Source organism: Nomascus leucogenys, chromosome 6, assembly GCF_006542625.1.
Source record: "Nomascus leucogenys isolate Asia chromosome 6, Asia_NLE_v1, whole genome shotgun sequence".
Taxonomy (NCBI): Eukaryota; Metazoa; Chordata; class Mammalia; order Primates; family Hylobatidae; genus Nomascus; species Nomascus leucogenys.
This window is the reverse complement of record NC_044386.1, coordinates 66277722-66349810: the sequence shown is the minus strand read 5'-3', so window position 1 is coordinate 66349810 and position 72089 is coordinate 66277722. Positions and strand designations below refer to the sequence as shown.

Sequence of the window (72089 nt, the reverse complement as noted above, 5' to 3'; positions counted from 1 at the left end):
GTCATTTTATGTAAATGGAATCATATAGCATGTAATCTTTTGGAATGGGCTTTCTTTTTCCCCCAGCAAAATTCTCTGGACATACATCCAACTTGTGTGTATCAATTGTTTGCTCCTTTTGATTACAGAGTAGTATTTCATGGTATGTATGCACCACAGTTTATTTAACCATTCACCTGTTGAAGGACATTGATGCTGATTACTTTTTTTGCTGTTACAAATACAGCCACTATGAGCATTCACGTTTCTGTGTGAATGTGTTTTCTTTTCTCTGGCATAAGTGTCCAGGAGTGCAATTGCTGGGTTAGATTTTAGTTGCATATTTTCATTAGTGTTTACATGTACTGTGAGTGTGGGAGTATGTGTGAGAAATACTGTAAAATTTTATCCCATGTGTAGATTAAAAACTTAAAAAATATATCAACTTTTATTTTAGATTTAGGGGGTATGTGTGCAGGTTTGGTACACGAGTTTATTACATGACACTGAGGTTTGAGGTATGAAATACCCCATCACCCAGGATCATTAACTTCTACGCTTATTACTTCCACTGCCTATTGGGTACTGAGCATAGTACCCAATAGGTAGTTTTCCAGCCCCTGTCCCCCTTCCTCTCTCCTGCTTCTAGTAGTCCCCAGTGTCTGTTTTTCTCTTTTTTTTTTTTTTTTTTGACATAGAGTTTCACTCTTGTTGCCCAGGCTGGAGTTCAGTGGCACGTTCTTGGCTCACTGCAACCTCTGCCTCCTGGGTTCAAGCATTCTCCTATCTCAGCCTCCCAAGTAGCTGGGATTACAAGCATGTGCCACCACACCAGACTAATTTTTATATCTGTAGTAGAGACGGGGGTTTCACCATGTTGGCAAGGCTGGTCTCGAACTCCTGACCTCACGTGATCTGTCTACCTTGGCCTCCCAAAGTGCTGGGATTACAGGCATGAGCCACTGTGCCCGGCCCTGTTGTTCTCACCTTTATGTCCATGTGTACCCAATGTTTAGTTCCTACTTGTAAGTGAGAACATGATGCAGTATTTGGTTTCCTGTTCCTTTGCTAATTTGCTTAGCATAATGGCCTGCAGCTACATCCATGTTGCTGTAAAGGACGTGGTTTTGTTCTTTTTTTTTTTTTTTTTTGAGACGGAGTCTTGCTCTGTTGCCCAGGCTGGAGTGCAGTGGCGCAATCTCGGCTCACTGCAAGCTCCAGCTCCCGGGTTCACGCCATTCTCCTGCCTCAGCCTCCCGAGTAGCTGGGACTACAGGTGCCCGCCAACACGCCCGGCTAATTTTTTGTATTTTTAGTAGAGACGGGGTTTCACCGTGTTAGCCAGGATGGTCTCGATCTCCTGACCTCGTGATCTGCCCGCCTCGGCCTCCCAAAGTGCTGGGATTACAGGCTTGAGCCACTGCGCCCGGCCTGGTTTTGTTCTTTTTATGGCTGCATAGTATTCCATGGTGTATATGTACCACATTTTCTTTATCCAATCCATTGTTGATGGGTACCTAGTTGATTCTATGTCTTTACTGTTCTGAATAGTGCTATGATTAATGTATGAGTGCATGTGTCTTTTTCATAGAACGATTTATTTTTCTTTGAGCATATAATCTCATTGCTGGGTTGAGTAGTGGTTCTGTTTTAAGTTCTTTGAGAAATAAAACTGCTTTCCACAGTGGCTGAACTCTTTTACATTCCCACCAATAGCATGTAAGTGCTTCTTTTTCTCTCCAGCCTTGCCAGCATCTATTATTTTCTGGCTTTTAAAAGCCATTCTGTCACGGGTCAGATGATATATCTTTTTTTTTTTGAGATGAAGCCTCACTCTGTTGCCCAGGCTGGAGTGCAGTGGCATGATCTTGGCTCACTGCAACCCCCGCCTCCCGGGTACAAGTGATTCTTCTGCCTCAGCCTCCCAAGTAGCTGGGACTACAGGTGTGTGTCACCACACCAAGCTAATTTTTTGTATTTTTAGTAGAGACAGGGTTTCACCATGTTGGCCACATTGGTCTTGAACTCCTGACCTCGTGATCTACCCGCCTTGGCCTCCCAAAGTGCTGGGATTACAGGTGTGAGCTACTGCACCTGGCTGAGATGATATCTCATTGTGGTTTTGATTTGCATTTCTCTGAAGATTAGTGATGTTGAATGTTTTTTCATATGTTTGTTGGCTTCTTGGACATCTTTTGAAAAGTTTCTGTTTATGTCTTTTGCTCACTTTTTAATGGTGTTATGTGGTTTTTCCTTGTTGAGTTGTTTAAGTTCCTTATAGATTCTGCATACTAAACCTTTGTTGGATGCATAGTTTGCAAATATTTTCTCTCATTCTATAGGTTGTCTGTTTACTTTGTTGGCAGTTTCCCTTGCTGTGATACTGTGATACAGACATGTATATGGCAAATCTAAATAGCATAATCCAATCAGTTGTTATACTAAGATACTTTATGCTTTGTTCTCCAACTCCAAATTGGCTCCTTAACCAAGCGGAAATGCTATGAAAGGTAGAATATAAGAAGACTAAGAGCAAGGAACAACCCGGACCTGATTTGCCAATAGTGAGCTACGTAAGCTTAAGCCAGATACTTACTTTTAGCTTCAGTTTCTTGGTCTCTTAATAGGGCTGAAAACAAGATACATATATTTTTTCTAGTAGTGCTAATTGGAATATGATTCTGATCTCGTGAATTCTATTGAGAAGCCAGTACTTAGAGCCAAGTTGTACACTCTTTATGTTTGTATTTACTTTAGTCAGACAGACCTGGGTTTGCATCCTAACTCTGCTGGTTGTGTGACTTTAGGGCAAGCTGCTTAACCTCTTTGAGGTTCTGTAAAATTAATAAGACAACACTCTCTTTTCCGTAAATATTTCTACACATTCAAGTCTCTTGAATTAAAAAAAACAAAAACAAAAAACCCTGCTTTGATTTCATGTTTCTGTTCTTGTGTCGCCACCTCTCTCTCTTTTTTTTTGAGACAGAGTTTCGCCCAGGCTGGAGTGAAGTGGCGTGATCTTGGCTCACTGCAACCTCCCTGCCCCGCCCCGCCCCGCCCCAGGGTTCAAGCAATTCTCCTGCTTCAGCCTCCCAAGTAGCTGGGATTATAGGCACCCACCACCACATCCAGCTAATTTGTGTATTTTAGTATTTTTAGTAGAGACGGGGTTTCGCCATGTTGGCCAGGCTGGTCTCAAACTCCTGACCTCAGGTGATGCACCCACCTCAGCCTCCCAAAGTACTGGGATTATAGGTGTGAGCCACTGTGCCCAGCCAACCATCTCTCTTTTTTTTTTTTTTTGAGACGGAGTCTCGCTCTGTCGCCCAGGCTGGAGTGCAGTGGCACAATCTCGGCTCACTGCAAGCTCCGCCTCCCGGGTTCACGCCATTCTCCTGCCTCAGCCTCTCCGAGTAGCTGGGACTACAGGCGCCCGCCACCACGCCCGGCTAATTTTTTTGTATTTTTAGTAGAGACGGGGTTTCACCGTGGTCTCGATCTCCTGACCTCGTGATTCGCCCGCCTCGGCCTCCCAAAGTGCTGGGATTACAAGCGTGAGCCACCGCGCCCGGCCCAAACATCTCTCTTGTTTCCTTTCAGAGCAAGCTTCCTAAGAACTGTTTGCACTATTGTTTCTACTTTCCCCCTTTCCTTTGACCCTATAGCAATGTGATTTCTACTCTTATTACTTCCGCTGAGACTATTTTCACCAAGGTCACTAATGACTGCCTTCTTCCTAAATCCAAAGAACAGTTCTCCATTGTTTCTTAGCAAAATTCAACATAGTCAACAACTATCTCCTTGAAAGACTCTTTTCCTTTGGCTTCCAAGAATTTATTTTCTACCTCTGTTCTTTTTTTCTCTGTTTCCTTTGGGGCCTGTCTTCTGTTTACCCCTTACATATGTGGTTGTCCTGTAAGGTTCTGTTCTAGATCCTCTCTTTGTTTCTCTAAAAAATCTTCTGGATATCTTATATATTTTCATGTCTTCAAGTACCACCTACCATGTATGCTAATGACTCCTGAATCTTTATCTTTAGCCAATAGTTTTTCTGATCTTCATATCCTTATACACAACTGCACTCTATTTCCACTTAATTGTCCTATAGACATGTCCCACAACATGTCCAAAATAAAACTCATTATCTTTCTACACATATTAATGCCCTTATATTGGTGAAGGAATCACCATCTACTCAGTGGCTCAAGCTAGAAACCTGGGCATTATCCTTTCCTTTCCCCTACCCTCATGCCCCATATTCAATCAAGGAAGTCTTGCTGATTCCAGCTTTTACGTATCTCTTGAATCCATCCATCTTCTCCATCTCAATGGCGATTTTCTGATTCAGAACACCATCGTCTCTCATCTCGATGACTACACATTCTCCACATTGATCTCATTGATCAGTCTTGCTGCCATTCTTCACACTACAGCGGAATTGATCAAATCATTTCCCTGATTACAATCTTGCAACAGCTTTACATTGCCCTCCAGCTAAAGTTCAGACTCTTGGCAATGACTTATAAGACCGTTTGTGATGTGGACTCTGCTCACCTCCGTAGCTTCATCTTTCTCTCGTCTTACTGTTCTGACACCATACATTTCATGCTCCATTGAAACAGAGCTCCTTCCAGTCCCTCAGATGAGCAATGGGGCCTGTGGGTACGTGTTATCTTCCTAGCTAGAAAACTCCTTTCCAAACTTTTCACAGGTCTGTAACTATATCACCACCTCCAACAAGCAAGGCTTGCCTCATCCACCATGCTCCTGCTGGGTGGATCAGGACATATTCTATGTTCTCCTCTGTGTTCACCCTATCATCATATTTGGTACATTGTACTATCAGTATCTCTTACTGCACTGACCTCTGTGAAGGCAAAGTCCCTGTCCTTTTCACAGGTATTCCTTGCACTTAGCAGAGCCTGACACGTAGTGAGAACACACTCCACAAATGTCTATTGACTGAGCACAGGTACGGAAGTCACACATTAGCTTGTTTAATAAGCTAATTTCTGCTCTGTCAACAGAATAATAGAATAGCAGAGTATTTCAAATATTGAGATTTTAACAGGACAGTAGAATAGGACAGTAAGCCAGTTGGTTTCTATCTGTGTTCATAAGCCCTGTGGCTTGACAGAGAGAACTTGGGGGTTCTCACGATGAGAGGGGGGTAGAAGAGGAGAGGAGAACGGTAAAGGAAGCCCACTGGGCAGGTTTTGGGATCCCTAACATGGCTTTAACCAGAACAGCTCAAAATTGTTTGTTTTATCCACTGGAATGCCATTTTATATTTCATATGGGAAAAAAGGGAATGATAAAGGAGACAAAAAGAAAACGAAGCCCTGATCTAAGTAGGCTATCAAACCAGGTCTTTTAAAATGGTTCTGCGACTAAGTCAAAAACACTGAGAAATGGAGGCAGATATTGTGGTCACTACAACATAGCATATACTGATATTACCCAAAAAATGTACAGTAATCTTGAAAACTTTCCTGGTGCAATGATATGTACTCATAAGTTTATGTCGTTTTTTAAATCAATTAAGTTAAATGAAACTACCAATTGGCATTTTATTATGCACAACACTGTGAGAATTTTTTTTTTTATCATCCTGTGCCTTTCTATTTCTCTTCTGTATATTCCTATTGTTTTAGAAGATTGTACCTGCATACACAGGACTTTTTGCTGAGTAGGCAAGGAGAAACATATATAATCAGATTTTTTTTTTTTTGAGACAGAGTTTCATTCTTGTACCCCAGGCTGGGATGCAATGGTGTGATCTCGGCTTACTGCAAACTCCATCTCCCAGGTTTAAGTGATTCTCCTGCCTCAGCCTCCCGAGTAGTTGGGATTACAGGCTTGCACCACCACATCTGACTAATTTTGTATTTTTTAGTAGAGATGGGGTTTCTCCATGTTGGTCAGGCTGGTCTCAAACTCCCGACTTCAGGTAATCCTCTCACTTCAGCCTCCCAAAGTGCTGGGAGGACAGGCGTGAGCCACTGGGCCAGGCCCTAATCAGACTTTTAAAAATTAAATTAAACCCAGTACTGGGAATTCACAGTGCTAGTCTGATGCCTCTACTGATGCATGGGCAGAGATTTCACGCCTTATAGTTCCCTAGTGGAATGCTTCCCATAGTGTCATGTCCCACCTTTCTAACACTGGAGATGTAAGGTGTTAGACAAAAAGATTGCATTGGAAGAGAAAGCTTAGAAGTTAAATACTCTCTATCATTTATTCAAAAATATTTACTTAGAGCCTACTGTGTGCCAAGAACATGTCAAATTTCTAGTGTTTGGAGACACATAAGTGAAAAAAATAGACAAGGTCTCTGCTGTTACAAAGCTTATATTGTGATGGGGTGGGGGAGAGAGAGACATTAAATGAGTAAATAAGCAAAAAGATACTTTTGAAGCGTGGTGAGCTGTATGAAGCCGATAGAATGATAATGTGCTGGATGTGGATACTCAGGGAGGGTGTCAGTGGAGTGGGACTACTCTAGCCAGGTGGCCTCTGGGCTGAGCAACCTGGGGAGGAACCAGCCTCGTGAGGGAGTGAGGGAAGGGCTTTCCCATCGAGGGAACAGTGAGGGCAACTTTTCATCTTGTGCCTTTCCCACTGGGTCCTCAAGTAGCCACAGCCTGAGGTGTAAGGCAAGTTCTAAGCTTCCCCAGGTGACTGCAAGACCCATGGCCGGGTGTTTTGTTAGGAAGGCCCAAAAGAGTGTGCCTATGTATAAGAGGACATCAAGGAAAAATCAGTGAGGAAGGGGAGAGAAGAGTCACATGTATGCTTTTATAAGAAGTTATGCACTTGAGTAAAATGACTATTTTGTTTTCTTCTTAAGATTTAAAAGAAGGTACTCTTAAAACTGGACGTGAAATCCAAAATAACAAAAATGGCCCTAAATTTTAAGGGGATTTAATTGAAGCTTGCGCTCATCCTGCTTTGCCACTAGAGAGCAGTATTGCCTATCAAATGCACCACAAGGCCCATGCTGCAGGCTGACATTTAGAGAGAGAAAATCGGTGCCACAGGTAAATCTCTTCTCTCATCTTGATTTCCTGCTCCTCCCCTACCCTCCTCATAATTCTACCCCTTAACTCCCTACTGTTTACCTATCACACACATAATCTCAGTGTTGTGGATAAGCCTTAGGTTTAGAGAAAAATCTCTGTTTTTTTGTTTTTGTTTTTGTTTTTGTTTTTTTCCCGAGTCTCCCTCTGTTGCCAGGCTGGAGTGCAGTGGCGCGATCTCAGCTCACTGCAACCTCCGCGTCCCGGGTTCAAGTGATTCTCCTGCCTCAGCCTCCCGAGTAGCTGGGACTACAGGTGCGTGCCAGCATGTCCAGCTAAGTTTTGTATTTTTAGTAGAGATGAGGTTTCACCATATTAGCCAGGATGGTCTCGATCTCTTGACCTCGTGATCCGCCCGCCTTGGCCTCCTAAAGTGCTGGGATTACAGGGGTGAGGCACCACGCCCAACCTAAATCTCTGATTTTTTAGCTAAGAATAAAATCAGCACATTTAACCATGTTGGAAGTATTTTGACTCTTCCCTCAGCTGGAGACTCTCAGTGGCCAACAACCCTGGGTCTAGGTAGCATTTGGAGCAGTAGTGGGTTCCTTTTTCCCAGTTCTTTAGAATTAGACCCCTTATCTGGGGGAACAGGTTCACATTTTTAGCCTAGAGAGCAAGGAGTGTTGTTCCTTCCATGTGTTGTTAGATCGACTGTCTGCTGGTAGGTTGGTGGCCAGCAGAGACCTACCCTGCCTGATGTGGCCTCAGTGGGTGCCAGGACCTTGCTTCCTCCTTCCTCAGCAGCCCAAGCTCCCGCTTCCTGAGTGGAAGTCTTGTGTTCTATGTGTTGGTGCCTTTTATGAAACAGTATGTAAGATAATGGGTTCACCAAGAGAAAAAGAAAGAGAAAGGGATGACAGAATTTTAGCCATAGCCACACAGGCAGAGCAAATGAAAGAATTTCAAATATGGTGTAAGAATATATTCCAAAAGAGGTAGGAATTTATAATATGGTCCCTGCTTTCTTCCATAGAAAGATTTGAGGCATGCTATAGCAAAAATACACATCAAAATCACACATCGCTTGGAACATAATTTATTCATCCAAATTATATTTACTGCCCTACTTTCATGTGCTAGGAGCTAGGTCTATACCTGAACAAGATGGACACAGACCCTGCTCCTATGCAGCTTCTATTGGAATTGAGTAAGGTTACAAATGAAATCAGAAATCACACAAGAAAGTTTGTGTCTGTTGGGGTGGTTCAGAGCTGGAAGGAAACTTAAAATGATCATCTCCAATATTCTTTATCTTATAGATGAGGAAATAGTGGCTCAGAAATATTGTAACTGATCCAAAGATGAAACAATTTTTTCATCTGAGCACGAAAATTTGCTCTGAGGAAATAGGAAAACACCTATTACCTGGGTTTCCTGGCTTTCAGTGCTTGATTAAGAGAGAATAGTTAGGGAAAGGAGACTTCTTTGGGGGGATGCTAATTTATGAAAAAAATGATCATATGGATCCTTATATCACAGACATGAAGAGACAATGAAACATTCTTAATATGACTATATGAAATCATTAGCCCTTCATGAAATTGAGCCATATAGTATTGTGTTGTATTTTAGTGAAGAGATTTCTGTATGGGTTTAAACTACTGCACAGTTGAAGACTGTAACTTTGTTTAATCTAACTTGACATAAGAATGTAACCAACAAAATCTGGAAAAATGTTTAACTCTTTTAAAGTCCAGCATTGAGCAGCCACTCAGCCAATATGATGACTGAAGCTCTTCAGATGAAACCACTGCCCCCACTCAGCTGTCTGGTCCAGTCAGGTCCTTTTTTAATAGCATGTTTTGGGGTCCTAAATTATCTGTGTAGTTGTCTCAGTAGAAGGGAAACTGACAAGAAACAGGGATTTTGAATATGTTGTTCTTACTTTTATTAGAACATAAACTCCTAGAGCTGGAATTGTATCTTGGATTTTTGGTTCCTCTGGTAGCACACTGTGCTCAATAAAAATTAATCCATCAATCAACAGGACAGAAAATCCCATCCTGCCAGAAGCATATACCTCTTGTTTGTCCCATACAAAGCCAATTAGAGTGTTAGGGTGTTGTAATGGAGACAGAAACTAAGGAAAGCAGTAAAAATAAAAAAATGCCCCAAAACATCAGATAGAAAATGAAACTGGAAAAAAACAGGTAACGGTGGAAAGCCACTACCCAATTCCATTTTCTCCTTGACACTCTCTTTCAACTTATCCTCAATGTAATAAAAGTTTGAGGCCGGGTGCAGTGGCTCACGCTTGTAATCCCAGCACTTTGGGAGGCCAAGGCGGGTGGATCACGAGGTCAGGAGATCAAGACCACGGTGAAACCCCGTCTCTACTAAAAATACAAAAAAATTAGCCGGGCGTGGTGGCAGGCGCCTGTAGTCCCAGCTACTCGGAGAGGCTGAGGCAGGAGAATGGCGTGAACCCGGGAGGTGGAGCTTGCAGTGAGCCGAGATTGCGCCACTGCACTCCAGCCTGGGCGACAGAGCGAGACTCCGCCTCAAAAAAAAAAAATAAAATAAAAGTTTGACTGCAGAGTGGCATCTTGGACTGCCCCCATTTCCTGGTCAGGGTTGGGCAGGGGAAGCCGTCTGCCTTCTTAACAGCTCACCCAGAGAGCAATCACTGTGGCACTCCCAGCAGTCTTGCCATCTACCTGACGCCCCCACCAGGGCACCAGCTCCTGAGTTCTCCTTGCTCAGCTTTGCTTGGTCAGAAAACAAGAAAGACAATTCATCTGGGAAGGGATAAATAGGCAGCTGGCAAGAGAGAGCAAGCTAGTTACTACTGATAAGGGAGGGTGGATGTGGGAAGGAAAGCGAGACAGGCAAATTGGGAATTCTTTGTGTCATGAACCCTCTTGAGAATTTATTAAAAGCTACCAAGGCTTTCTCCAGAACACAACCATGTGCATATGTGCACGCAATTTTGCATTCATTTCATGAGTTCCCATCTCACTTTCACACAAACATACCTCTTGTTCTAAAAACATAAACTCTAGAGACTATAAGCTTCCAAATCTTACTAACCAAGAAATTCTGAGAAGCTTTTTAATCACGGCAACTTTTTAATATTAAGGATTCTCCAATTGTAGTCTTATATGTTTCAAATATAATCAGTTTCAAAAGCAATTCCTAAAACACTAAAAATGGCCAAAATGGACACTTATGGTAAAAAATACTTGTTACCAATGTTTCTTCTCATGTTGCAAAGCATACTGTATTTCAAGTTTCTACATATGCATTTACATAAAATTATTATTTTTTTTGAGATGGAGTTTTGCTCTTGTTGCACATGCTGGAGTGCAATGACGTGACCTCAGCTCACTGCAACCTCCGCCTCCTGGGTTCAAGTGATTCTCCTGCCTCAGGCTCCCGAGTAGCTGGGATTACAGGCGTACACCACCACAAGCGGCTAATTTTCTGTATTTTTAGTAGAGATGGGGTTTCGCCATGTTGGCCAAGCTGGTCTCAAATTCCTGACTTCAGGTGGTCCACCCACTTCGACCTCCCAAAGTGCTGGGATTACAGGTGTGAGCCACCACGCCCGGCCTATTATTTTGTTTAAAGAAAAAAGACTTCCAGATCTTGGATGGCAGTTGGGCGGTGGGGGTGTCAAGTCACCTGGTATTTGACTATTCAGGGCTCTTTTAGGGAAATAAAAAACACAAAAGTAAACAAAACAGTTTTGTCCATCTACCAGGCTCATATACTCTGTGTCCTGAAAGGAGGGGGAACATCTCTAAGTTCAACTAAAAATATGCTATATGCAAGCTGGGCGCGGTGGCCCACACCTGTAATCCTAGCCCTTTGGGAGGCTGAGGAGGGCAGATTGCCTGAGCTCAGGAGCTTGAGACCAGCCTGGGCAACATAGCAAGACCTGTCTCTAAAAAAAAAAATGCTAACTGCAAATTGCACATTCTGCAAATGGTTCAGCGTAGGAACAGAAGGCTCTTTCTGATCTTTTTTTTTTTTTTTTTTTTTTTTGAGACAGAGTCTTGCTCTGTCGCCCAGGCTGGAGTGCAGTGGCGCAATCTCGGCTCACTGCAAGCTCCGCCTCCCGGGTTCACGCCATTCTCCTGCCTCAGCCTCTCCGAGTAGCTGGGACTACAGGCGCCTGCCACCACACCCGGCTAATTTTTTTTTTGTATTTTTAGTAGAGACGGGGTTTCACCGTGGTCTCAATCTCCTGACCTCCTGATCCGCCCACCTCGGCCTCCCAAAGTGCTGGGATTACAGGCTTGAGCCACCGCGCCCGGCTCTGATCTCTTTTTGAAGGTAGATCCAGGGCCTTTGGCTTATCTTCTTTTCGAAGACCATACAGGAAGAGATTTTCAAACAAGGATGGAGCAAGAAAGCAGCGGCACTTGGACCACCTGCAGGCAAAGACACAGGAGAAACTCCACCTGCCCTCACAGCATGTGGGAGAGCAGAAGGGGCAGAGATAACCGCTGGCAAAGGGAACATGTGGGAGAAAGTAAGGGGCAATCAATAAAACAGAGATTAAAAAAATAATGTGCTTTCCATGCCATGAAGGAAAGTCATGATGAAGGCCCAAGTTAACTCCCCAAATGCTTTCAGGGATCACAGAAATGACACTGTCAAATACAACATTAGTTTTCTGAAGCCTACAGGCTGAATTTTATTTATGTTAACTCCCATTTAAAAAGATAGCATATTCTACATCAAAGGGAAAAAAACTTTTCCTAATGTATTCATTTCTCTTCTGAAGCACAAGAGCTGTCGCTATATAATGCTTTGTGGTGTTTTCTCAACTGTACTTGCTTTTCTCTGTATCAGGAAATGCACAGTAAACAGGCTCAAGCCTGGGTCTGCTGCTTCTCAATGCCAAACTGGCAATCGTTTGATTGTGTGTGTGTTTTTAAATGCATTGTTAGTTTTAACTAAGATTTATATATGTTCCATGAATGATGTTTCAAAGCAGGAGGGAAAAAAGAGGATCAGGCATCGCTGTAAAATCAGTTCCTGGTAAATTGTGTAAAAGTGCAAACCATAAGCTGTCAAGAGGATTGGACTGGGGTGGCCTTTGGGGAATGATTCAGGTTTCTGTGGTGACTATTTTGTTCTCCCTGGAAGTTCAGTTGGTGATTTCCTGGGTCTGATCAAAACTTCACCACCTGGTGAAGATAAGCACTAGCTGTCTACCAGCTTTCTGGATATGGTTTTCCTGGCTGTGAGAAGAGACTAAAATTACCATCTTTCTGAATTGCTGGCCTTCTCGTTTTTCTCCAAATAAACTTTGCTCATTTCTGAGTCTGACTGCTAGTTAGTTTGAACTAGTTAGCTAGTTCTTTTCCGAGTCAATTTTAGTGTAAACACAGTGGATAAGACCATGGACTACTTGGCAGTGGGATGGCCTGGATTAACTCCCTGGTCTGCCATTTACTGGCCCATGTCTCAGTTTCCCCATCTGAAAATGGGGATAATATGATTATCTACCTCACGAGGGTATTAGGAGCAAGTAAGTAATATGTAAAAGTTATTTAGAATAGTACCTGGTACACAGTGAGTTCTTTATTTTAGAGTGTTTGCAATGATGATGATTGTTGTAGTTGTTATTTTTCTGGTGACCTCATTACAGTTTTTTTTCTCTGGGGAGCTGATCTTGTTCTGACATGGCTTAGATGGAGCTGACCTCACCTGCCTCTGTTCTGTGGGTGGACACATAGCCCAGACCTGACCAATCAATGAATTCTATCCTCCCAGCTACAGTAATTGCCTCAGGGATAGGAAAATGATATAAATTGGTCCAATCAGGGGATCACAGGAGTGTGTTTAGAACTGTTGAGAAAGAGAGCTTATCTTTTGTGTTGGGGTAGTTAGGGAGTAGGATGTAAGCCAGAAGATGCGAGGGGCTACTGTGTGCAGTCAGGCTGAGACTGAAACCAGTGTAGAGGAAAGCAGAGCCAGGTGATGAAGGGAGAAAGAGGAATCAACTGAAATTATAGGACCCCATGGCTCTAGCCATGCCTGAAGCCCTAGGACCACTCTTTCTGCACAAGTCAGTTTGCGTTGGGTTTCTCTCCTTGGCTGTCACTAACTCAGGCTCCCCTATGACACAATCTATCTCCTCTACTCATTCATATGCAACCCATCCTTTGAGGCACTGTACAAAGCCCACTCCTTCAGGAAATGACGCTTCCTTTTCTAAGTTCCCATAGTACCCACCCTCTGGGCCATCAATCTAGTACTCATTATTCACTTTAGAAAGTATACCTTTGCCAATGCAGCTATGGCATCTCTTCAGTGCTACAGATGGACTCCGTGTTTTACTGTTTGGTGATCTCCATAGCCATTTGCACATCTGGCATTTTACAGCAAACTTGCCAGTATTTATTATTTTAATTCCTTCTATCCTCTTATATCCATCAGAAGTGGATTAAATACTTCGGTACACAAAGAAATGTAAGCATAGGAGTACATGAAGTAAACTGAAGATGGGGCAAACAAAGTTATATTGTTCATGTAGGTAACTTTCAAGTGAAGAGCTCAGCTCCTTGTCATCTGTGAGAAGCAGCAGTAGGATGCGGACTTGTTTATATTTGTCCCATCAGGTTGTAGGCTTCATAAGAGCAAGGACTAGCTCCATTTTTTAAACACTGTCCTTAGTGCTTGGCTCAGTATGTGGCACATTGTATATGCTCAGTAAATACTTGTTGAGTGAATGCTGTGTGTTGTGGTACAGGGGGCTTCCATTAACAACTAACCCTTACCAACATGTAAAGGAAATGAACTAAGGAACTAAGAAAGGAATTGCTAGTTCCGTGAAGCCAACACCTTCTTCCATTATTCTGAGCTCTTTCTACCATCACCTCATTTCTCCAAATTACGAGAATAAATTTAGGCATTCCTTAGGATGACAGATGAAGTGTAACGACAATAGTATGTTTGGAATTTCCAGGTCTGTAAGAAAATTGGTATGAATTCCAGATCCAACAAGGAAAGGCTTACGATCTTCAGAATGAGTGAGTGGAGGAATATGAAAGTTGAATCACAGGTTTATAAAAAGGCACTGTATTGAAATGTTCATTATATACACAAAAAATTCTGGGTTTGGATCAGTCTTATTTTCATGGTATCATTACACAGCATCAGTTCTATAGAAGCTTTATGTACTGTAAATTGAAGAAAATACATGCCGCTTTTCCTGTAACTAGTTGATTTTCTCCCATAGAAAATATGAATATATTAGTTATTCCCTTTCCCAGCACAATATTTTTTATTCATCCTTTATTATTCACATGTCAAAATTATCATCCTAAAAGCTCATTTTATTAGGTCAATAGTCTTGAAAACATAGTTGCTCCTTTACCATAAAATGCAAGGTAAATCAGACAGCCAAGGCCTTCAATAATTTGACCCCAATCTACCTTTCCATAGCTGAACTTTTCCCCTGTCCCCCATACAAACCTCTAATCCATTTACCTTTGTCTATTTACTGTCTCTCTCACTTGATTCATACCTTTGTTCTTCTGAATCTTTCTGCCTATTCAAACATGTGTTTTCTTTTAAGTAACATTCTTTAATCACTCCAGCTGGAGGTAGGCTGTGGCGTTTATGGCCTGCATCACTAGTTCCTTGTGTTGTCTCAGCATTTCATGTGAATGTGTTCTATGTCTTTTGCTGTAAACTTTTTAAAGGCAGGTATCACACCTTAGACTTACTGCTATTTTTCTTTCTTTCTTTTCTTTTGAGATGGAGTCTCACTCTGTTGCCCAGGCTGGAGTGCAATGGTGCAATCATGGCTCACTGCAGCCTCAACCTCCCTGGGCTCAGGTGATCCTTCCAACTCAGCCTCCTGAGTAGCTGGGACTACAGGTGTGTGCCACCATGCCCAGCTAATTTTTCTGTATTTTTGGTAGAGATGGGTTTTCAACATGTGGCCCAGGCTGGTCTCAAACTCCCGGACTGAAGCACTCCAGCTGCCTCGGCTTCCCAAAGTGCTTGGATTACAGGTGTGAGTCACTGTGCCTGGCCCCTCTTTGCATTTTTCTTTACATATAATATAAATTATTTCAATGACTATTATGGTAATAACTCTGGTAATACATAGCTAAGGATTTTCACTGTTCATGTCTGGGGAGGTTTTGCTCTTTCTCAGGCAGTAATGCCAAGTGCAATAAAGTTTTCAAATTTATAAATATCCTTCATGATTGAAGTTAATCAAAATTGCTTTCCAAATTTTCTGTTTCACAAAGAGCTTAATCAACTGAGAGCTTTGCAAACCAATAAGCAAAAGACAAAATACCTAACAGAAAATTGGGAATGGGATCTTTATAACTTAATAAATAGCTACTAAAATATGAAAAGATGCCAATCTTTACTTAAAATTAAAGGTGAGAAAACAAAAAATGAGATTCTGTCTTTCCACTCTGAGACTGATGAAAATTTTTAAAAATTAAAATTGCCAGTTAGCAGTGTGGGGAAAGGTATAGGGAACTAGGAACCTATATACTGCTGGCGGGAGTACAAATCTGGTATAATGACTTTGGAGCACTATTTAGCAATACATATGAAAATTTAAAATTCACCTAATCTGGCCAGGTGTGGTGGTGCACGCTTGTAATCCCAGCATTTTTAGAGGCCTAGGTGGGTGGATCACCTGAGGTAAGGAGTTCAAGACAATCCTGGCCAACATGGTGAAAACCCATCTCTACTACAAAATACAAAAATTAGCTAGGCATGGCGACAGGTGCCTGTAATCCCAGCTACTCGGAAGGCTGAGGCAGGGAGAATTGCTTGAACCCAGGAGGTGGAGTTGCAGTGAGCTGAGCTTGTGCCACTGCACTCTAGCCTGGGCAACAGAGTGAGATTCTATCTTGAAATAAACATAAATAAAATAAAATAAAATAAAATTTACCTAATCTTAGATTGAAGAAGTCTACTTTTGGGAATATATATATGTGTGTATATATATGCATATATGTATATAATTATTTAAATACATAAATATATGTATATGTAAAAAGTTGTCCATTGTAGTATTATATATAATAGCAAAAGACCACCTAATGCTCTTCAGTAGGGGATTAATCCGAGGTTAAGTAGCAAGCTGTGGTGGGACCAGGATTTGAATCCAAGCTAACTCCACATTTATAAATGCAACGCTTTACTGCTGTCAACTGAAATAGGGCCATTTTCTTAGAAGCTCAAAATGTTCTATTAAACGTTGTTCTGGGTTTTGGCCAGAAGGAAGAGTAGTTAGAAATATGTCATAAACATTACTAAAGTCATTAAACCAGTCAGTAACAGAGACAAGATTAGAATTCCCATGTTCTTGAGTCTCAATCTATGAAGCACCCTGCCATTTCTCATCTCAATTTTGAGTTGACACACATTTATTTAACTTAGTTGCATGTCTGTAAAAGAAAAATGTTCTAATGAATCTTTCAAGGTGTTCTGCTAGTTGCTCTGTTTTGAAGTATATCTGATGCATGATTTAGATATTAGATTGATTAAAAACACGTCCATTACTTCGGGGCCTTGGTGGATTTTTAAAGGAAGAATATGACATATTCAAACCAGCAGTTAAGATTCTCCACAGGTCTCCCGCCGGCATCAGCAGTGGCGGCGGCGGGTGGGAGATGGCGGAGTATCCGGCGTCCATCTTTGGCCCCGAGAAAGTCAATTGTTCATTTTATTTCAAAATTGGAGCATGTTTTCATGGAGACAGGTGCTCTTGGTTGCACCATAAACCGACGTTTAGCCAGACAATTGCCCTCTTAAACATTTACTGTAACCCTCAAAACTCTTCCCAGTCGGCGGACGGTTTGCGTTGTGCCGTGAGCGATGTTGAGATGCAGGAACACTATGATGAATTTTTTGAGGAGGTTTTCATAGAATTGGAGGAGAAGTATGGGGAAGTTGAGGAGATGAACGTCTGTGACAACCTGGGAGACCACCTGGTGGGGAACGTGTAAGTCAAGCTTTGCCCTGAGGAAGATGCGGAAAAGGCTGTGATTGACTTGAACAACCGTTGGTTTAACGGACAGCCGATCCACGCCGAGCTGTCACCTGTGACGGACTTCAGGGGAGCCAGCTGCCGTCAGTATGAGATGGGAGAATGCACACGAGGCGGCTTCTGCAACTTCATGCATTTGAAGCCCATTTCCAGAGAGCTGCGGCGGAAGCTGTGTGGGCAGCGTCGCAAGAAGCACAGATGAAGATCCCGATCCCGGGAGCGTCGTTCTCGGTCTAGAGACCGTGGTTGTGGCGGTGGCGGTGGCAGTGGCCCAGGCGGCGGCGGACGGGAGCGTGACAGGAGGCAGTTGAGAGATCGTGAAAGATCTGGGCGATTCTGAGCCATGTCATTTTTACCTTATGTCTGCTAGAAAGTGTTGTAGTTGATTGACCAAACCAGTTCATAAGGGGATTTTTTAAAACAACAACAACAACAACAACAACAACAACAAAAACACAAAGATCGGTTTCTGAATAAAATTTGTAGTGATAACAGTTAAAAAAAAAAAAAGATTCTTCATAAATAGGCCGGGCGCGGTGCCTCACGCCTGTAATCCCAGCACTTTGGGAGGCCGAGGCGGGCAGATCACAAGGTCAGGAGATGGAGACTATTCTGGCTAACACGGTGAAACCCCGTCTCTACTAAAAATACAAAAAATTAGCCGGGCGTGGTGGCGGGCGCCTCTAGTCCCAGCTACTTGGAGAGGCTGAGGCAGGAGAATGGCGTGAACCCGGGAGGCGGAGCTTGCAGTGAGCCGAGATTGCGCCACTGCACTCCAACGTGGGCGACAGAGCGAGACTCTGTCTCAAAAACAAACAAACAAATTTAAAAACCCTCCATAAATAGTGGAGGGATGGCTCACCTTTTGATGCCAGATCAAAAAGATGCTCTGAGTGGTGGGAGGGCGGGGGGAGAGTGAGGGACCAGAAATTGCTTAGTATGTACAAGGTACACTATTCGGATGATGGCTATGCTAAAAGCCCAGACCTCACCACTATGCAATATATCTATGTAACAAAACTGTCTTTATACCCACTAAATCTAGAATTTAAAAAAAGCTCTGAGGAGATAAGTAGACTTGACCTCTCTAACTCAAGATGCAGAAACAGAGCTACCACAGTCTTGCTTCCATTCCTTATGGCTCAAAACTTCAAACTTCTTTTGCAAAGGCAACCAACTCATTCTTCTCCTGCCGGGCTTGAGTTATTAAACTCCCATTACACTTAGACAAAATGCAATTCTCAAAATAGGATGCAAGCACAAGCGCCAATGTGCCTAGTAAACTGAAGGAAGGAAGAATAATTGAAAGTACAAAGATCTTTCAAAATCAACATTGGGTACAACAGATTCATAATTCCTTTTAGAAGTTAGCTCTGGAATGGGCACTAGATGGATAGAACATAAGGGTTCATTTCTGTCTCCCTGACTCTGTTTTTCAATTAAGTTTTAGGATTTGCCAAAAATATTCTAGGGTTTGGAAGAGAAAAAGGTAAAAAGGTTGCAAGAGTGCAAGATTTCAAGATTCATCTTTGAAAGCTAGGCTAATATATCAACCTGGATTAGTCTGCCAAAAATATGAAAATATAAAAACATTATAAATTAGTCAGATGTCCATGGCTGTAATCTGTTTGCCTGATGCCAGATGTACTTATGATAGGAAAAACAGGTGGCTTAAAAATAGCTAGAAAATATTAAGTACTTATATAACACATTTTTTTGTTTTAAGTATCAAATGGGTTGTTATCTTATTAGGGTTTCCAGTAAAAGAAGTGCCTATGATTTAACTTGGACCAATGGTAAGTTTTCCCATTTTAGGATTTCAGTGTTCATTTAGGGAACTATAATACCATGTAGTACAAATCCTTTATTAAATCAATGCATTCATTATCTGAAATAAAAGTTTTATTCAATCACTGTGTTTTGATAGACTAGACTATCACACACAGGCTGGAGATAATGGATTGAAGACAGTGTCCTTGAAGGAGAGGAGCTCACACCTCCTTTCTTATACATTCCCAGGAGACAGTCCATTTCTGAAACCATCAAGATTTCAGAAGGCTGGCAAGGACTGTGAGCCAGCCCTATGTGGTATAACAAATCAGCACGTGAAGGAGCTAACCATGTAACTAGTGAGAGGAAAAAAATGAAATCACTTCTGCTTAAAATCTCTTGATGTCGTCTTTTAACCTATTTAAGGTGATCAGCTCAGGTGGCTTTATGGCGACCCAGCCATGTGTATGGTAAGGAGTCACTAGAAGCCATCATCAAAGTTAGTAAATCTATTTCTGCTGTCTGCAAGCTTTACTCACTTAGATTGATCTGCCCATCTCTCTTACTGCCCAACAATTAGGGAAAGAGCAGGAAGTGCTCTTAGGAGAGGGAGGAGAAAGAATATGAGGGCTACTAGGCAGATATGCACAAACAGAACACAGATCCAGGAAAAAGATGCTAATTGATATTTTTACAGTTGGTATGCAGGAGGGAAATCAAGGCCCATTTAAAAAAATGCTCACTTTCAGGGCCTGGCGTGGTGGCTCATGCCTGTAATCCCAGCACTTTGGGAGGCTGAGGTGGGTGGATCATGAGGTCAGGAGTTCAAGACTAGCCTAGCCAAGATGGTGAAACCCTGTCTCTACTAAAAATACAATAATTAGCCAGGCATGGTGGTGGGCGCCTGTAATCCCAGCTACTCCAGAGGCTGAGGCAGAGAATTGCTTGAACCGGGAGGTGGAGGTTGCAGTGAGTGGAGATCATATCACTACACCCTAGCCTGGGCGACAGAGTGAGGCTCCATCTCAAAAAAAAAAAAAAAAAAGTTCACTTTCCCATAACTGCCTATAACTTTGTGCACTGCTAGGGTCTTACATACTTTTGTGTTTTGGATGCTGGAATAGTCATCAACATATGCTAATTTTGATACTGATGATCTCTAAACTCTTCTGGCAAGAAGGCATGGTTAATAAAAGTAAAAAAAAACAGAATAAAATGGATTCATATATATATGTGTGTGTATATATACATAAATATATATACACACACTATATATAATGTTTAGAACTGAAATCAAATATATATTTGTGTATGCTAAGAGAAAACCTTGTTAGTTAAATATTGATGTGAGGGTCTGTCACTTAGTGGCAAAAATTCTTCAAATTTCAAATCTTAAAGATCTCTTCCTCAGTTGCGGGTTTCTCGCAATCGTGTGCTGGATGCATACACCACTACAAAGATCTCTGGGAAATGCTCTTTGGCAGCGGGACTTGGAAATTATGATGAAAAAACACTCACTAGCACAAGTTGTGTAAAAAGATGTTGATGCTACTTTCTGAACATTTAATAGCTGTTTGCATTTATTTATACACATAAGTGGCATCACCATATTAATATAAACTGTTTTTATCAAAAGTCGAAGGAAGTGAAAAGGAGAAGAGGGAGATTCCTAGAGAAAAAAGGGAAGCACACAATCAGCAGCCTCTACCTTCCAAAAACATTTCAAAAATCACCCTACCCATCAGGAGGATTTTAAATTTTCCTACTTTATAAAAGGAAGGGAAATAATTCTCGATTGGAGAGAAAGTGACCTTATGATCAAGCCATTGCTTGGAAAGTTTCCCCACTTTCCAACTTATAAAGAGGACAAGACATAGCTACCCACCTTCTGAAGCAAGGCAGGCCTGAGGTTGCACTTGCTTCATGTCCGGGTCACAGTCAATGTCGCATCTACTGCGTCTTCCGCTTGCAGCTCAGATGCAGTCCTGAAATGCATTGGATGGCACATGATGGCTTTTTCTGGGTATAGTATCAGAGTGATTTATAAGAAAGGAATCAGAAATGGGTTGAGTCTTGCAGTGCACAGTGTCTTCATACCCCTGACTAAAATGCTAACAAGGGAACTTTGCAGGGCTGTAAAACAGCTCTTAGTCATACTGTAGTATATACAGTGCTCCCCACTTTGGCCTGGGATTAAGATGCTTTTGAAAGGCTGGGCATGGTTGCTCATGCCTGTAATCCTAGCACTTTGGGAGGCCGAGGCAGGCAGTTCACCTGAGGTTGGGAGTTCGAGACCAGCCTCAGTGTTTTTTTCATATGAAAGGAGCCATTCACATCAATGGGTGCTTTGCGGGCCCTGGGGTCAGAAAATAGGCAGACGTACAAGGCAGTAGGTACCCGTTTCCATTCTTAACTAGGCTAGCATTTTTCCAGTTGAAATGCCCAACACATGCACCTTTAAATGCCTTACTTAGGCTTTGAATGACTGCAAAAAACAAGTTTTGGTTACAAATTTAGTTTTCCTGTTTTCTCAGTGCTAGGGAAGGAGCACGTTCTTCTTCTACTGACAATGAGGCTCAGCTCTTGACAATTTAAACTCTGTAAGAAACTCTAGAATTTTGACGCACTGTTGTATTCACTCATTAAGGAACAAAGCCCCTTTCCTAAATAAATAGACTTGAGGTCCAGATCATGAAGGCCTGAAGAAGTAAAGTTAGGTGCAGAAGAGCCGTCTTTTGAAGAAGTTCACCATGAAAATAGTGCACGGGCACAGAGTGGCTGCAGCTATTGCTTGTGAGGATAAATGAGATAACGGATACTCATGGGCTGAATTGTGTCTTTTCCCCACAACCCCTGCCCCAAATTCACATGCTGAAGTCCTGACTCTCAGTACCTCAGAATGTGACTGTACTTGGGGATAGCGCCTTTAAAGAGGTAACTAAGATAAAATAAGGTCATATGAGTAGACCTTAATACAATATGATTGATATCCTTATAAGAAGAGGAGATCAGGACAGAGTCCGCACACTGAGGAGTGACCGTGTGGGGACACAATGAGAGGAAACCATCTAGAAGCCAAGGAGAGAGGCCTCAGAAGAAACCAAACCTGCCAGCACCTTGATCTTGGACGTCCACCCTCCAGAACTGTGGGAAAATAAATTTCTATAGTTTAAGGCACCCCATTTGTGGTATTTTGTTGTGGCAGCCCTAGAAAACTAACACAGATTTGAAAGTATTGGTAATTTATGAAGTATTATACAAATGTTAGTTATCTTTATTATTATGTGATTATGTTGCACTGGAATAGTGTTATTATTCTAAAAATAAGAGTGAGGGAGCAAGACATATCATGAAGGAGCTAGGGAGTGGAAAGTGACCTGGATGTTAAAAAGGAACGTAGTTGAGTAAAAACGGATTGAATGCTCGGTGCTTGGTTGTACCAAGAAGAGTCAAGTATGCATTTTGACCCCTAGCAAATGTCAACATGATAAGGAAGATGCTGAAAGAAGCTTGGGGAGTGGGGGAAAGGCAATTACTTCTTGTTGGGTGTGATGAGTGGAGGTGGGGAAGAGGGAGTTTGCAAAGTTTTCATAAAAAGAAAGTAACATTTAAGGTTCAAAAACGAAGACTTCCAAGTCAATGAAGTGAAGGCAGAGGAGAAAGCAAGTTCAGCGGCACTGTTACATGAGTGTGCCATGTTCCTGGGAAGAGCACACACTGTGCGGCAGGACATGAAACAGAGGGGACAGTGCTAGTGGGTAAGGCTGAGAAATTGTCGGCATCAATTTGTGAAGGGCCTCGAATGCTGTGTGAAGGGACCTGGACTTTACCATATAGACAATGAAGAAGAAAAGTATATATATGTTTTATTCTCGCAATAGTTCTTTACTTTCGGATTTTATCTGTTTTTCTCACTTTCATCTTCATACCTTTACCCAGACTTCAAGTACTGTCTCTCCCAGTCTACTGGCTTCCATCAGCCAAATGCTCCTTTAAGTCCATCTTTTCTGAAGACTTAACAGATTTTCTATTGAGTCCGTTGTTGAAAGCTAATCAGTAACCTGCAAGCTTTGTCACCAATTTGATGGATCTTTTAGGAAAAGTCATTTTAGCAATTTGTTAAGAACTGACAATAATGGTCATTTACAGAGGTCTTGTCAGCCAAAGTGTGATGGGCCCAAAACACAGATTAATTGGGAGAGTAAAATGTGTCTAAAAGTTGACATATACCCTGTTGTCTAGTCTGGGCATTCTCTCCCTCTCTGTATCTGAATTAAAATAACATCCATCAATTATGGAACACGGCCAAACAGTTAAATGTAAGTTATGAGATTAATTGGAAATGCATGCCAATTCTTGAACGTTTCAAGAGAAACCTTTCAATAAAGGTTTCATGTTTATATATCACAGAGAATAATGAAAGTCACATTCACCCTTTACTTAAAACAAACCCTTATCACATCTACTTAAATAGCTCTACAGAACATTTTGACTATGGTGGGTAAGCTGTAACACTACAGAATATGTATCTCACCAATTGTCTGGTGAAAAAATGGGCTGAATGTCTAAAAAGGCAGAATGCTCCCATGTACCAACTTGTAAATTAGAAGTAAATGTACATGCCTCTGATTTCAAACTCTATCTTCAGTACACTAATAAAATGCTTCCATATTGGCCAAGAGGTAGTTTTTATATTTTTAGGATTTATTCTTCTAATAAATCTAAAAAATTTAATACATAATTTTAGTTATAGAGATGAAATTCTTAGAGTATCAGTATAAATGAAGTGGTTAGGAATAAGAACTTTGGTGTCAGATTACCGAGGTTCAAGTCCTGGCTCTCCAGTTTGTAATGTCCTTGCCCAAGTCATTTTTAATCTCCTTGTACCTTAGAGAATTACCATGAAGATTAAGTAAGGTAATGCAGGTACAATGCATGCATAGCACAATAGTGGGTAAAAACAACAAAGTGCTATATAGAAAAAAATTATTTTCTGCTAGATGCTGGGTCTCTAAATAGATTTTGAAAGCGCTAGTGTACACCTGTCTCTTTCCACATGGAATGAAGTGAGTTGACAAGGAAGTCATACAGAATGCCCAATATGACTCCCATCTACAACTATAACTCCTCTGCCAGTGGGCAAGAAATGATAATGCTGATGTAATCGATAAGTCACAACTGCAGAAAAATCACTTCATTTACAAGTTTCAACAAGTGGCTCAGAAGAAGTTGACTTTTATGCGGCTCTAAGCATGGAGGTCAGGGAGTTTGTGTTGACAGAGAATACTTTTGAACCTTTGAAGCAAAACAGATGTTCATACCTAGGCAGAAAGGTTTATTTTGGGTCTTACCATTGAATAAAAGAGGTGCAAAGTGTAATATTAAAATTCTTAGTCCAGCTTTGCACCAGGAGACTGTGCTGAGAAGAGTTGGAGTGAAGATCTCACTCCTCAAGCTGGGTGGTGGAGTTGTTGTTTGTTGATTGAAATGTTAAACCAGCATGCCGCATGGATAATTTCTCCTCTGGGTAAATGGGTCACAGATACCAGAAGCAGTGCAGGTGCCATCTTGTCCATCTGTGCTTCCAGCAGTGTCTGGAACTCTTAAGAGGCCAAAATAGAAAAACAATCAGTTTTCACTGTTGATCTTGAACAGAGCAGGTACACAATCAACAGCTGTTCCACAAACTCATCTACCACTGCAAAGTTGGTTTCTTTGGGGGTGAGATGTGGATAAAGATTCTCCTATATTTCTGACACTCAGCACCCATTTTGTCTGGTCCTATGGTATGTTTTGCTTGAGGAATTTTCCATTATCACATCAAATAAAACTAATGTTAAAATATTTGCCATGTCCTCAACTTTTCTGGTTTTTCATTTTAGCAGAAATTCTACTTATAATATGATTGAAATGAAAATGCCTTTCTCTAGTTCTGAAAATGATATTCAGGTTATGGTTATCAAAAACAAAACAAAGAAATGGAACTCTAAATAAACATTTAAGACAAAATCTAATGATCATAAAAATCAGCAATATCAGAGGGCACTTGCTGTTAATTTGATGATGTTAATCAGAGAGGTGAGGCATATGATATGGTACCTTATAAACATTGGGCAGGGGAAAAAGTATATATTTTTATTAATAAAAAATAAAACCACAAGAAGAAAACAAAATTCTTTTCACAATACCGTTCAACTTACAAGTTCAATAAAAATTTCTCATATGGCAGTTTCCTGTCTAAACTGAGAACTTCTCTTGTAACTAAAACTGTCATGAAGTTGCCACATTAGACTAATGATCTTTAGTTATAATTGGATAATCAAATTTTAAATTGTCAAGAAATGGAACTGAAATTCATGGAATTTGCCAAGAGAATAACTCTTTGATACACATTTGACAATCTGAAAAATACCACAAGCTTCTATTGCATTATCCAAGGGCAAAGCAAGCACTTGAATATTCTTTTTAAAAGCATTTCCCTCCATGATTTCAGGATTAAAAAATATCTCAGCCACGTTTGATGAATTTGTAATACATTTGCTTCAAGTTTTCTCTGGAGTAATTTTATCAGAGATGATTTTTCATGAATCCAGTCCTTGGTATAGGTTAACTTACAGCTAACTTCTTATTGTAATGACATTTAACCACATACTCACAATGTTGCCCAGTCTCCAATTATTAACTAAGAATACGGAAGAAACAATTCTTGAACTGGGGGAAATTTGTAATTAATAGGAATTAAACATTTTTAATGTGTGTGGATTAAGAAGACTATCCTTTACTGAATTTATTTCACATTGAACTGTTGACATTAGAGGTGATATTGACAAAAGTGGGGCTAATCAATATTGAACCCTAAGGGTCAAAGGACTTCATGTTTGGTATAATAAGCAACTTAGTTTAGGTATTACAGTGTTTCAGCAAAGTAACAATTATTAAGGGTCAGGGGAGCTTTCCATTATAAACTGTAATTTGGGAGGCTTACATATTTCCAGCCTCCAAAGGAAAGTGATTGTATGATCAAGCAAGATGGTGGCTTGGAAATAAAGAGAAAGTGAGTCATTACATTTGATTTTGAGGAATTAAATTATTTCCATTTTTTAGATTCAAAACCTTTCTTTTCTTACCATCTCCATAGATCTTTAATGAAATCACTAAACCCAGGGAACTTTGGATGAAAGGTAAATCTCATTTAAAATTTTAAATGGCTGGAAATCTTTTCTTGTGAAAATTATCTAGCACATACAAGAAGTCTATAAATTATAAATACCACCAAAAAGAGCTCTGTATCAATTCAGCTAGATATGGTTCAATGAAACATCTTCTACACTTTCCATTTAGTCCCTGTGTAGAATGTTAGCACCATATGGAGATCATTACTCTTCACTCAAACATACTTGATCATGTTTGCCTACTCAATTGCTTAAGATTTCATTTTTCTGCAAGTATTACTGTTTATTTAACTAAGAAATAATGCTTTAATTATTTACTTAAAGTTTTGTGTTGGACGCACTGTAATTTGAACTTCAGAAAAAGCAAACAATAAGGTAAATATATGCCAAATATTTTATAAAAAATAATGGTGAAATAAAAAATAGGTGACTTCTTAGAAGTAGATATTGCCTGGCTTAGAATTCAACAACATAATTCATTCCCTTATTATTTTGTTAAATTAACATGAAAAAGTTTAAGATTATGGACTTTGGGTTTAATAAAAATTGCATATCTGAGCACAGAGGAGGAGGCCCTAGAGTACTAACTCCAGTACTGTCTGTCTATACTGGGCCCAAATAAACAAAACTTCTGAATCTTCAAGTCCTTCCTTGGGCAGACACTAAGTGCTCTGCCCTCTTGTGACACTTCTTTTTGAATTTAGAACGTATAGATACATTCAAACAACAGAAGTGGGCATTGATGAGTCGATGAGTCAGGGAAGAAGCCATGCACTTTCAGTTTCCATTACATTAAACAAAATACTCATTAGTGCTTGGCATTTTCCCAAACAGACACAATCAAGGTGTCCACTGAGGGCTCATTGTGCAGTTAAGAAGTTTAAAAAGACCTTCTAGACACCAGCTAGGGACAATTAAGAGATGGGTTAAACTACTCCGGGGTAAGAAGGCTGGAATTACCGGAAACAAACACATGTAGAAAATCAACTGCAAATAGACAAACCACTTTATTTTTAAGATCAGTTAGATATTCAAAGAGAGAAAGACTAAAGATTCCTCTGCTTAATAATTCTTGCCCTCCTTGATGAAATCACAATACGCTTTACTATGGGAGTATTCAGGTACATTAAAACTAAGTCACATCTAGATATGTGGCAGAAAAAAAAAACCTGATGGAAATCTGTCATCACAACATAATTGTTCCTATCCTTTACTCAACAAGCGAACTAAGTGCTACTACTACTAACAGGTCATAATAATGTAAGTTAGCTCAGAAATCCATATCCATTAAAACTGTTGAAACATGTTTTATGCTAAACATCCACCCCCAGATCCTCTTAGAACAGCTTCTAGAAAACATTACTGAGAGCAAATACTTGCATGCAGATCAGATCAACTAGACTGTTTTTTCCAGGTGTTTCCTTCTTTCTTTCCTTCATTCTTTCTTTCTTCTTTTGTCTCTTTCTGCCATCCATCCATCCATCCATCCATCCAACATTCATTAGTACTATCTGCCAGGCACTGTGACACGTGCAAAGCCTATAAGAGTGAACAAGACAGACAAGGGTTATGCGTACATGAAGTAACAGGCTAGCACATGCTGTAAAAGCTTTTATATGACCTTTGTTGCTGTTGGTATTAAAACAACTACAGCTGAGAAATCTTAATTCAAGACTAGTAACATAAGTTAAACTTCAAAAATCATTCATGTTACCTGTTCTTCACTCTCTGGGTAGGGGAATGAGAAGCAATGCTTTTCATATCAAAACTTCTCTTATTATTTTTTATTTTTATTTTTTTGAGATGGAGCCTTGCTCTGTCACCCAGGCTGGAGTGCAATGGCACAATCTTGGCTCACTGCAACCTCTGCCTCCCGGGGTCAAGCGGTTCTCCTGCCTCAGCCTCCCAAGTAGCTGGGATTACAGGTGTCCGCCACCACGCCTGGCTAATTTTTTTGTATTTTTAGTAGAGACGGGGTTTCACCATGTTGGCCAGGCTGGTCTCAAACTCCTGACCTCAAGTGATCTGCCTGCCCTGGCCTCCCAAAGTACTAGGATTACAGGCGTGAGCCACTGCACCCGGCACCTTCTCTTATTTTAAGGTGACATTTATCTTTGAACTTTGGCTGATGCAATCTAATTTACCAGGAAGTTCTAGGAACAAATGTTAAATATAAACTGTTTCTCAAAAGGATGCTGTGGAATCTTTTCACAAGGAGTGTACGAAAGAATAGGCAAAAGGAAAGAACGCATACTTAACGTGGAACATGGAAACCTCCTTGAGTTTGCCACAGTATACTCTTCCTGCTTTTTAAGTCAAAGATGCCATTCTATCAGTACTTAACACGGATCTTCAAATCCCAGAGCTAATAATGCTTCCCAGCTACAGCTGGATGCATCTGACAAATAGCATGTAGTAGGAAATCTCACAGGGGATAAGGTTCCTAACAGTCAACTAAGGGTTCAAATACCAAAAGAGATGCCCCTGGAGTGCAGAGCACTTAACCCTTCGACCAGGACCAACATGACTATTCACAAATTATTGATGCTGCTAAATCCCTGGCAGATTGCAGACAGTTCTTGTATCCATTGAAGCTGAAGCATATGGCCACTAATGAGATAGATTTTTTAAAAATACATATACACATTCAGTCTTTGCTACATGAATGTAAATCCACTGAAATGCTAGAAGGTGATTGAACTGGATGGAACACTGTTAAATACATGCTTAGTCTCATGTTATGGATCATTTCCATTGACATCTATCTGCATCCTCAGTACAGTTTAATTAAAGCTGTCTGGAACAAGTCTGCCCTCTAAATGATCAGCAGTGCAATGAAAAGGTGAAATTTGAGGAGGCTTGAGGCCTTTTCTGTAAAGCATTCAAATGACTGTCTCTGTGGTTGAGAACAGCAGCAGAGAAGAAATTCATTTTCAAAATTAGCCAGCCATTACACATTTTTTTTGCTTTTGCAAAAAAAAGCAAAGCTTCTTCTGATGTCATCTTGAAATACCAGAAGCTGAGTTAGTTAGTTATAGCTGATCTTAAGAACTCAAACTGGACCATGTTCTGGTCCCAAATAAACATGTTTTTTTTTGGCTTGAAAACAGTAAATACTGTAGCAAACTTTCTTATTAGTATTTTATTTTGCAAAACAAAACCCTCAAATTGAACAATTTTGCATAAAATAATCCCTTAAGATAATTTTGCAACTAGATGGCAGGAACATCATCTGTTAGATATTTTCAAACAATTAAAATGTTTATTGAATCTCTGATGTTTCCAGCACTTGTTAAGGTATCAGGGGAAAAAGAATAAAATGTGGATCTAGGGCATAAGAAATGTGAGACATGAAAGACTGGATTTTAAATTTATTAATTTATATTTATTTTCTGTGGCATTTTCCTTTGTTATGATTTTATTTAAATATATGTAGATCATATTTGTTCTTTAATTCCAGAATTAATGGTACTTTATAAAAGTATCAAAAAGACTGTCATATTTAAATATTTTTTTCATTGGCTTTTCCACACAAATCCATCAGTTATGGTGTAGGCTTTTTCTTTTCATTTAATATTTATTTGATATCTACTTCATATAGGACATTGAATTACACTGTGTGCCTAACAGCCACTACCTGCCACCACAAAACAAAAATAGTCTCTCCCTGTCTATTATAACATGTTCATCCAGGATGGGAAAAACTTAAGAGTAGCACTAACCCAAAAAAGCATCCCTGAATTCACTCCATTCAGGAGTACAGATGATTTTAGCCCTGATGTCTCATAGAAATTAGTCAGACCTAGAATATATTATATTGAAGCAAATAAGCAATATTTATTGAGTGTTTTGTGCACATTGGCACTGTGGTGGGAACTCTGGGGAATAGGATTCAAGTACAAGCTTCCTCAATGAACTTACAAACTGGGAAGATAGACACATTGAAAGTCACCAAGGAATGATAGAGTCAGGTGAGAAAAACTGGAGTGATGCTGAAAGGCATTTTGAGGAAGATGAAGCTTGAGCTGGGCTTTGAAGAATGAGGCCAGAGGTCCAGGCCAGAAATATCATAACAGGCACATAGGGGCTGAAGGGCCAGGTACAAAATTGCCCGGCCTGGAGTGGATGCTTTGTGTTGAGAACAGCTGGGGTCTAATCAGAACAGAAACTACTTGAGTTTATTTTAAATAGAAGGAATTTAATACAGGGAATTTACTTTAACGGTGATCAAAGGCTGGGATGATGAACAGGAGACAGTATAGCAATTTAGAGATGAGCAAATTCAGGAAGCTGCCAGTAATGCTTTGGTTGGAATGACAAGGGAGAATACAGAGTTTCTGGAGCTCAGAAACTAGGGTCACTTAGAGGATGATGGAACTAGAGAAGGCTTAACCAGTTGGATCTGGAGCAAAGGAGGAATAAAAATGCAATCATTTCCAGAGATCTGCATGAAGCAGAGAGAAGGAGAAATAACTTGACTTCTGCCACCCCCTAATCTCCCACCAATGTCTCCTATTTGCCAGGCCCAGTCTGAAGTTGACAAGGAGCCTAGGAAAAACATCCTGCAGGGTTCAGCTTCCCTATGATACAGAACAGAGTAGGGGAAGGCGAGGACTATGTATGACAAACAGGCTAATGATTAAGAAACAGAGACTAATGCAAAATTAGGTAAGATTATTATAGTAGGATCCTTTTATATAATGGGTTATGAATGTCAGGGAGAGGAATTTAAACCAAATAGGCTAGAGGAAGCCATCTTAGGTTTTTGAGAAGGGGGAAGATAGAATGAAATTGAGATTTCAGGAATATATGGCCAGAGTATGAAAAAAGATTTGAGGCAGGGTGACCAGTTGGGAGGTAGTTACAGATTAAAGATGGCCACAAGCTCCTTGAAATTCCTCCCCTTGAAAGGTGGGGTGTATTTCCTTTCCCCATGAATCTCAGATGGTCTACGGAAGAAGTGACACTGTGCTAGTAGGCTTTAAGAGGACTGGGAGATTCCATTTTGGTAACTTGGAGTCCTGAATTGCCATATGAGAAGTCTAACCATCCTGCAGAAAAAGATCATCTGGAGAAGCCCAGAGAATATGGGGCAGACAAAAGGGCTCAGCTGACTCCAGTTGTCTAGCTGTTGCTCACCAAGGCACCAGACATGTGAGTAAAGCTGCCTTAAACCCTCAAGACAGGCCCAGCTACCAGATGAATTCCAATGACTGACTGTTGTTAAGGAATCATTCAGCTGAGCCTTGCCTAAATTTCTGATCCACAAAATAATGATAATTATAATACAACAGTTGTTGTTTAAATTCACTAAGTTTTGGGATATTCTATTACACAGCAGCATATAACTAGAGTAGAGGCCATGCAGTAATATGAACATATCACGATAAATCCCTCAAATTAAAGTTGTAGTAGGAATGGAGAAGAGGCACATTTTTTGGAAGAGATCCTGAGTTTTTTTTGTGTTTATAGTGGGTTGACAATTTTTTTTTCTGAAGATGGTCACGTAGCAAATATTTTTGAGCCAACATATCTTTGTTGCTACTACTCGACTCTGTCATAAGGCAAAAGAAGCCACAGACAATATGTAAATGAATATATGTAGCTGAGTTTCAATAAAACCTTATTTACAAAAACAGGTGGCTGACAAGCATTGGCTGTGGGACATACATTGCTGACCTCTGGTTTATAAGGTTTGAAGTAGGGAGGAAAATTCAACTGGAGATATGTTACATCTAGATAACACACAGGAGTGGAGCTTTGTGACGTGTCAGGGTGGGAGTATAGATTGAAGAATAGCTAAACATTCTGGAAGAGGGACTGCAACATTGGTGTTATATCTTTTTAAGGTTGCTTCTGCTTTGTTGTTTCTTTTTTACAAAATAATATTTTAATAATATATGAACATGAACATGAAAACAATGTAAACAGGTTAGAATTTTTGATGTGATACTACAAATGTGATTTTGATCGTACACAACTGGTAAAATTCTATGCAAAACGATTAACAAGGCATATCACAGGAAATCACTTTGCCCAATATAAGCAGTTCTCAGCACATACTCAAATGCACACAAACATGAAAATCGGAAATAAAGGAATGTTAAAAAAATAACTTAGGCAGACACAAATAAAACCACCCCACTAGTGTATGAATGATGCATGTTTTTATGATCTTAATGACATTTAAGGATTTAAAAAATGCCACTGATCTCACAGTTTACAATATCCAAATCTTCAAACCTGCTGGAAGAAGTCCACAGCGCAGCCTGGAAATTGCATCCATTGCATTCTCTCGTGCAGTTACCTGCTTATGGGCTGTACCTTCTGCCTTGATATGTAGTAACTTTTCTTGAAGGATGGAAACTTTCTTTTGCAGAAAATTAACCTGTGATTTTAGGGAGGAAATGGTGTCTTCAAGTTCTTGTCTTAGGGATGCTGGCATCAATCCTTTCAATTTTGTTTCATATTCTCGTGGTATGTCAATTATCTTTTTTTCATAGGTGTGTTTTAAATGAATTTTCTCCATTTGAAACTTATTTTCTTGATCCCTTAGTTGTTCCTTTGTTTGAATTTGTGATTCTTGTAACTGCTGTTTTAATTGACAGACATACTGCTGTAATTCTTCAATCATACTAGATGCCTTTGTTAGCCTCTGAATATTCTTCTTATAAAGAGATGACAAGAATTGCTTCACCAGCCCCATGTTGTTATCGCGAGTGAAGGTTTCACTGTGCTTATTCACCAGGTTTTGGAGTTCTAAGGGGTTGTTGGTTGAATACGCTTGTGCTAACTCGTGGTATGCATTGCTAAGAGGCTTAATGAATCTACCCACAATTTGAGATGTATATTTTGGTAGCTGTTGTACTTTGCCAAGTAATATCAAAGACACTAAAATATACTTTTTATATGATTCCAACATGATATGACTGACCGCCATGGCAGGAGTAGTTATAGCCTGTTCATAAAAGTAGAGAGCTCTTTCAAAGTTCTTCAGCCCAGTATAGATCATCCCTCCATAATAATAGTAACAGAAAAAGTGCTTTGCATCATAGGCTCCATTCTCTTTACAGATATCCATCATATCCACGTCAAGATATGGAAGGGCAGGCTTAAAGCATTTTGCTAGCAAACAAAGCTGGCAGAGATCAGCATGTATTGAGGTCAGCTGGTTTGTATTCATCTGCATCTTGTCTATGGCTTGCTTAAGGATGCCAATTCCTCGCAGGGGCTGTTTTCTTTCCACAAGTGCATTTGTTAGCTGATAGCAAAGCCCAGCAAAAGTGTCTGTTGCATATCGAATGTGCTCCCCATTACAAGTACTGATGAAGAGCTGAACCTGTGAGAATAGCATTTCCAAGTCAGGAACACTGGGCATAGAAAACTTCACAAACGAAACAGCAAGGACGCCCAAGGAGTGTTCTTGTACATCCAGAGCCCCGAGCACAGTGTCCAGATGGGATAAGTTCTTCGCAAGGAGTTCCCCACTCTTGTTGATCAGTTCACAAAGCTGTGTCATTTGCCCTTGAGCCGAGAGCTGTCGGACACTGTTCACGAACTGCTCCAGGGCAGACGCCATGTTTTCCCCCCGGGCTGCCCAAGCGGCGAAGGCAGCACGCGCGGGAAAAGGCTGCCGCTCTTTTGTTGTTTCTTTTTTTTTTTTTTTTTTTTGTTGTTGTTTCTTTTAAGTGACCTTAGGATAGTTAGTAAACACACTAGTGGGCTCAGGAATTACTTTAATCTATAAGATGGTTCCACTGAGCCAGGGAACTTATAATATGGGGACGATCAGAGAACAACATTAAACAGACTTTCAGTTACATCTAGGTCTGCTCTCAGTGGTTTTCAGATTTGTACAATTTCAACCCAATATATTTTATGAGTAAAGTGGACTATTCTAGAACCATTTTTTTTCTGTGTGTGGCTAATACCATTCTAATTTTTAATTTATATCACATTCATGATTTATTTGAACAATTATGAGTTTGGCAATATTTCTTGCTCATATTTGAAGAGCATCTACAACATTAATCTCAAAGTATTTATATCCTAAACTATCCTGAGAATTCAATGGTTATTTTCCATAATTTATTATATATTGAAGGCATTTTGTCATGCTATTTACTGTTATGTCATGGGAAAAAAGCGTGACCTTTGAAGAAATAAAACAAGCAGTTTTTTAGTTCTCCTGCATATCTGTTAAGTTTATGGATATTTAGGCTTTATAAAGCTTCTATCAGGCTGCTAAACAATTTAGACTCACACAGCATGTAAATTCTATCAAACAAGGGCTCTTTACCCTTTCACCTATTGCCCTACATGTGCTTGGCACAGTGGTACAACTATTCAGAACAAACACTAATAGTCTGCTTAAAATCTTTAACATAAGTAATGCAGGCATGCTAGAGGATTCTAGTGAATGTTGAAAGGGGTTTTTACCCATTTAAGGCAGAGAATGGCTTGAACAGTTCTGTCTGGAGCCAGTAAAAGAGCAACTTGGTTCAGAGGTGAAGGCTTCTTATAGTTCCTGTATTTGATGAAATACAGGCCTTGTAGCATTCCCTCATAGACCTGTGACCTCAAGCCCCGGCCTTTAGACTTTTTCCCTCCTTGAGAGTGAAATGATTAGTGAGGTCCTTCTATTAGATATGTTAGCAGTTTCTGCAAAAAAGAGGATTTTAATAATACTAAATTGCAAAGAATTATGAGGCAGGGCTTATTCCTAGATACTAAGACAAACCCAGTTGAAGCTGACTACATAAGCTCCTGTGCAGGGCCATCTGTTTAGTTCTAATAGTATTTTCTTTCTTTTTCTTTTTTTTTAAAAAATCTTTGTAGCTTGTTTTCAAACCCTGTCTGGGACACCTGCTCAATGTGAAATGAGACTGGCGAGTCTCAGTCCATTTGTGGCTGGCTGAAATTTTCCATCTTACTTTCCAGAAAAATGGTCCATAAGGAAATTAAGTGAAAAGAGTTAGACGTCACACATGGATTCACGTGTAGGTGTACTGAAGGCCTAGAGAATCTTCCTGTGTGAAAAGTACAATATAAATTCAACACTGGTTCATTGGTTCATCCACTTCTCCTCTCAGCAGCTCTCTAACACTTGAGGTCTCTGATACCCTGAAGAGGATGCAACTTTAGGGACATCTTTTTACTATTTTAAGCCACTGCATAATTTGAGCTGAGATTGTAACATGGTTTGAAATTGGCTGTATTTGCTGCTTCATTTAAACAGGAATGGTGTATGAAAATAGTATAAGAGGTACATGTTCTGTGCTTTTCTACATTATGTAAATAGATTCTACATTACGTAAATAGAGATTTAAAGTTTCTCTAAATAATAATTGAAGAATATTCATAGTTTAAGAGGAAACAGATTAGATGCCTTCAGACCATATATTACCCAAGAGAGAAGGCGGACGACCATAATTTATTATAACCCAAGGCAATATTACCCTAAAGTGGTATGAATTTTGATTTCAAAAGTCAATAGGGTCTTTTCCATATAAATTTAAAGCCACCAAAAATTTCACTGAATTTACTAAATACACAATTAGTTTCTTGTTACAGATAATTTCTATTGATCCAAATCTGGTTTGTCAGCATGGACTAATCAAAATCGTCAGGGATTGAGATCTGCATGGCTCAAGGGATCAGTTTCTAGGCTAGGAGCCTCTCACCCCCAGGTCACTATTTCCAATGCATAAAGGAGTTTTGAAAGGCCTATTTGACAGCTGGTGTGAAACCAACCAGCACTTTCAACTAAGTCTCCTGCATAGATTCATTGTCCCTTATATTAAAAGACATTAGCACCTACTGTCTGAGGGTATATGTAAGGTGAAAAATGATTGCATTGTCAGCAATCTTAGTTATTATTCATAGATATGTCCGTATTTATAATCTCCTATGGTAAGCAATAGCAGTTGCTATCTTCAAGGCCTGCTGTATCTAGTTATAAAATATTTATCTCTGTATGACATTTTTCCTGCAGTTGAAACCAGCTGATCTCTGATAGGCCAAGCTATTGTATATTCTTTCTTTTCTAGAATAAACTGTAGAAATATTTATTTTCTAGACAATGTATGTGTGTGCAACTCCTTTCTTTGTTTGCCTTTCAGGTCTTCCCTAAAGTGTAGGTTATAAGGTTCTAATCTTTTATCACTACATAAAAACTTCAGGCCCAGGTCTTCGCCAGGCTTCCCTAAAGAAAATACTGTCCCTGGCAGTTCCTGGGTTAGATGATTGTCCTTCACTTGCTCACAGTCTTTAGGAGGCTTTTAACCCCACCTGGGCATCCATAATGATCTATTGGGTAGATCTATGGGGTAGATCAGGGTAGTACATATGCCCTGCTCTGTGGCCACATATTTCATCACTCTAGGTCAAAGAAACCCTCTGAAGATTCTCTTCCCTTCAGCCCTCAACCTGTAAAAGCCCTTAATAGCCTTGTTAATTCAAGGTGAGTCAGGCAACCTGGTCTTCAAGAGTTTTCTAGTTCTAGTCCCGTAGATTTTGTTGTCAGGGACCAAACAACCTGTTTCTTTCCTGTCTTTGTAGAAAAATGAATAGCCTTTTACTATAAAGATATTAGCCATTCTCCTAGTTGGGAAAGAAAAAAAACCCGGTTGCCCTGAATTAAAGAAAAGAGGTTCAAGCCATGTTGGATCATGTATTAAGTTTTGCTACCTTGGCTGGGCGCAGTGGCTCATGCCTGTAATCCCAGCACTTTGGGAGGCCAAGGTGGGCGGATCACCTGAGGTTGGGAGTTTGTGACCAGCCTGACCAACATGGAGAAACCTCGTCTCTACTAAAAATACAAAATTAGCCGGGCGTGGTGGAGCATGCCTGTAATCCCAGCTACTTGGGAGGCTGAGGCAGGAGAATCACTTGAACCTGGGAGGCGGAGGTTGTGGTGAGCCGAGATCACGCCATTGCACTCCAGACTGGGCAACAAGGGCAAAACTCCGACTCAGAAAAAAAAAAAAAGAAGTTTTGCTATGTTTTCTTTACTAAGGTATTTTAAACATATGGTTCTTCTATGAAACTATACATCTAGGAAGCTCAACATAGTGACTGGTGCCTATAGTGACTGTTATACTGTGAATGCAAATTCATGATTCTTATTCATATAAAGCATGAAAGGCCGAGGCAGGCAGATCATGAGGTCAAGAGATTGAGACCATCCTGGCCAACATGGTGAAATGCCGTCTCTACTAAAAATTCAAAAATTAGCCGGACATGGTGGCAGGTGCCTGTAGTCCCAGCTACTCGGGAGGCTGAGGCAGAAGAATTGCTTGAACCCGGGAGGCGGAGGTTGCAGTGAGCCGAGATCGTGACATTACACTCCAGCCTAGGTGACAGAGTGACTCTGTCTCAAAAAAAAAAAAAAAAAAAAGAGAATGGGGGCCGGGCACAGTGGCTTATGCCTGTAATCCCAGAACTTTGGGAGGCCACGGTGGGCAGATCAGTTGAGGTCAGGAGTTCAAGATCAGCCTGGCCAACATGGAGAAACCCTGACTCTACTAAAAATCTACAAAAATTAGCCAGGTATGGTGGGGGGGCACCTGCAATCCCAGCTACCCTGGAGGCTGAGGCAGGATAATCACTTGAACCCGGGAGGCAGAGGCTGCAGTGAGTTGAGATCACGCCACTACAATCCAGCCTGGGTGACAGAGTGAGACTCTATCTCAAAAAAAAAAAAAAAAAAAAAAAAGAATGAAAAGCATGTAGTGTTTTCTGATCTATTCTCAGAGGGGGGTCATGGTGATCTTTGGATGTTGTGTAGAAGACAGTATAGTTATCTACTACTGGGCCATATCCATACAATGAAGCCAGCTTGGCAGAATGTCTCAGTGATAGAGGTCATGCCCACAGGAATTGGTGGCTTTGTTACTAGTTATCCATACATCTGTGGCTACTTAATTTCAAGTACCTTTGCTGTGGGATCAGAAAGGAAGATGTGGGGGATCTAATTAAACCAAGAAATTTGCCTTCCTGGATTCCAGATGTCAGGGAAGTAGCCCAAGATAATTATCTTCCAACTCCAAATTGTTGACCCAAATTGCTCGAAACTGACTTGAGTGCTCCTGGCCATAAAGCTAGAGGTGTGGGAAGAAGGAGAAAGCTCCTTTGGTTTCAGGTAAATGAGTGGAGTTGACCTAGCTAAGTGGCTTCCTTCTCAGTACAGGGAGGGGGAGGCAGACAGTTAACATTCATAGAAGGTCTTAGTTGAGGGCAAAGAGCTGCTGGAGTCACCCTTAGGGGATTTACTGTTGTCCTAGAGAAGGCCATCATTAAGTAAAAACACTGAATTCTTTGGAATTTAAATTTTTCCATTGTCCTCATAGCACCTTGTATACATTCCAATTACATCATCATAGTGAACTTCAATCATTCACCAGTTTTCCTTCCCAATGAATAATAAAGGCAGTGACTACAGATTATTTATCTTTACAGAACAAGGATAGAATCTGATATATTACCTGCACTCAAGAAATGTGTGACAAATGAATGCATGGGAAAACCCAGAGAGGAACATGACATGTTCCATACTTCTTTTTTTTTTTTTTTTGGAGACGGAGTCTCGCTCTGTCACCCAGGCTGGAGCGTAGTGGCGCGATCTCGGCTCACTGCAAGCTCCGCCTCCTGGGTTCACGCCATTCTCCTGTCTCAGCCTCCCTAGTAGCTGGGACTACAGGCGCCCACCACCACGCCTGGCTATTTTTTTTGTTTGTTTTTGTATTTTTAGTAGAAACGGGGTTTCACCGTGTTAGCCAGGATGGTCTCAATCTCCTGACCTTGTGATCCACCCGCCTTGGCCTCCCAAAGTGCTGGGATTACAGGCGTGAGCCATCGTGCCCAGCCACCATACTTCTTTCTTATCCTATTCCTTCCTTTTGGTGATGGTGATTTAGAGATGGAATCATTACATTATCCGTGTAGTAGAGTTGGTAAGCCCTCAAGTGCCCTGTGCTTAATTTGAATTCTGATTTTTAATACTTTTTAGTTATGTGATTTTGAACAAGAATTAAATCTCTTCATCTGTAAAATCAGAATAATGCTTATTTTATTTGGATGTTGCAAGGATTAAATAACATACAGTTCTTGACACCTATAAGTTACATTATTAGCAATATCACTGCCATCAAAGTGAGAATATGTCCAGCTTGCTGCTGTTGAGTCTCGGTGAGAGGGAGAAATCATTTACGGCATCAAGTAAGAGTGCCTGATTTATTGTCTTGGATCATGCTAAAGAATGGACTAACCCCCAGTTATTGTGCATCCCCTGGGCGATTCGATTTACCAGGTAGAAATACGTGTCTTCCCTGTTCTAATTCCCTTTAGAGAAATAAAATCTGATTATTTAGTCAAGGAAATTCCTTTTTTCTTCTGGGTGGCCAAGGTGTGTGTGTGTGTAGGGGGGAGGTGGGTGGAGCCTGATATGAACCATGTTTCAGTGTCCAGCAATCCTGGGGGCACTGAGGAAGAGTGTGAGTGCATAAATATGGGATGCTGCCATTCTGAGCAAGCCAGAGAATGCACCTAGATTCCCAGTGTGGGCTAGAAACACAAGGGAAAGGAGGCACTGATTAACAGAAAGTTCTGGAAGAAATCTGACATTGGAAGGGTAGACTTTCCAATGGAGTGAATATGGAGGACGCCTGGAGAGGAGAAAACATCTTAGCCTAGAATCTTTGCACACAGTAGCAGAATGGTAGTCTGCTAAATAGTAGAGGTAATAAGTGCCCATAAAACCAATATAAGGTAAGAAAAAAATATTTCTAAAAACGTTAGACGATCTCTAGAGTCTAAATTTCCCTGGGGGAAATGTAGTTATTTCATATTTACTAGGTTTCTTTTCATCAAAAAGAAACATTTACTTGAGTCTACATTACCTCTTTTTTTCTTAGTTTATCTGCATTTATAACTCTGCTAAAATAAATTGGTAACTTGGAAATACACAGGTACCATTTTTTTCTTGCCAGTGGCCAGTTCTAAATTATCAATAAATAAAAGAACTTCTCATACCCAGACCTTGATTTGAAAGATACCCTGAAGATTTACAATATGCTAAACCAGGGAAAAACTTGGGAGTAATCAGTACAATACGTTTTGCTCTCCATCATAATCAGTTTTTCAGCCTCCATGTCGATAAAACTTTTTCTCCTTTTTCACAATGATTTACAACTTAAATAATTTAATACAACAGCTGTTATATTTTTATTGCAAGCTTATAAAACCGGTACCATAAGTCTTTTCTATGCAATATATTACCAAAAAGTGACAGTGGAGAAGGGGAACTGATGATTACTAAAACTGTAATTCAATCTTCAAGTTCTGAAGATGTCATAAAAACGTCTTCTGCTCTACTTGCATATGGCAGATACTATCAGGATGCCTCAAATGAACTCTCCCTGGATATTCGATCTCTCCTTAGGCATTGTTTCCTATACAATAAAAAAGAGACTTCACAATGCAAATGCAACTGTGATTCAAGCCCAATAGTTCTTTTTGTCAAATAGGATTTTCTTTTATGAAGTTTCATCTTAGAATTAATTTTGATATCAATGCCTGTCGAGCTGTGGAAATTGAGCTGAATGAAGTGAGTCTATTCCTCTTTGTGCTGACTTGTAGGAAGTGGTAATTAGAAAAAATGCAGAGATTTTGTACTGTGCTAAAGAAAATTTAACTCATCATTCTACATATTGTCAATCTTGTCCAAAGTATAGAAGTGGTACATAGCAACATTCTATAAATGCCTATTTTATCATATGTTTTTTAAATCCCCTCTTTACTACTTTTCATCTTATATTAGTTGCATGAAAATTATTTTCTAATTCTGACCAATTGCTGCTATGATCTGAAAGGTCTGTGAAATTAAATAACAGATTCCGATAGTGTTTATGATTAACAATGTTCTGCAAAACTTAGGACACTAGCATGGAAGAAAACGTATTTCATTAGATAAAGAGGATGGTTGGTTATTTGTACATTCTTGCCAACTTCTCATTCAGCGGTCTCGTCACATGTGTACTGACTTCAGTCTAAAACAAAGAGGCATCGAATTCCCCAGATCTCTTCTTTGAATGTCCAACATATAATTAAGCTAATGATGTTGCAAATAAAATTAAAGAACTCTTATCTTTCTTTAACAGAGTCACTTTGCCTTCTGTATCAATGCTCTAAAGCGATACTTTACAAAATCCTTTAAAAATCTTCCTAGGATGAGAATAAATTAGTTTTTATGGGGAGGTGGAGGAATTGAACTTTCATAATATGGCTGCCTGGAGAGCAACACATACAGTTGGAAGGTAAAATTTTCCATTTATCCCCCAGCCTGAGAGAGTGCAGGTGGCGCTCTGTGGGTTTCTGCACTTTGTCTCCCAGCCAGTGCAGCCCTGGCCGACTCCACAAGGGGTGAAAGGTCACAGACGCTATGTGAGTGGTGTTTAATTCTCACCACAACAGAGGCTGCTAATCACATAACATTAGGTTGAATTATGATAATTATAAAAAGCTGAACAGAGAGATTCAACAATAACAACAGCACGACCACAGCTGTGATAGTAGTGATGAAAAGGTGGTGCTTTCACGGCCGATGGTAATGGGTTTGATTGAGATTCTGGAAACCTTTGGTGAAAGACACTTTGCCCCTTGCAGGTTAGCTTTTTCTAAACCACCTCTATAATAAGTAGAGTAAAAATAACCCATTTGAACGGTTTCTAGTGTTGGAAGGAGCTCAAAACTTTCTCCTCTAGCATGCTGAAGTCCTATTTGTCCACAGAGTAAGAATTTATTTCAGAGTCACTGCTTTCCAGCAGGTCTCAACTTGTACGGCTGTTAGCTTCTGAGCCTTACATGAAATTTTAATTTGTCTGATCCCATTTTACTCTTCTACATATGTAACCGCCTGTAATGGATTTTATTTGCCCTAGGAAAACTTGAAGAACAATAAAGAAGAGCCTATTTTTAGGAGTTTTCAAATTCAGGAAAAATTGATTGTACATTTTGAAATAGGAAAAAGTCAGGCAGTGGATATGAAGTGCAATAAAGAAAAACTAACTGATATAGTTAGTCCCTACTGATTAGTTTGCTTTTCACATTTTGGGGGCAAAGAAAGCGTCATAGCCTTTTGTTGCTCACCAAATTGAAATGCCTTGCAACATTAGTTGTTTTACTGAATCAAGAGAGGCAGAGATATTTAGAAGCCATGAATTGCAAGGGGAAGTTGGGCCACCATTAGCCCCAAAGTTTAGCGTTAGGGCTGGCTTCTAAGTAGCACTTACTAACGGCACTCCTTGAATATACAGAAGATGCAGCATGTTTAAAATAAAAACACAGGGCTTCAGCCATATTTATGTATTTATTTATTTGAGACACAGTCTCGCTCTGCTGCCCAGGTGTCGCGATCTCGGCTCACTGCACTCCTGGGTTCAAGGGACCACTTCCAGATAATTTTTGTATTTTTAGTAGAGATGGGGTTTCACCATTTTGGCCAGGCTGGTCTCAAACTCCTGACTTCAAATGATCCACCCGCCTCAGCCTCCCAAAGTGCTGGGATTACAGGCGTGAGCCATCACACCGAGCCATATTTATAAGCTAATGGTAGCACACCAAATCTTACTAGGAAGAGAAAAAGTGTCCTGGTTGACAAATAAATGAAATGATACATATACTCTATGCAGATAATGCCATAAAGCAAATAGTCTCATATGTTCTAGGTAAGGCATCTGCGTAGTTTTTAAAGACTTTTTTTCTTCTTAAAATATGATGCAATGATCCAGTGTAGTGCTAATGAAGGTGGTAAAATCTACTATAAAATCTGAGTCACGAAGAAAAAGTTCAAAACTCTTAACGCAGTTCAATAGAAGAGGCACCAAGTGCCTTTAAAATACCACGTTATCAAGCCCAGCTGCTATGAGGCTGGATAATTCCAAACTAGGGTCTAGGCAATTTATCCCAGTTGCATACTAGTAGCCCACCTATTCTGGCTGATTTGATATTAGCTTGCAAAGGCCGTTTTGGGCTAAATAGTGCTGGAGCTTACAGTAAGTTCATTTTACACTTTCAGCTGACATGAAAACATTTATATTGAGAAGTTACATAACTACATAGGCAAATAGCTACTTAAATGCGTGCATCTTTATTTAATTCCTGAACCACAAGAGGTAATGATGATGATAACCATAATAATGACAAAAACTAACAGTATTTAATATCTACAGGCACTGTATTAGGTGTATTGACTGCATTATCTCATTCTCACAACATCCAGAGGCCGCCTTTTGTTATTACACCTATTTTACAGATGAATAAATTGAGGCTGAGAGAAGTGAAAAAACCGGCTTTCTGAATTGGGTGAAAATTTGGGCCGTACTCAGTATCAGAAAGATTCTGGGACAACAAATGGAATCATCCTGCTCTGCTGTGATTATTGGCTCTTAGCAGCAGTGCAGCTTTAGGAATGAATACAGTGCACAAGTTCTATAAATGTGCCTCTTAATAAGTTAATAAAACAGAGATAGTCTCATTGCCTCTCCATCAAAGTTTCAGGGGAAAAATGAGAATATTAAATGCAGTAGGATAGGGAAGATCTGCTCCATTTGCTCTGCAATGATAATCTTTTACAAAAGAGGATTTTTATTATTAATTCTTTGCCTTCTGGGGATATTATAATTTTCTAGAATGTAGAACTGCCTTAAGCACAGTAATTTGCTGAGCTAGACTGAATCTCAAAATGTTTCAAACGAGCTGATAAACAACTGCATAATTAGCCATTAGTAGATCAAGTCTGTATGTTACTGATATCCAGATGAACAAACCAATGGGTAGGCAAATTGTAGATATAGTTTTAAAAACTAAGAGCCTGTGTTTTATTTTTACATGCTTTGTAACTTGCTCTTTAAAGAATTAAAAACCACATTTCATTTGCCCTTTAAAAAAAGAAATTTAGATTATCCTACCAAATAAATCCTTAGAGATTTAATCATTAAATACATACTGCCATGTATGAATAATGAAGAACTTGTGTGATGAATGCAACTCATGCTCTAAAAATGACTAGATGGTGGGATTTTTCTTTTCAATTAAAACTGGCCTCAAATCTGTTGCTTGCATGGGTAATGCTCTTTCATCCTCCTTTTGAGTTTTGGTTTAAGTCCAAAGTATGAAATACATTTGGCCTTGATTATGAAAATAAAAGGTTTCGCATGTTCAAATAAGAAAAGGAAAATACAGCCAGTTTTTAGGCTTAAACGCACATACCTTATTCAAGTGGCTGGCATCCAGTCCAAAATATATCCATGTTACAATTAAACCTCTCTTTCTTCTCATTTTTCAAGAACTTCTCACTGGATCGTAAAACACCTGGGCTGGAATTTGTCATGCAGAGTTACAAGCTAGGTGTAAGGTTTTTGTTTGTTTGTTTTAATATTAAAATCAACTCAGCAGTTTCGAGGACCAAATAAAGAAAAGAGGAAGATTTAATATAAACAAGGTTGTACTTTATGTTCTGAACTCAGAGGTCACAAAGCCAGACAGATAAATGTGCCAGCAGAAAGAAAAGCAGCAGCAATTTTCCTGAAGATTTACAAATTAGAGAATTCATATTTTATCTTAAATGGCTTAGGTGTCCTCCTGTTTTGGGGGCAGACCAGGTATAATTTCCTGAGATTCTTTGCAGATCAATTATTCTGATTTTTGTCTATTCGTATTTCAGATGTCAGAGCATAGTAAAATGCTAATTTGAAATTGTGCAATGGGCACAAGACGATGTGTGAGCCTAGCTAGAGAATGGATTTGTCACTACATTTAAAAAACTATTTTGACCTTTGACAATTTTAACAGCCTCTAAAATTTGTATACCCTTCTTATGCTTCCCATTATCACTGATCCTCCATTTGATGCCAACTAAAAGCCTTATGTAAAATTTTACTGTCGTTGGGCTCAAGTTCTGCTATTATTACAATGATTATTTATCCACAATCTGATTTCTATTTTAGTCTCAGCCTTAATTTATTACAGACCTTGAGTCCCTGTTACTGTTTTTATATTTACATTTATTCAACTAGCACTTTCATTTTATAAATTGGCATTCATTGTATTTGCATATTTGCATAGTTGCACAAATAGACCATTTATATCCTCTACATTAGAGGCATAAGGTCATCTAGGTTCTCAGTCCAACAAGGAGTGCCAATTTCTTTTTCCAAAAGTGTGCCGGCTGAACTCAGGTCACGAGGAATAAACAAGACCTTTGATTCATAAGGTATCAGCAATAATTGCTTTGGTGGTTTTTGAAGGCACTGGAAACGTTTTCAACTATTTTAGAATGTTCTGACTTTGTCAGGAACATTTTGCCTTCATGTATTTGATAGGTAATCTTATCTGTATATTTTGTATCCTTTTGTTCTAAACTCATAAAAATGACACCAGTATTCTACAACATCCAAGATACCTCATTAGGATTTTATTAATGAAGCTTTTAAAGGCAATTCCTCCCTAAAAGGGAAATTACATTTGGTTCAGAATAAATGAACTTACACAATTAAAGATCTGAGTTGATTTAAGGTTATGCAGCTGAGAAACTTAAGCAGATTTCAAATTTGGAGCAATATACCGTCATGGCCCCAGATAAGAATATTATTCCTAATTTGATTATACTTTCACAACATGCAATGCTATATTTTCAGAATTAGGTAAATACAGAAATATGGGTCATTACTGGGTTTCAGTTTTATGCATAAATAAAATGTTAGGGAAAAAGTTTCACTGAATTTTATTTTAATCCTCTGTCACCTCATCTCTCTGATATTATTATAAATCCCACTGACATGATTATAAAGCAAACCACAGTTTTGCTATTAATAAGACATACAAAACAGCTTGTCCGGCATTTGATTCCTATAAAAACTTTGAGGTCAAAAGTTATTTCTCACAAATGCATAACTGTAATGGATATTGAATACTTGGGCTAGGCTTTTGATCTGGAAGGATTTTGAAAAATCTTTATAATGGACAATGTTTGTATTTTTACATTAAAAGACTCATAAAACCAAATGAAAACAATTAGTGCTATAATCAAAGGAGGAAAAAAGACCTCCAACCATTTAAGTAAGTTGTTTCCTTACAAATATAGATGGAAAAATACTGCAAAATAAACTACCAAAATCAAAAGTTAACAGACCATGATCATAACTGTCATTTATTTCTGACTTGTATGAGGAAATAAGCAAAATGTACAGGCAAAGGAAAATGCAAACCTAAATTCTGATGAACAAATTTCACAGTAGATAATTCTTCTGCTTTTGGATTTTTGCCATCAAAATACAGTTAATAATTAAGAATCAGAGGGCATAAATCACCAAGAAAAATCAATGGACAGTTTCCAGAGAGAAAGAGAAGAGCACATATGGCTATAGATATCCTGGACTGGAAACAACGGAACTTTTGCAAGATATTTACTCCACCAAATAAGTTATTTTTTAAATTTATTGTTTATTTATTTAGTTTTCGAGATGGAGTCTCTTGCTCTGTCACCTAGGCTGGAGTGCAATGGCGTGATCTTGGCTCATTGCAACCTCTGCCTCCCGGGTTCAAGTGATTCTCCTGTCTCAGCCTCCCAAGCAGCTGGTATTGCAGGTGTAAGCTGCCACGCCTGGCTAATTTTTTTTTTTTTTGTGGTATTTTAGTAGAGATGGGGTTTCACCATGTTACCTAGGGTGGTCTTGAACTCCTGAGCTCAGGCAATCCACCCGCCTCAGCCTCTCGAAGTGCTAGGATTTTATAGGTGTGAGCCACCATGCCTGGCTGCGAATAAGTTATTAAACAGTGTGTGTGAATTTTGTTTTAATTATTTTACTAAAACCAGCAGTGAGGATAATGATTACTTGCATTTAAGCTTTGCTGCATTAATCCTTTTTTTTTTTTTTTTTTTTTTGAGATGGAGTCTTGCTCTGTCCCCCTGGCTGGAGTGCAGTGGCGCGATCTCGGCTCACTGCAAGCTCCGCCTCCCGGGGTTCACGCCATTCTCCTGCCTCAGCCTCCCGAGTAGCTGGGACTACAGGCGCCCGCCAACACGCCCGGCTAATTTTTTTGTATTTTTAGTAGAGACGGGGTTTCACCGTGTTAGCCAGGATGGTCTCGATCTCCTGACCTCGTGATCCGCCCGCCTCGGCCTCCCAAAGTGCTGGGATTACAGGCTTGAGCCACCGCGCCCGGCCGGCAAGCTGCATTAATCCTATAAAAATATTCATGTTGAAGTATGGTGGTTCCATAAAAAATTAAACAGAATTATCATATGATCTAGCAGTCCTACTGCTGAGTATATAAACAAAAATAACTGAAAGTAGAGACTTCAACAGATTTAATTTTTTTTGAATTCAACAAGTATTTATTGAGTACCTATTATGTGCTAGATATTGAGACACATCACAGAGCAAAACCAAGAGCCCTGCCTTTGTGGGGCTTACAGTCTAGCACTTACTGCCAGGTCACCTGCAGACTACCTGGAGCCCCGGGCAAGTCACCGCACCTCTGTTCCTTCGTCCGCAGCTGCCTAATGGGAGAATAAGCAGACCTGGCTCAGACGTGGATCACGTGCCTGGTGTACTGCAGATGTCAAACTGGATTCCCCACAACCCACCACCCAGACAGTAGGTAGGGCTGGAAGTTGATTTTTAATGATAAAGTACAATGGAGGGAGGGCAGAGGGGCTAAGCCAGCTGTCTGGGGAGCTGTGGTGGTGATGGGTTGGCTACACAAATTGCTGCTACTGCTGCTGCTTCTTGGTGGCCGCCTTGCTGGCGAGGTCCTTGGCCTTAGCTGCCAGGGCCGTCTCCTTTGCCTTCTTCTTGGCTTCCCTGGCTGTCTTAACAAGTGTTTTGGAAGCGGCCTCGCCTTGCAGCTTCGCCAAGATATATTCAAAACCCTTCAAAGTCTTGGTCACGTTGCATTTGAACTGGGCAAGACCAAATTCCCGGACAGCTCTGGAGACACCACGTGAGCTAGAGGAGACCCACGCTTCCCGGCGGATTTCGGTCCAGTCACTGTTGTCAGAGTTCACACAGTCAACACATCGTTCCTCCACCACCATCGGCCGGGCGTAGTTGATGTTCCAGGTGAAGATGGTCATGGTCTGATTCTGTGGGTCCACAATAGAGTCCTCCAATATGTATGTACACCGAGTGAGCAACATTGGCAGGAAACAGTCGCTCGGCCCAGCGGGGCATCCCGTCGGTCTTGGTGAGGAGTCACCGGGACAGCAGTTTCTGGTCAGGGGTCACCTCCCGGTGTACGATGTCTTCCGTCAAGATATGTTTGCCACAGGGATTCGGGTACTGCTGCCAGAAGGTGGCGAACACTTGGTCCCAGGAACTCCGGAGCACGCTCTGGCCCAGGAAATACTTCACCATCGTTTGCACCCGCTCAGCATCAGGGGTGTGGAGCCCGGGAGTCACCCGGGGGCCGGGCCGGGCGGGGGCTCGGCGCACACCCGCCGCCAGGCTCGTAGCTCAGTCACCTCCGCACCGCGCCCAAACAGCTGCCGCTGCCGCCGCCATGAGTTCAGATATTTATTTATTTTTTTCTGGTCAGTAGACTGGATTCAAATGAACAGGTATTTGTACATCAATAGTAAGATTATTCACAATAGCCAAAAAATAGAAATAACCCAAATGTTCATTGGCAGATGAATGGATAACCAAAATGTAGTATATACACGCAATGGAATATCATTGAGCCTTAAAAAGGAATAAAATTATAATTCATGCAATAATAACCTTAAAGACATTATGCTAAATAAAATATACGCCACACAAAATGAGGAATATTGTATGATTCCATTTATATGAGGTATGTAGAGTTGCCAAATTCATAAGAGACAGCGTGTGGAATAGTGGTTATCAGGAGCTGAGGGGAGGCGAGGACTTTGAGTTATTGTTTAGTGGGTACAGAGTTTCAGTTTGGGCTGATGAAAAAGTTCTGGAAATGGATAGCTGTGATGGCTGCACAACAACATGAGTGCACTTAATGCCAGTGAATTATACACTTAAAAATGACTAAAGTTGGTCAGGTGCGGTGGCTCACGCCTGTAATCCCAGCACGTTTGGAGGCCGAGGTGGGTGGATCACGAGGTCAGGAGTTCGAGACCAGCCTGGCCAACATGGTGAAACCCCGTCTCTACTAAAAATACAAAAATATTAGCCAGGCATAGTGGCGGGCGCCTGTAATCCCAGCTACTCGGGAGGCCGAGGCAGGAGAATTGCTTGAAACTGGGAGGCAGAGGTTGCAGTGAGCCGAGATCACGCCACTGCACTCCAGCCTGGGCAACAAGAGCGAAACTCCATATCAAAAGGAAAAAAAAAAAATGACTCAAGTTGGCCAGGCGTGGTGGCTCACGCCAGTAATCCCAACACTTTGGGAGGCTGAGGCGGGCAGATCACGAGGTCAGGAAATCGAGACCATCCTGGCTAACACGGTGAAACCCCGTTTCTACTGAAAATACAAAAAATTAGCTGGGCGTGGTGGCAGGCGCCTGTAATCCCAGCCACTCGGGAGGCTGAGGTAGGAGAATCGTTTGAACCTGGGAGGCAGAGGTTGCAGTGAACTGAGATCGCGCCACTGCACTCCAGCCTGGGCGACAGAGCAAGACTCCATCTGAACAACAACAACAACAACAACAAAAGACTAAAGTTATACATTTTATTATATTTTACCACAGTGAAAAATCACAAAAAACATTCACATTGGGTAACAAAAATTATTTAATATTCAAGCTTTTTAAACAGTGGTAGAACTCTGAAATTTACAAAGATTTGGAGATCTTTGTGAATTCCGAATTTTATAGGTATGAAAATGTTCTGACTTTATTCTAACTTCCAGCTTTCTCTCCCTTGATAGTTCTTTCTTATACATATCCTCCCAACACACAAAAAACAAATTCAACGTCCATTGACTTTTCTTTTCCATAGTATGCATTTATTGCATTGTTAGGAACAGGAGAATTTCTCCCTGAAATGGTTTTCTTTTGCTTTGCCTAGAAAGTTCTGTGAGTTCTTTCATGTTACACATCTGATCTGCCAACCAATTCAACATGCTACTATTTAATCTATTGAAAATTTCTATTTTCAGGCTAAAACAGATTATTTCTCTGAATTACTTTCCTTCCTCTTTATTTCTATCAAGAGCTCTAGCAGTTGGCTTTCTTCTTTGAGCCAATTTTTGCCCATAAATCATCATGACAGTTACTATGAGAAACAAGTAAAAAACAAAGATGAATAGTAATGAAAGTGCTAGATGATAAGATATGAATACTGGACAGTCAGCTAGGTTCATTGGCTGGTTAAATGATGCTTCTTGAAAGTATCTGTGATTCTAACTCTTGCTTCAGGAAAATTACAAATCAGCACTAATATAGGTTCGTATTTGCAAAGTTCTAGGAACAGTATCTGAAACATAGTAAATATATAATTTTAAATACAAAATACATGTTGGGGTCTTTAGCAAATCAGAATCAATATACAAAGATCATTAGACCTAAAAAATACCAAAGCTGAGTTTATTGCTGGACAGACATGGAGGAGCTACATCACTGAGATGCAAGTTAGGGGGTCTTCCCAACCAGGAACTGAAAGGCTAGATGTAGGGCAAAAAGAGAGAGTATAACAAACAGGGAAAGATTCTGAGTTCACGTTTCTGATTGACCCATAATGTGGATGGTTAACTCTTCTTACGATTAATATATTTGGGTTCCATGGCACCCATACTGAGAAAACTGGTTTCAAGTAAGTCTCGGTGAGTTGCATAAGATTCAGTGGACCTAGGTTCATTCGACGGATGTCTTAAGCATATGAACATGCTTGAAATTTAGTGTGTTTCTTATAACCGAAGTGTCCCGAAAATGTAAAAATTATTAACATTTAATTTATGATTGCTGAGGATCTATGCATTTTTCCAATAAAAATATTGATAGAATAACAGTGAGAAAGTAGCTAGGGATTTACAGATGCTCTAAAAAAGGATATGAGGAGCTTCTAAAAGCTTTCGACAGGAGTTTCTGAAGTCTGCTCTAGCTTTTGATGAACCCACATAATTAAGAAGTAAGCCATGAGCACTTAGGAAGAGTAGAATTTACTCAGTGGGCTAACCCTATTTAATTGAAATTGCAACAATGTTATGAGGATTTAGTAACATTTCTCTATCCTCCTAGAACACCAGATAGAAAGTTTCAGTGTTTCATTCTGCAATGTACAGTAATTTTTGTGTGTGTGTCAACATTCCCCAGCTTTACTTCAGGTCCCTGAGCTAATATCTGTCTAGAATACATGCTCAGTAAATACTAGTTGAATGAATACATCAATATATGAACAAACTGACATTTCTCTTTCCTTTATTCACCTACAAATAGTAAGTAGGAACTGACCTATTTGTTCCTTTTGGACTGGCACCAAAAAATCTCGTTTTTTTCTGAGTGGAATGACCATTTCATAGAGGAAAGCTCCACAGTCAGAGAAGCCACAAAATAGAAACTGATTGAAACTGGAGATTTAGGGGGGAGAAAACACCAAAAGTTGAAATGATGGCATTAAAAAAATTATTAGAAAAGTTAAGATATGTCTAATAGAAGGAAGGCTTCCATGGAAACAAAAAATGAATCTACTGTTTTACCAGCTTTTTCTGCATAAAGGATAGATTTAAAAATTATGCTTAGAAAAATAATGAGTAAGACTGTAGAGATGGAAACATTGCATTTTATATATTTAATTTAAACATTTTAAGAGAGTGAATTAAGGCATTATTTTCCCATTAAAGAATGTCTCCATTTTAAGCTTGGGGGAACAGCAGGTTTGTCTTGCCACATGGTAAGTGATTCTTATGCTATAGCCATTAGAAATTCCCCCATCATCCCTGAGTGGGTAATTATTACTTGAAATAGCTCTTTCAGAGTGATTATTATAAAATATACCTGTCTTCTGTTGATCTACTGCTTTATTTATCTCATGTTAAAAGATCTTTAGAAACGCTTCTATCATTAATGGACAAATTCCATTTTACAGATACATCCATTAGTTGCCAGGAATAATTGTGATCCGATTAAAGTATAACCATTTAAGACAAATTCACACATTAAATGCTTAGTACTGTACATTGTTAAAGACTTAAATCTTCAGACCCAGTTTTTTTTTTTTTTTTTTCTTGATAGAAGACAATAAATGAGACCTCATATAGTGGATGGATCTTCTCTTGTCTAGACTGGAGGAAAAAAGGTCTAAAAAATAAGGATATTGCTTGAGAAATCCTTCCAGAAGGGTGCTCAAGGATCAATGTAGACATTATGAAATAACAAAGTATTATAGATCTCTTTGAGATGGAGGGAACCTCATTAAAAAGAAAAACAGAAAGAATAGATCTCAAATGGGTGTTTAAGGAAATAAACACGACAAACTATTTCTTATATCTATGAGGTGATTCTCAGAAAGATTAAAACTAATTTGTTATTCTCATCATAACTATTTCCATGTGATTAAGATCATGAATAGAATTTGTTTTCACAAGGGGCAGTATTAGAGAGGCAGAAAGAGAAACATGCCAATATTTAGCAAAATTTATGCATTAGATTGTAAACACCTTGAAGGCAGGGGCCTAATTAATTCCATGCCTCATCCTCAGAGCCTAAAGTTGATTTTGACAAATGTTATGACTCAATAAATGCTTGCTGAATGAATAATTTAAATTAGAACATGACAGTTTTCCTAATCTCAGTGGAGAATCCATAACCTACAAATGTGCTAAATTCCAAAAGGATTTTGAGGCAGATTGCAACTTAAAATACATGTCTCCACAGAAAACGATATCATGGATGGTGCCGGGGTTGGAAAATCAGCACATGAAAGTCATTTAATCCACAATGTAGCAGAAACATTACATATTTGAAATGAACAAGTAGCAGGAAAATAATACTGAAGCAATAAAATCGAAGAGAGAAATCATAAAATTAAATAAAAAGTTAAATTTTTCTTGTCTCTCTGTGCTTGGAGAGAAGTAGATTTAAGTATAAGAAGATGAAGAGATATATAGAAATTGTCATGGAGAGGCTTATATTCTCAAGGAATTTTAGAAGCTGATGGCTCTTAAAAATTATGTAGAATTTCCCTTCAAAACATAAACCTACTTATTCACGATAAAAGTCTTTGATAATACTATTTTAATGCTTTTCAGTCAAGATTAAAATGATTTTTTAAAACTCAAAAGTGGAATGGTGAGAAGGGAAAAGAAACAAATGAGGAAAAATCAAGTAAAGCAACAACAAAGATGAAAATATTATAAAACATATTAATCTAGTACTCCCTGTGCTCCAGACACAGAGGATAGATACAAAAGTGGATAAAAACAGTCCCTGCCCTCAAGAAACTTCAAGCATAGTAAGGGAAGTCAAACTCATAAAAAACTAAGTGTAATAGTCATTATAAAAACTACAAAAGAGGTAACTGGGGTACAATAGGCCAACAAGAAGGTGGCCAGAGCCTCCTGAGACTGTTGGTGAAGCAGGCTTGTGGTGAATCTTAAAAGAGGAGGAGTTTCTTTGCTGGCAGATAGAGTGAGAGCAATTCAGGCTCAGGGAACAGGGTGAGCTGAGGAAAGGGTGCGAAGTGCAGAGGCCGAGTGGAAGGGAGGTGATGGACTGGGACATGGGAATGGAGGGGCAGGCCAGGGCTGGAGCAAGAAAGGGTTCTGTGGTCCCCACGGGAAGCAGCCTGCCTTAAGTCTACAGACCCCTGGAAACTTAGGGGGTTTTAAGCATGGAAATAACATGACCAAGTGGACATTTTAGAAAGGTCACTCTGACAGCATTATGGAGGATGGATGGTAGGTGAGAACAGAGAAACCTGTTAAAAAACTTCATGGGAATGAAAACTGGGAGTAAGTAGCAGAGTTAATTATAGAGAGAACCCGGAGAGCCATTTGGTCTGTATTCATACTCGTGAAGAGCCTCAAATTTAGATTCTTGACGTTATCTTCTACTGAGGTTATCCACTGTCATTAGAATTCATTGTTAGGATGGAACATTTAAAATATGCTAAAAATGTTGTAACCTTGCTTTAATATGTCTTTAGTTTTTAATACACTGAGAGTCTTGATAATAAAAAGGATCCAACAATGGGGAGGAAATCTCCATCTGAGAAAACTATTATCTTGCTGTGCCTGGTTTGTGCTTAGTCTTCTTCTCAAGATAGAGAACGGCAGGACTAGAGAAGAGATGACAGCTAGAAAGTTTCTGTAACTGGCATCAATTTAGGTTTTTGCAGTTGGGTAAAGAGAGTGTGCATCTCTTTACTTACAAGTTTTTGATGTTTGCAAGATGGGTGCTCATAGCTTTGGAGTGCCTGAACTGTTATTAAATAATTCTCTCTTTACCTACTTACAATATAGACGAAGGTGCAGGATTTGAAATATTTAGTAGAAGGTATTATGCTTCTCTAAATTGTTCTCAATTTTCCCGACATAGAAGATTAACTCTGAGAAATGACCCAGGGTTAATTGTTTTTAAACTAAATTATTGAAAGTGGCTCTTTTCTCTCATATTTATGTCTCTGGTACTCTACTTTTTAAGACTTTATGAAAAGCATTATAATCATCTGCAAAAAAATCATTTTGTGGTTGTTGATTATAAAAAATGAAATTTAATTTTTGCTTTTTAAACATATTGGATTAGCTATTGTTGAAAGGAAGACTAGACATGCAGCAAAGTTAGTTAGGGGCTATTTATTTCCAGGTAATCACAGCACAATCACCCTGATAAATAAAGTAAATAATAATACAGCAGATTTAGAGAGAGTTGAATTTTGAAGTTTTTTAAAAAGGATTCATTCATTAAATGCAATTGGTTTTTTTTTTATTTTTATTTTTTTTGAGACAGAGTCTCGCTGTCGCCCAGGCTGGAGTGCAGTGGCGCGATCTCAGCTCACTGCAGGCTCCGCCCCCCGGGTTTCACGCCATTCTCCTGCCTCAGCCTCCCGCGTAGCTGGGACTACAGGTGCCCGCCACCTCGCCCGGCTAATTTTTTGTATTTTTAGTAGAGACGGGGTTTCACCGTTTTAGCCAGGATGGTCTCGATCTCCTGACCTCGTGATCCGCCCGCCTCGGCCTCCCAAAGTGCTGGGATTACAGGCATAAGCCACCGCACCCGGCCAAATGCAATTGGTTATTAGCCCTTTGCTAAATGATTAACATATGTCTAAACTTAATAATTATCTATCACTCACAAAGGGTCCATACATATATCTACAAAAATACAAACACACCTTCAGGACAAAGTGGCATAATCGTAAGGCCAAACTTGATTGAAACAAAATATCACAATTTAGTCTTGTATAAATTCAGACTGTAAATAAATCTAAATTATTCCTTCTGAGTTCAGTTGTCCCTGACATGTAGAAAAACCAGGAAAATATATCTCTTTTCAGAAAGAAAACATTTTTTTTCTTTTAGTGCACGACTAGATCTTTATCCATGTGTGAGAAAGCAATAAAAATGACAGCAGTATTACAGTATTAAGATGAAGAGAGAGGGTCTTCATATTTCTAAAGTTAGCCATCTCATACAAGTCAAGGACACAGAAAAGCTCTTTCCTTTTTGGAGTATTTGAGTCAATGTTTATATCCAATGCTCTGATCCTCCTGGTAGGGATATCTTCTTTCCTCTTCCTCTGCATTGGACAGTCCCTAAACAGCTTGGGCACTGAGGGGACGAAACAAAAGAAGGCACTGGTAGTATGCTAATTAGTGCTCTGAGACCTGAGAGAATCCAAGTGTCTTTGAGAGAAGTCAGTTTACTCCCTTCTTATTGTGGGGTCAAGCTTATCATAGTTCTGGTAGTTGGCATTGAAACGTGATTATCTTATGCAGATACAAAGTTGTGCACAACTACTTTTTGGCTGAAAGCATAAGGAACTTCAAGATCCTTATTTTAATATTTGATTGGGATTTGTTCAATACTAATTATTAGCATGCTTTAGAAAGTTCAAGCTGTTTTCCTCATGAGGTATCAGTTTCCTGACCTAGAATTCCTATAAGGAAGATGGCCTAGAAGAGTCATCTATGAGGCACATTCTGGTCCTCTTTTATGTTTAAATATGTTCTCTTCCTTAATGTTTTGATCTCATCAGACATTTTTTTTGTGGGGGCGGGGGTAATGGTGAGGGAATCCTGTCAAGTATGCTGCCTTACTTTGCTTTTTTTTTTTTTTTCAAGATAGACTCATAGCTTCCTTGACAGGAACAATGAAGTAATTGGTATTGTACCTCCCACTTAATTAATGCGTGACCCAAATTTTGTGGCATAAGTTTTCGATGAGTAGTTTCATTTTTTTCTGCCCTTTTAAAAAATTGGGATCAACATGACTTCTTGTTCAAGTGGGGAGAAAACAGAAAGGCCCAGTCTAAAGAACAGTTCACACAGAATCTTCTAATACAGTCCCTTTAACTTTGCAGTAAGCTCAAATAAAAAATCAGAGCTTCCAAAATGGTTGTAGTGAAGCAAGCAGTCTCCCGAGTGTAGTTGTAGGCATGTTCTAGTACTCACTTCTACCAGCGGGCCCCTCTTCTTTGACTTCTTTTCTCATATGACAGTGGTTAACTGAAAACTGACAAGAAGAATTTGGGGTTTTATGATGAAAATTCTGTAAGTATATGTTAAAGATCTATCCATGGTGGGAAGGGATAGCTTACTTTTGGGTATTCAACTCACTAGGTATTCTAAACGTTAGGTTTGCCATAACACAAAGGCACAGAGGCTAACATGTGCCAAAAGTAGTGCCATGTTTAAAGATTTCTTCTCATGAGTAGCATTTACTGGCCTCAGCCCATCTTTACATTAAAAAAAATCTGCTAAGTATGGATTCTATATTCTAAAGCCTAAGAATTATAAATAAAATCCGAACCACGGAAAACTGAACAACTTTCTAAGATGTTTACCAGAGACATGTGCATTCAGATCTTTCCTCAAATTAGATCTCTGGCATTCCTTTCTTGCTTTCTAGCATTGCTCCAATGCCATATCTGTTTCATGGCTGGGAGGAAGCCAATTTCAAGGATTTATTGCACAAAGAACTATTTACTGAGACATATGGAATGCGTTCACTATAAAATAAACAGGAGTAACATGTCTTTAATATAGATTTTGACAATAAGAAATGAGACTAATTTGTCTTTGCACCCTCATGCTCTAGAATACAGTGGCAATATCTTTGCTATTTATTATAGTGCAGCAACTTCCATGGTTTTGGAAGCACATAATTTTCTTAGCTTAGTCTCACACTTCACCTTTACATATGCCTTCGCATTGTTTTCCAAAAGGTGAAAATCTATTACCTTGTAAGTTTTTAAAATGAGAAGACCTTTTCATACTAATGCACAAGTTTCCTATGTTCTACCAATGGTGGCATTATTCTCTCTGTCTGCCAGATTGAAAACTTAGTCATTTTGACTCTTTTCTGTACGTCATAAAATTCTGGCAAGTTCTCTTGAGTCCCTCAAATATAGATCTCACTTTAGTACTTCCATCATTTTTCCTCCTGTAGGGCAGTCATTCTCAAACTTTAGTTTGCGGATAAGGACCTGGGAAACTCATGACCTACAGATTCTTGGCCCCAGTCTTAGAATATTTAGTAGGTCTTAGGAAAGGCACAGGAAACTGAATTTTAATAAGTCACAAATACAATCTGTGGTCTAGATTTTGAAAAGTCTATTCTACAGTCTTCTTATCTCTGTTGTATCTTTCAAACTATTTCCAAACAAAGCATCCTACAGATTATGTCATGCTTACTCACTCATTTATGCCTTCAACTATTTGTTGAACACCTTCTGTGTTTCAGTACTCTTCTACATATTGGATTCATAACGGTGACCAAAACAAACATCCCTGATGTCATAGAGTTCATAGTCTATGTTTCCCCAGGTTTAGGAAGAGGCTTCTATAACTTACCAGATTTGATCCATGTTCTGAGTCTGATGTTAAGATTTTACTAACTTGTCTCTTACTATCTTTCAACAAGGATGTTCCTCTCTAGTCAGGTCATTTTCTCTTGCTGTTTTTTAGCCTTTCTGTCTCCATACAAAGTCAATCTACCTCTGGTCTTTGGTCTTATTATTCTCCATCAGAAATATTGTTCGGTATTGTGGACAGGGAATAAAGTTGAGAAGGCAAGATTCATTTATTCAATTACATACATATTTATTGTGAGCCAAACACTATTCTAGATATAAGGAAATTCAGCAACAAACAAGACAGAAAACAACTATACAAACAAAAAACTCCCAGAAATATCAGATAAATGCAATGTAGGGTGTGACAGTGATAGTGACCCAGAAGCTACTTCATATAGGGTAGTTAGGAAATACATTGAGGCTGAGAGCTGAATGGCAAAGATAGTGGCTGTGCCAAGAATGGATGCTGGTGAGAATGTCGAGGAAGGGTAACCCTCGTATGCTGTTGGTGAGAATAGAATTTAGCACAGTCATTAGGGAGAACAGTAGGAAGCTAAAAATAGAACTATCATATGATCCAGCAACCCCACCTGTTGGGTGTATATCCAAAAGAAAGAAAATCACCATATCGAAAAGATATCTGCACTCCCATTTTTATTACAGCACTATTCACAATAGCCAAGGTGGAATCAATCTAAGTGTCCATCAGTGGATGAACAGACAAAGAAAATGGTAATATGGATATGCAATGGAATATTATTCAGCCATGAAAAATAATGGAATTCTGTCATTTACAGTAATATGACTGGAACTAGAGGCCATTATGTTAAGTGAAATAAGCCAGGCACAGAAAAACGAATATTGCATGTTCTCACTCATGTGTGGGAGCTAAAAAAAAAAAGTTGAACTAATGGAGATACAGAATAGAATGGTGGTTACCGAAGCTAAGAGAGTAGTAGGGACAGGGAGATAGAAAGGGGATCGCTAATGAGTACAAAAATATAGTGAGATAAAAGGATGTAGCGTTTGGTACCACAATAAGGCAACTATAGTTAACAATAATTTATTGTATCTTTTAAAATAACTAGAAGAGTGGAATTGGAATGTTCTTAACACACACACACACAAACAGACAAATAAATGCTTGAGGTGATGGCTATCCCAATTACTCTGATCTGATTATTAGACATTGTATGATTGTATCAAAATATCACATGTATCCCATAAATATGTACAACTAATATGGATCCATAATAATAAAAGATAAAAATTGTAATGTAAATGTAAATAAATGTAAAAAAGGAATTTGCATGTTTTCAATATTTTCTTCTAAAATATTTTAAATTATTTATTAAAATTAAAGGGCAAAATATAAAATACATTTTAAAAAGATGGTGGCCATGCAAATTTCAGGAGAAGAGTATTATAGGCAGAAGGAATAGCTAGCACTAAGACTTTCAGATGAAAATGTTTGTAAGAAGAATACGAAGAAAGCCGGTGTGGCTGGTGCACAGCGAGAGATGATAAGGCAGTAAAGGCTAGGATCAAAGAACTCCACGTAGGCCAGATGACACAGGAGCAAGAGTACGGATTTTATTCTAAGTGGAATAAAAGGTCACTGGAGGCCGGGCGCGGTGGCTCACGCTTGTAATCCCAGCACTTTGGGAGGCCGAGGTGGGCGGATCACGAGGTCAGGAGATCGAGACCACGGTGAAACCCCGTCTCTACTAAAAATACAAAAGAATTAGCCGGGCGTGGTGGCAGGCGCCTGTAGTCCCAGCTACTCAGAGAGGCTGAGGCAGGAGAATGGCGTGAACCCGCGAGGCAGAGCTTGCAGTGAGCCGAGATTGCGCCACTGCACTCCAGCCTGGGTGACAGAGCGAGATTCTGTCTCAAAAAAAAAAAAAAAAAAAAAAAAAAAAAGGTCACTGGAGGCTTTTAAGCAGGGGAGTGATGTGATCTGATTTATGTTTTAACAAAGCTCTCTTTGGCTTCTGTGTGGAAACTATAGACAAGCAAGAAGAAACCAAATAGAAATTTCTGTGGCAGCCCAGCTGAATGACAACAGTGGTGTGGGTAGGTAGTAGTATGAATGGAATGAAATGGATAGACTAGGCAGATGTTATAAAGCAGTGTCAAAGGGTTTGGTGATGGATGGGATGTAGTGGGTCAAAGAGAGGACTCAAAGGTAATTCTGAAATTTTTCACCTGAGTAATTGACTGGGTGGTCATATCCTTCACTGATCTAGGGAAGACTGGAGAAGGTGCAGATTGGGGTGAGAGGGTGAAATCAAAAGTCTAAATGGTAGGTGATGTGGCTGAACATATAGCTGCTGGAGTCAGACTGTAAAAGGCTTTCAAGAAGAAAAAAATAGTGGTGGCCCCTATTACTATTAAGATTATCTAACAGGATATCTGATAAAAATTATATATTGTAGCATTTTCAGAGCTTGAAATACTGGTTCATAAAAATGGGGAAATTTTACTCAGTTATGAGTTCTATTGCCAATGGGCAGTATTTCAAAAACAGGATGTCTGTAAAGATGATCTTTGCTGTGACAAGGAAGAAAAACTGTTGCTTTTTGTGAGAAAATGTTTCCAGTTTACAATTAATTTTATTTTTTGGACTGAATTTCTTTTCCAATTCCACAAGCCTGATTAATAAGAACCTCCATTTATAATTTAGGAAATAGAGACAGGGAAAATCATCAAAGAGAATGCAAGTGATGACGAAAATCAATGTGCTTACCTACTCCGTGTTCACTTTTCCTTCATTTTCCACTTCTTTTGTCTTCATAAAAACTTGGGCACTGAAGCCAAGTGAACCATTGAAATGTATATTTTTTTCCTAAAGAAGCAAATTTTGCCTTATGTGTGTCAATTTCAAAAGTAGCTGCTTCTTTCCTAGATGAGCCATTTTCTAAATAAGTGATTTTGTTTTTTTGTTTGGCAAGTTAAGTAATTTTGGCTTTGTCGATAGTTGGTATTATCATCAAATAGGAGGCAAATTATTCACTGTGAATGAATTAATATCTTGAAGAACCACAGTTATTTATGCCCTGAGTGATAAGCTTGGGAACGGTTAATCAGCGCACTGACAGAATTTGTCAATGAGATCAATGCATCACTGTTGGGGATCTTCCAGGAATGATGCAGGACAGGAAACTACCAGAAGATTAGACTGATTCATTTGCTTGCTCCTTCTTTCTTTTTCTTTTTCTTTCTTCTGTTTCTTCCCTTCCTCTTTCTCTTCCTTCCTTAGCATATATTCATGATCTCTTCTGTGCTAAGTGTCAGGGATAACCTTAAGGAGACCATATACCGCAATGTTAACAATCCAGTGGGGAAAATAAATACATGAAGACATCAGACATCAATAGAGCACAGTGTACTAAGTACAATAATAAAGCTCTATAAAATGTTTTAAAGTGCAGATAAGACTCTAACTTGCCCTGTGGGGATTAGGAAGGGCCTCACTGAGACAAGGAAATACAAATTTGGTAAGTGGAGAAGGCAGTATTTTAGGCTGAAGAAAATATATGTGCAAAGCCATGCTCTTGTGAAAAAATATGATCACCACTACCACAACAACTGCAATACCATGTACTTACTTTACGTCAGGCACCATGTTAGGTGCTTTTCATAAATGAATGCATTTAATCGTTACAACCACTCCATAAGGTAGGTATTATTCCCATTTTTTTTGATAAGAAACTGAGTCCCCAAATGGTTAAGAAACTTGTCCCAAAGAAAAACTTTAGGGGGTTGCTTAGGGAGTTGTGACCACTTTGGTAGGTTGGTGTGTGAAGGGTATGGTGGAAAATGTCTAGAGATGAGGCTGGAAAGACCATCAGAAGTTTAAGAAATACTAAAGTACATTATTGGGTAGGGTTTAGGCTCACTCTTAAACAGGACACATTTTTCTATCTCTGTCTCCATCCACTCAGTTTTTGAATATGTTACATAAAGGACTTTAAGGAGGACACAAAAATCATACACAAAATGAACAAAAATGAGGGTGAAAGAAGAGAAAAGACAAGAAAATGTAATGGAGTTAGGAATAAGGCCAGCTGAGTAGACATAGTGAATCTCAGCAGGCACTGGTGCTGTTTTACATCTTTCTGTGGAAGTTGAACCAAACCAGGAGAGAAGGCCAACCTACCCACTGAGTGAGCTGAAACTGTACCCACTGGAAAGGCCAGGATTTTCTGAAATAATGATTTCCGAAGTCATTTAATCAGATGAATAGTGAATAGACGCAAAATAAAAGTCCTAACGTCTTATTTCTTATAGCACATTTGATATGATTTTAGCTTGAAAAAAATTATAAAGGCCAGGCCACTAGGCCAGGCACGGTGGCCCTTGCCTGTGATCCCAGCACTTTGGAAGGCCAAGGCGGGTGGATCGCTTGAGCCCAGGAGTTCGAGACCAGCCTGGCCAACATGGTGAAACCACGTCTCTACTGGAAATACAAAATTAGCTGGGTGTGGTGGTCCATGCCTGTAATCCCAGCTACTCAGGAGGCTGAGGTGGAGGTTGCAGTGAGCTGAGATCGCACCACTGCACTCCAGCCTGGGTGACAGAATGAGACTGTCTCAACAAAAAAAAAAAAAAAAAAAGGAGATAGAACCAGATACCCACCTTAACCAAAACACAATCTTAATAAAGCACTCATGGAATGTCTATCTTTAATAATTCTACTGCTTGAACATCTGCCAAAATAACCTGTGACATTTATACCAGTTTAACTAAATAAGTGAACTTGCTGGTCGGCTCATTATTTTTAAACCCATTAAAATATTCAGACACCTAACAAATATGCTAACTTTGGTTTTGGGAATGTTTGATGTATAGCCCTTCCTTTTGGTAGATTAGCTAGAGGAGGAAGTTGATTATTCAGGCTACTCTTAAGTTTATAGGATTTAGGTTGTGTGCAGTGGCTCACATCTGTAATCCCAGCACTTTGGGAGGCCGAGGTAGGTGGATCACTTGAGGTCAGTAATTCGAGACCAGCCTGGCCAACATGGTGAAACTCCGTCTCTACTAAAAATACAAAAATTAGTAGGGCATGATGGCACATGCCTATAATTCCAGCTACTCGGGAGGCTCAGGCAGGAGAATCACTTGAACCTGGGAGGCGGAGGTTGCAGTGAGCTGAAATTGCGCCACTGCACTCCAGCCTGGGCAACAGAGTGAGACTCCATATCAAAAAAAAAAAAAAAGAAAGAAGGGTTTACAGGACTTAAATGACATCAGCCAAATAATCTCTATTATAAGGGATCTTAATTGAATATGTCCAGACATACTTATAAGATTATTTAGAAGCCAGTTCAAAAGAAGAGAGGAATAGAGCCAGAACACAAACTATGGAAAAGTTAACTGTTCTGTTAAAAGATCGTCTCAAGCAGTGCCAACTCTAGTGTCAGTAATCCGACTCTATTTTTGTATAAACATTAATAGGGATAGTATGACCAGAGAGGTCTATACTGAGTTTGTTTCTTGGCCAATAACCAATTCCTGTCCGCGGAAGCAGAAATTAATGGAAGCTGCACATAATCTGAAAATGCTCCTGGTAGATATCTGCATGAAGTGGTAAAAAGTACCATAGTGTGGTGAGAGGCTGTAGCATGACAGCTAGCTCTAAAGGCCACCAATTCCTTATGAGAAAACTGTCCTGAGGAACAGAAACTAATAATTGGTCAGGCATATGGGTTGTGTGTGATTCAAGTAAACTGTCAAGTGTCCTAGTAAGTCTATGATTTGGGGGCACAGAAGGTGAGCCTCTCTGAAAATGGAATAAATGACAATCTACCAGGAGGTACTGTACTCTGAGTCAGTAAAAGTTTACAACACGCCATTAAAGAGGAGGGATCTCAATTCAGAAAAATCACTGAATAGCTCTGAGGGCAAAATGTCTTAACCAGGGACTTCATTGGTTTACATTTTCAATCAGCTGAACAGAATAAGGCCCTGACTGGTGGAAGTTGAGTCAGTTAGCTATGTCTTAAGGTGATGAGAACTGAGTCTCCCTACCTATCAGTGGGGTCCCCACAACTTTTCCCCTACTCATTTCATACCTATGTTAACTTTGTCTAGAATCCATGCTTATTGTCTAATGAAACCTAATGGCATGTGACATGGCTCTGGCTCTATAGGTCTTTTTGGAACCAAGGTTTTTTTCTGAGATAATAAAATGGTTAAATAAGCTTTAAATTTTATATGGCCATAGTCTCCTGTTCAGGTTTTTTTTTTTTTTTTTTTTTTTTTTTTTTTTTTTTTAGCTACTCAGCAAATCTGGTCAAACTAGGTATTAGAAAAGTGAAAAGTGGGACCTGCATTTGTTTTGAAATGTGTTTTAAATTTAAATAATTTTTTGTGAAGTAAAATTGATGGTTAAATTCTGCTGATCTGTGGAAAGGGATTAACTTTAGTTTCAAGTTCCAGAGGCAGAGATTCATCTGGTTCTCAGTGAATTGAAAGAGATTCAATTGGTCATCAGTGAATGTGGAAAGCCACTCAGTCAGCTGTGCTACTTTGAGCTCCCCTCAAACTCCTAGTCCAGTTGTCTATGCTCATAACTCACACATGTACAGTTATATCTAGGATTAACCCAGGACAAAAGCACTCACTCATCACCCATTTAAAATATCCTTTCTATGGATGACGAGAATCCCAGAAAAATCTGTGGGGCTGGATTCTGGAGAACCATGGGTAACATTTCTAGATTTCCTCAATGTACTGTGATTAAATTTATCAGATAAATGAACATGTTGAGGAATTTTCCCTTGATTTGACAAATTTATCTCCAAGAGAACATCCCATAGTCATTCTATTGGAGACACAGTCTTCATTTTTCATGAATTTCAGGTTGCCACCAATGTTTAGAGGGACTATTCAGCTTCAGGGTGACATACGAGCTATTTCCAAATATTTTGTAGGCTGTTATGCAGATGTAGTACTACACTCATTCATCAAAGCCATATAGGTGGAATAACATCTTAACAGTCATAGAGCTATCCAAAGTTGAAATTACCTCAGAAGGCTTGACCCCTATTCCCCACTCCAAGAGAAGTTCAGTAAGAGCGTGGATATCATTTGGCAGGAAAGTCATGTGTAGAGAGTACTTGGGTCACATGATATGGAGCTCTCCGAACCTAAAAGTTATAAGAATGAGTGTTTAAAAAAATTGTTTTAAACCACTTTGTGGGGTTATCAGCTACATGACAACATCTGAGGAAGGACTTTTTGTTGGAGGCAAAATGTATGCTTATGTTTCACACTTCTAAGTTTTAAAATTGTTGTATTATTTATCACTTTTCAGAGAGCTTACTAGAAATAAATGTGAAAATTTCCTAAGATGTTGAATACTAATAAGGTCATAATTGAAGTTGGAATATTACATTTTTTCTTTTAGACATAACTCCCTGGGTGATATAGAACCCTAAATTTATTTATGTTTTACCTTTTTATTTTGGAAGAGTTAAAATTTATAAAAGTTGATAGACTAGTACAAGGAATGCTTATCTACCTACCACCTAGCTTCAAGAATTATTAATTTATAGGGCAGAATTATTAATTTAAAAGGCAGAATAATGACCCCAACAAAAATGTCCATGTCCTAAACCCTGGAACTTGTTACTATATTAGGTCACATGGCAAATAGGAATTAAGGTTGCTAATCAATTGGCCTTGGGATGGGGAGATTATTTTGATTGTCCAGGTCAGACCAATCTAATCACACGAGTCCTTTTAAGTACAGGAGGGAGGCAGAAGAGAAAGACCAGAAGGATAGCAATGTGAGAAGGACTTGGCCTGATGTTGCTAGCTGAAGATGGAGGAATGGGACCCTGAGCCATGGAATGTGGGTGGCTTTTAAACTTGAAGAGGCAGGAATATGGATTCTTGTCTAGAACCTCCTGGAGGCATGTAGGCCTGCCAACACCTTGATTTTAGCTTAGTGAGACTCATTTCAGACTTCTGACCCACAGAATTATAAGATAACAAATTTTTGTTGTTTTAAGCTATTTAGTTTTCATAATTTTGTATAGCAGCCATAGAAACCAAATTGCTAAAAAAGAAAAAAGAATGTCAAAGTATGAAGAAAATGAAATAATCCTTAAGGATACAGGTAGAAATTTCTTTCTGTATGTTTTCAAGTAAAACAAGTATTTACAAACTTAGCAAAGAAAGAGAATGCTGTTATTTGTAGGGCTTTGAGTACAATAGAGATATAAGACCGAATACCTATAAATGAGGTTTTAATATACTCTACCAAAAGTTAAATAGACATTTAAATTGCTGCTATTATTAATTTTATTAATTATTTAAATGATTTAAACCTATTATTCTGATCTTGTGGTACCATTTTTATTAAACTACTTATCTCCATTTCTTAAATTACAAATTAGATAGGCTGGCTTATTTAAATGTCTATATTATGATTGCTATTGATGGCTTTTCTTTATATGCTATTTATCATCCAGTTTCAACCAAAAGGCAAATATTGGAGAGGGAAAATCATATTATTTTATAAAAGCTAGTGAGATTGTTTATACTTATTAAGACATGGTACTTTCAATAAAACCAATTAAAGTCTAGAATCATTTTTCAAAATCGTTGTTTAAATTCCCATTTATATTTACAGGTTTTTTTTTCTTGTCTTGATACATAAAGTATTTAATTTGAGTTGAAAAATCAAGCAACCAATCACTCAACCAATGGAATGACTCACTTTGGAAACATATCCATAAGTGAAAACAAAAAATAAAATGAAGGCCGGGTGCAGTGGCTCACAGCTGTAATTCCAGCACTTTGGGAGATCGCTTGAGCCTAGGCAACATAGTGTTACCAGCCCTGGCAACATAGTGAGACACTCGTCTCTGCAAAATATAAAAAAATATTAGTGTGGTGGCACATGCCGGTAGTCCCAGCTACTAGAGAGGCTGAAGTGGGAGGATTGTGTGAGCCCGGGAGTTTGAAGCTGCAGTGAGTCATGATTATGCCACTCCATGCCAGCCTCGGCGACAGAGCTAGATCCTGCCTAAAAAAAAAAAGAAACAAAAACAAAGCAATTAAAATTTATAAGCAGCCATTTTTGAAAATGAATGCAAATGACTTGGATGGAATTTTTCGTATGTATTTTTGAATCTTGATGGTATTAAAACAAAGGGTAAAAGATCAATGACTATATTACTGAAGTTACGTATACTAATAGATCATTCGTTTCTTTTATGTTTCAGGCCTTCCTCCTCTAAGATACCAGCTATATGATTCCGAATCCGGAGTGAAGTTTTATTAAATGTTATCATTCGAGGCAGATTCAGCTATAGTGTTTGAAATGTGCAGATTATATTTCTTTGGAAAGTTGCAGGAAAAATGTTGTGGCAGCATATACGTGCCTTAAAAGTGTAATTTAGAAACACATACCAATAAGATTGAGCATATGGCACAAACTTTAACACCCAGGCACACGCTAAGTGACAAAATCTCAGGAATACATATAAGATTTGACATTCTACTTAATACAATTATTTTCAAAAACTTACTCTTTCCAGACACTATGAAAAACGAAAAGGTACAAAAGTGAGGGTAGTCTCTAAAGGTATTATGATGGTTAATTTTACGTGTGATAGTTAATATTATGTATCAATTTGGCTAGGCTATGGTGCTCAGTTGTGTGGTCAAATACAAGTCTAGATGTTAATGTGATGTGTTGATCGTGTCGATGTTTTTAGATATGATTAGCAATTATAATCAGTAGACTTTGAGTAGAGCAGATAACCCTCTATAATGTAAGTGGGCCTCATCCAATTATTTGGCCTTCAGAGAAAAGAATGACGTTTCCTGAGGAAGGAGCAACTCTGCCTTGAAACTGCAGGATGCCTTGCTTGAAACTCCAGCTCTGCCTTGAAACTGCAGCATGGAAACTCTGCTTGAGTTTCCCACCAGCTGGCCCGCACCACAGATTTTAGACTCAAGACTGCAATATCAACTCTTACCTGAATTTCCAGCCTCTTGGCATTTCAGACTTCCCAGCCTCCAAAATCATATGAGCTGTCTCTCTCTCTCTCTCTCTGTATGTATGTATAAATATATTTATATCTCTATCTACATATCCCATTGGTTCTGTTTCTCAGGAGAACCCTGACTAAAAGCTATTATTGCCCGAACACTTTTCAAATAAAATATTACCTTGATTACTTCTGAAATAAGGTAATTCCATAGTCTCATTGTGGAGACCTTTCAATGCCTTTATGTAAATTGATCCAAAATATTTTGTTCATTTTAACCCTAATTGATAATAACTTTTAAAAAGTTAAAAGGAATTTATTTTTTCGACCCAATATTCCTCTTCCCTGAGATTCTTTCCCTACCTCTGCCCAGTGTCCACAACTTCCCTATCCAGCCCATGAGTCATCTCTCACATATACTTCATTTTTTCTAAATTATAAGATCAATGAAGAGTTTTAGAGACAGTCTTAGTTTTGATTTTTTAAAAAAATCTCTTTCTGTGACCATCACTACTGTGTTCTGGTTTGTAAGTACTCCCCTTGGTGACTGTTTTCTATCATGTTAACAATTTATGTTTAGCCAATAGTTAAAAAAAAAGTGTGCTGGAATAATTGTTGAAATAAACTAAATGACTCTGGATCAATTACCATAAGGCTGTCTTAAGAAGACTTGTTTTGTCTGCCTTAAAAGAAGACCCTTTAATAGGGTTTAAGAGAAATCTGTGTCTTCATTTTATTTTTTAGGCTCAGAATAACTAATTCTGATGGAAACTCTAAAAAGAATTGGAAACAGCGGTTAATTAAAAGCCATACAGTCCATGATCAGGAGGTCCACATTCCTACCTAAGTAGACAGCATATTTCAAAATGTTTATTAATATAGGATTTTTTCAAAGCAAAGTTCAAAACTACAAAACTACTCTTTTGCTGTTGCTTAAGAGGGAGTTACCCCTTATGCAATTTATGACTCAGATTATCTTCTTAAACAATGTTACCCACATAAATCTTACTTGAAATCAATGGTACTGGCATTCAAACATTTTCCTTATATGGAGTTAACTGTGTCCTCTATCATATGACTGAACCAACTAAAGTCATTTCTCTTAAACATATCAACAGCTCAAGGAAAAAAAAAGTTTTCTCCCTAGGGCTGGGGGAGGACTTTTACTCTGCACTTTAAAATGTTTGCTCTGTTCCAAGAAGATATTAGGATCAGTTGATTGACAACAGGAAAAATTTTCCTGGCAGAGAAGCAAGCCAGAGGAGATTCACATGCAGACAAAATTTTAACTATCAGGCTGTTTGTGTACCCCATGTCTATTCTAATATGCCAAGCTGGGATAAATCAAATGGGCTCTAAAAATGGGAGATAAAAATGCGATTTCACAATAATTCTGAAGTTTACAGAATATCCATCTTAAGTAATTCTTTTTCACAGAGTTATTTATTACTGGGCAAAGCTAAATGGCTATTTCAATACATGCACTACTCAAAGAAAAAAAAAATCCCTGAAAACGCTGCATTTAAAAAGCGTTATAAAGATACAACATATTCTCCACCTTTTATATATTGTGGTTCCCTCCATAGCCTTCCTCCTGTGGTGATCTGAAATAGTCCCACGACTTCAACTACCAGTTTTATTCTTGTAACAACTAAGTCTATTTCTCCAACATTTTCCTGTGTTCCAGACATGTATATGTATTCAGCTGTACCTCCACACTGTCATCTATTAAATGTCCCCAAGCCCCTCAACCTCAACAGCAGAACTAAGCATTTCTTTCTTAACTTATCTATGCCATTTTTATGTTTCCTAACACTGCAGAGACACACATAGACTCAAAATAAAGGGATGGAGGAAGATCTATCAAGCAAATGGAAAACAAAAAAAGGCAGAGGTTGCAATCCTAATTTCTGATAAAATAGACTTTAAACCAACAAAGATCAAAAGAGACAAAGAAGGCCATTACATAATGGTAAAGGGATCAATTCAACAAGAAGAGCTAACTATCCTAAATATATATGCACCCAATACAGGAGCACCCAGATTCATAAAGCAAGTCCTGAGTGACCTACAAAGGGACTTAAACTTCCACACAATAATAATGGGAGATTTTAACACCCCACTGTCAACATTAGACAGATCAACGAGACAGAAAGTTAACAAGGATATCCAGGAAATGAACTCAGCTCTGCACAAAGTGGACCTAATAGACATCTACAGAACTCTCCACCCCAAATCAACAGAATATACATTTTTTTCAGCACCACACCACACCTATTCCAAAATTGAACACATAGTTGGAAGTAAAGCTCTCTTCAGCAAATGTAAAAGAACAGAAATTATAACAAACTGTCTCTCAGACCACAGTACAATCAAACTAGAACTCAGGATTAAGAAACTCACTCAAAACCGCTCAACTACATGGAAACTGAACAACCTGCTCCTGAATGACTACTGGGTACATAATGAAATGAAGACAGAAATAAAGATGTTCTTTGAAACCAACCAGAACAAAGACACAACATACCAGAATCTCTGGGACACATTCAAAGCAGTGTGTAGAGGGAAATTTATAGCACTAAATGCCCACAAGAGAAAGCAGGAAAGATCCAAAATTGACACCCTAACATCACAATTAAAAGAACTAGAAAAGCAAGAGCAAACACATTCAAAAGCTAGCAGAAGGCTAGAAATAACTAAAATCCGAGCAGAACTGAAGGAAATAAGAGACACAAAAAACCCTTCAAAAAATTAATGAATCCAGGAGCTGGTTTTTTGAAAAGATCAACAAAATTGATAGACCGCCAGCAAGACTAATAAAGAAGAAAAGAGAGAAGAACCAAATAGATGCAATAAAAAATGAAAAAGGGGATATCACCACCGATCCCACAGAAATACAATCTACCATCAGAGAATACTACAAACACCTCTATGCAAATAAACTAGAAAATCTAGAAGAAATGGATAAATTCCTCGACAAATACACCCTCCCAAGACTAAACCAGGAAGAAGTTGAATCTCTGAATAGACCAATAACAGGCTCTGAAATTGTGGCAATAATCAATAGCTTACCAATCAAAAACAGTCCAGGACCTGATGGATTCACAGCCGAATTCTACCAGAGGTACAAGGAGGAACTGGTACCATTCCTTCTGAAACTATTCCAATCGATAGAAAAAGAGGGAATCCTCCCTAACACATTTTATGAGGCCAGCATCGTCCTGATACCAAAGCCTGGCAGAGACATAACCAAAAAAGAGAATTTCAGACCAATATCCTTGATGAACATTGATGCAAAAATCCTCAATAAAATACTGGCAAACCAAATCCAGCAGCACATCAGAAAGCTTATCCACCATGATCAAGTGGGCTTCATCCCTGGGATGCAAGGCTGGTTCAACATACACAAATCAATAAATGTAATCCAGCATATAAACAGAACCAAAGACAAAAACCACATGATTATCTCAATAGATGCAGAAAAGGCCTTTGAAAAAATTCAACAACGCTTCATGCTAAAAACTCTCAATAAATTAGGTATTGATGGGACGTATCTCAAAATAATAAGAGCTATCTATGACAAACCCACAGCCAATATCATACTGAATGGGCAAAAACTGGAAGCATTCCCTTTGAAAACTGGCACAAGACAGGGATGCCCTCTCTCACCACTCCTATTCAACATAGTGCTGGAAGTTCTGGCCAGGGCAATCAGGCAGGAGAAGGAAATAAAGGGTATTCAATTAGGAAAAGAGGAAGTCAAATTGTCCCTGTTTGCAGATGACATGATTGTATATCTAGAAAACCCCATTGTCTCAGCCCAAAATCTCCTTAAGCTGATTAGCAACTTCAGCAAAGTCTCAGGATACAAAATCAATGTACAAAAATCACAAGCATTCTTGTACACCAATAACAGACAAACAGAGAGCCAAATCATGAGTGAACTCCCATTCACAATTGCTTCAAAGAGAATAAAATACCTAGGAATCCAACTTACAAGGGATGTGAAAGACCTCTTCAAAGAGAACTACAAACCACTGCTCAACAAAATAAAAGAGGATACAAACAAATGGAAGAACATTCCATGCTCATGGGTTGGAAGAATCAATA

The 72089-nt window shown here is 39.2% G+C and overlaps 3 pseudogenes across 1 annotated transcript; 1 reads left to right on the top strand and 2 right to left on the bottom strand.

Moving 5' to 3' along the window:
• Positions 1-16666: 16666 nt before the first annotated feature.
• LOC100605019 lies at positions 16667-17383 on the top strand (annotated as a pseudogene).
• A 14822-nt stretch (positions 17384-32205) lies between these two features.
• LOC100589201 lies at positions 32206-33619 on the bottom strand (annotated as a pseudogene). The gene has a single exon (XR_004030620.1). The product of XR_004030620.1 is annotated as a COP9 signalosome complex subunit 3 pseudogene (transcript).
• A 14123-nt stretch (positions 33620-47742) lies between these two features.
• Positions 47743-48400, bottom strand: LOC100605357 (annotated as a pseudogene).
• Positions 48401-72089: the final 23689 nt, after the last annotated feature.